Consider the following 72,089-nt stretch of genomic DNA (forward strand, 5'->3'; position numbering starts at 1 on the left):
CTCCATGACCACCTTAATCTCCACAGCGGGGAGCGACCATACCGCTGTTCCTACTGTGACGTCAGGTTTGCCCACAAGCCCGCCATAAGACGCCATCTCAAGGAGCAGCATGGAAAGACCACAGCACAGAACATCATGGAAGCTGGTGTGGCCGAGATGAACATCATGCTGGGTTGTGGGACTGGATGAGAGGACATTACATGGACCTACGTAGGAAGCAAGTTTGAGCTTTAATCAAGTTTTGTTCACTTTGTATTTGCACTAATCGACTGCTAGGTGTACCTTTTTTAGGCCTAGTGACTTTTTACAACCTCTGTGGACTGCCAGTTTCACATGTTTAGCTCTGTAAAATGGTTACAATGTTGTTTGACTAGGTTTGGAAGCTTCAGGCCCCTCAGCTAGTTTTGAAGAACAACAAGGTCTACCATGCATTGCCAGAAGCTTTCTTGGACCTGTCTTTGTCTATGTTAGAAACTACCACTGCCATCTTGTTAGGTCCTTCTGTAGCAATATTAATAGGAACATTTAAAACGTACGTCCAGCCAAAATGTTTTTAGCTTTGGATAGAGTGAGGAATGATTAGATCTCCACTTGGGTTTTACTGCTAGCAAGTGTTCAATATTTCCTTCGTTCTCTTCACTTGCTGCCCTGGTGGCAACAGTTTTACCAGACAGGAAGTGAGGGGAAATCTCCAACTGCAACTCAAAGTCACAATTAGAAATGCGAGTAGGGTCTTTGTCCTTGTAGATTTTTCACTTCCTCTCTGGTGACACTGTTGTCACAGGCACAGCAAGTTAGAGGTCGAAAAAAAGAGCCCTGAATAGCAGTAAACACCTGACACGTGTACATATCATTGTGACCCAAACTAAATTGATAGGTGCAGCTCAAAGCTCCACTGGGTCCTCTTATGTAGCAACCGCTTGGCTAGCAGACAAGGACAGAGCTCGCCCCAGCTCTAAACATCTAATGGAAAAGGGAAAAGTCATGGAAAACCCGGTAAGAAGATGTATGACAGCCTTAGCCTGGGCTCCAACCAGGTCACTCTCCCCCAACGCGTTTTACTCTGCCTACGGAGTTCCCCATGACTAAGCTCTGTGGGCAGAGTGAAACACGCTGGGGGTGTGACCTGGTTGGAGCCTGGAGATGTGCGACTTCCAGGACTTTTCTCCTTTTCCATTAGGTGTACGTATCATTTCATACTCTATCCAATACGAAAAATCAACGTTTTAGCTGAATTTTAACCTTAATAAGGCAAAGACCATTGTGCACAGTGAAGCATCCCAAAATAACCAATCAGAATTCTTCTTTTACTGATAAGAAGACTCCTGTAAAACGCAATCTGATTGGATGCTATGGGTTGAGAACTATGAACGTGTTTGGTTCTGATACTACAACGCTAAAGCCCAACTCCAGCCTAGAGCCGGTACAATTTGTCAAGTTTTTATTTTTTGTCTGTGTCCCCAGTTGAGATATTTCTTTAATGGGAACAAAAACACATTTCTTGTAGAGCGAGAAAAGGTGTGAATTTCTGACAATGTTTTTTTTTTTTGTTTTTTTGCTGCCTGTGCCTTCCTGTCTTGGTTACAACTGCTGTTCCCGTTTCTTGTCCTGGAGTCACATGGACAGGATGTGAGGAAAATACTCCTTAGGGGAGTCAAGGACAGAAATAAGAACTTGATATAATTTTTAACTCTTCTCCACTCTCTCTAAAACTAAATAAAATGTCTGGAGTTAGGCCTTGAATCCATCTGTGAGTTTTTCTATTAAACAGTTCAGTGTGTGAGTGTGTTTTTTTTAATTAATGACCTTTACATGTGAACTTACTGTATAGTTTGTGTGTTTTTAAATAAAAAAAGATTGAACTAAAAACTTGTCAGCTTATAGATAACGATTTCAGAATGTATCATTTAAAAAACACTTCAGCTCGAAGATTTTAACCCCCCATTTTTTTTGTTGATATGCGGCACTATACTATGCTAACTGACAACTGCGCGGTCATGTGACGCTGTAACCAAACAAAATTCACAAAAATAGAGCTTTCTTTTGGTGGTATTTGATCACCACTGGGTTTTTTTAATATATATATATATATATATATATATATATATATATATATATATATATATATATATATATATATATATGAAAAAAGACCGACAATTTAAAAACAAAAACAAAAAAAAAAACAATATTTTTTACTTTCTGCTATAAAACATATCCCAAAAAAAATCTCTTAAATTTTGACCAATATGTATTCTGCTACATCCCTTTGGTAAAAAAAAAAAGAAAAAAATCCCAAAAGCATATATTGATTGGCTTGCGTGAAAGTTATAGCGTCTACAAACTATGGGATATATACTGGAATTTGTATTTATTTATTTTACACTAGTAATGGCGGTAATCAGCCACAAATAACTGCGATTAATGCGGCACGCAAGCTGACACTAACTGACGCAGGGGAGAAACTAACTGCCACTGACCTCACCAGTGTCATTATTACTGTGATCAGTGCTAATAATATGCACTGTCACTGTGCTAAAGACACTGGACAGGAAGGGGTTAATATCTAGGGTGATCAAAGGGTTAAATGTGTGCCTAACAAGTGTTTATGTGTGTGCTGCTTTTACTGGGGATCTGGTTGTTTCCATTCCCTGCTTAGCAGTCACTGAACACAGCTCTGTGTTGTTTACACTCACAGAGCTGTGTTCGGGGAAGATCGAAGCTGATGACCGGGTGTTGGTGATCAGTCATTGGGCCTATGTATTATATATGTGATTCTGTGCAGCCGGCCTGCACTGTAGCTTCACAGTTGGCAACAGGTTATATGGCAAAGAATATATATTAGATTCATTATGCTCAAAGTGATTGTAAAGGATTGTTTTTTATTTTTTTTAAATAACAAACACATCATACTTACCACCACTGTGCAGCTCGTTTTGCACAGAGTGGCCCTGAACACCGTATTCTGGGGTTCCTCGGCAGCTCTCGCAGCTCCTCCCCACATCTGATAACCCCCTAGGAGAAGGGGGTTACCTAGCAGGCGCGCTCCCGAGTCCAGAATTTGCATCCATAAACACGAATGCCGGACCCGGCCTGGCCCCCCGGCGCCTGCATCATTGAATTTGATTGACAGCAGCAGGAGCCAATGGCTGCACTGCTAACAATCTATCCAATCAAGAGCCGGGACCCCGTGGAGAGAGGGACAGGGCATCCCCGCCGAGGAGATGAAGGGGCTTAGGTAAGTAAAACGGGGGGGGGACACAAGGGTGAAAAAACACGATTTACAACCCCTTTAAAGCTGTACTCCATACTCCATATAGGATGAAAATGTATTTAGCTCTGCAACCGTAAAAGGGGAACTAAACTTTACCTGAGCACCACAAACTGAAAACACTGTTTAACCCCTTGGCGCCGAGAGGCTGTATAATTGCCTGAATTGAGGTCAATACAACTGTGCCGAGAGCGCATGCACTGCGTGCTCCCAACGCAGCTTCCGACACTTAACCGTAAGCTCCCAATTGCTGCTTGTGATCGGGAGTTTTTGGATCACGTGACCGCCAATCACGGGGGTCATGTGATCTTAAGCCTTGCGGCGTCATGAACCACTTAAAGGACCGGGAGGCACTGGCACAAGGAGGTTAATTCATTTGTAATATTCACAGCTTTATTTTGTTTAAAAACACATCCCTAGCATTTCTAGCCATGGCCATCTTTAGTAAGGGCAGATGATTCATATAGCATTTAATTCTTGGAATCCGTCTGCCTTTAGCTCAGCCATGGAGGCAGGAGAGTGTACTTAGCTGAGCTTCCAATGGTATATGTGGCAGTGACTCTTGTAGAGTGATTTGGGTGTATTGGGGGTGTTGAGCTTGGGATCATGTCTCTTTCTGGAAGGCCTTCTGGATTGTTGCCGGTCCATGCACATGCGGTGCATGTGCCTGCATCATGTGTGATGTCACAAGCCACTATTATGCGACGGATAGAGCATGTGTGATGGGGCATATAAGGGGAGTGCTGCCATTCTTAGGCTCCGTGTGGGACCATACATATGTGTTTCCCACAATGATGTTTTTGATATTATTTTGAGGATAAGCTATTATTTCCACTATGATTTGTCATCTTATTTACTATGTTACCAAAAATATTAGGACACCTGCCTTTACACGCACATGAACTTTAATGGCATCCCAGTCTTAGTCCGTAGGGATCAATACTAAATTAGCCCACCCTTTGCAGCTATAACAGTTTCGACTGTTCTGGGAAGGCCGTCCACAAGGTTTAGGAGTGTGTCTATGGGAATGTTTGACCATTCTTCCAGAAGCACATTTGTGAGGTCAGGCAGTGATGTTGGACGAGTAGGCCTGGCTCGCAGTCTCTGCACTAATTCATCCCAAAATTGTTCTATTGTGTTGAGGCCACGACTCTGTGCAGGTCAATCAGGTTCCTCCACCCGCAAACTCACTCATCCATGTCTTTATGGACCTTGCTCTGTGCACTGGTGTGCAGTCATGTTGGAGCAGGAAGGGGCCATCTCCAAACTGTTCCCACAAAGTTGGGAGCATGAAATTGTCCAAAATGTCTTGGTATGCTGATGCCTTAAGAGTTCCCTTCACTTGAACTAAGGGGCCAAGCCCAACCCCTGAAAAACAACCCCACACCATAATCCCCCCTCCACCAAATGATTTGGACCAGTGCACAAAACAAGGCCCATAAAGACGTGGATGAGTGAGTATGGGGTGGAGGAACTTGACTGGCCTGCACAGAGTCCTGACCTCAACCCTATTGAACACCCTTGGGATGAATTGGAGCGGAGACTGCAAGCCAGGCCTTCTAGTCTAACATCAGTGCTTGGCTTTACAAATGTGCTTCTTGAAGAAGGGTCAAACATTCCCATAGACACACTCCTAAAACTTGTGGACAGTCTTCCCAGAAGAGTTGAAACTGCTATAGCTGCAAAGGTTGGGCTAACTCAATATTGAACCCTATGGACTAATATTGGGATGCCATTAAAGTTCATATGCGTGTAAAGGCAGGTGTCCCAATACTTTTGGTATTATAGTGTATCTGGCAATGACTCTTGGGAGTGATCTGGATGGGGTGCTCCTTTTGGATGTTGAGCTTGAGCTTGTTTTTCTCTTCGGACAGCCTTCTGGATTGCAGCAAGTCCTAGTGGTCCAGTGGCTAGGATTCATCGCTCTCACCACCGCAGCCTGGATTTGATTGCTGGTTGAGAAAATCTTCTTTCTGGACCTAAAAGCCAGCGGGTCTTCTCAGAACACTGGTAGTAGCCGGACACCATTATCTGGGCTTCTGCTTAGTAGAGCCAAAAATTGTTTCACTATCCACCTGAATGGCTTTCTCAGTTCAAAATTGAGTATGCACTTATAGCCTGACAGGGAGTAGAGATTGAAGTGGCACTCAGTACCTGATGCCACATACACACGATTGGAATTCCAGACAGAAAAATACAGATTTAGAGCTTTCCGTCGGAAAATGCGACCGTGTGTATGCTCCATTGGAATTTAGCTGTCCGAATTTCCGCCAGGCAATAATTGATAGCATGTTCTCAATTTTCCCGACGGAAAAACTTTCTATTGGCAATTCCGATTGTAACTATGCAAAAAATATTGCATGCTCAGATTCAACTACGGAAGCTATTGGCTACTGGCTACTGAACTTCCTTTTTCTAGTCCTGTCGTACGTGTTGTACGTCACCGCATTCTAAACGACCGAAATTTGGTGTGACCGTGTGTAGGCAAGACAGCTTGAGCGGAATTCCGTCGGAAAATCCATCAAAGCTTTTTCGGACGAGAATTCTGATCATGTGTACGCGGCATGAGAGTGTTGTGACATTTGAATGCCAAGCAGGGCATTTTTTATTGTTATTGCGTACTTTGTTTAGTGTTTAATGTGATTTCAATGAAGGATATTACACATTTGTTGGATTCTTCCTTTCTTGATGTAGCACCCTCCTAGTAAGGTGCTAGTAGAAAAATTAGAATTTTGTTAATTTAGGCTCTACTTTAGCCTGTGGAGTCTTTGGGTTTCTTTTTTCCTACTCTGGGCTCTGCAGCTGCAAGCTTGCCTGTCTCCCCCTGTCTTTCCAGGAATCTTTGAAACATAGTGGCATAGTTGCCAATATTTAAAAAGAAATTCAGGGACACCTTTTTCCCCCGCTATGGGCTCAGCAAGCCATTGTAGGCGGACAATTACTTTAATTAGGGGTGGGGCATTTATTTAAAATAGGCATGGCTCTAAAAAGAGACATATAGTTAATCTAGTGCCAAGCTTGCCACGTGTCACATATGCAGCACCAGAAGGCAGGCTGAAATGATCTCTCCTTCAAGGCTGGCCTTCCCAAGTCCCACCCAAGGCAGCGAGCCTTGCGAGTAAAGCCTCGTACACACGATTGGATTTTCGGCAGGGAAATGTGTGATGACAGACTGTTTGCCTAAAATCTGACCGTTAGTACGCTCCATCAGACAATTGTTGTCCAACTTTCCGCCAACAAATGTTGGATGGCAGGGTAGTAAATTTTCAGCGGACAACAGTCTGTTGTCAGATTTTCGTATCCTGTGTACACAAGTCCGTCACACAAAAGTCCAAAGTACAAACAGGCATGCTCGGAAGCAAGGACGAGCCAGAATCGGTCGGTCTTGTAAACTAGCGTTCGTAATGGAGATTTAACATTCGTGACGCGGCATTAATTGGCAAAATGCAGTTCACAATTCTCTTCTTCTTTAATGGGATAGTAATGAAGCTGCTTTGCTGGTGATACTGATGGAGTTATTGTAAACATATTTGAAAATTATTTTGTTTTCTAGTGAGATCAAGAATAAAATTATTATGCTTGTATTTTTTTTTCAAGTTACCATAACACTATTATCCTGTAGTTTTTCATCTCAAATATACAACTGCGTTGGTGTCACTTGTTAATTTTATATTGTATTTTTGAATATGTACTGGTCTACTCCCAAACTGTCATTTGAAGTAAAACACATAGCCAAGTATTATTCTGCACAATTTTTTTATTGTGCGTTAAAAAAAGAAAACAAAACAAATTAGACATGCTATCTGCCAATAGAACTTAACCAAAAAGTGCATTCAGTGCATCAAAAAATACAGAAAATATAACACATGCATGTGTCCTGCTTCTTAATATAGGGGGCCAACAATGCCAAGAGCTGGTCAAAGCAGGGATCCGTCCTCCAAGAATAATTAGGAAAATCATCCGGATTATTCTCCTGGAGCTCCCACAGCAAAGGCATATGACATAGTTGGTCACGATTAATAAAGCAAACAATTTTTGGTCCAAGAAATCCTCCTCCTCCTGTTCCTGGACTGGACTTGGGTCAAAGCAATAACTCCAAGGCCAAGAATAGCACATTCGCTCCTCCAATTCCGCAACATGGCCAGTTGATGAATGGGCAATCAGAAATGAACTGAAAATCACGATATTAAAAGCGCAAAATGAAAAGCACAAAATTAAAAGCGCGAATCAACACTCACCAAACTTCTACTAACACGAAATTAGCAGAAGGAGCCCAAAGGGTGGCGCCTGACAATTGAACTTCCTCTTTATTGGCTCATAGTACATCTAGTACACCATTACGTTCATGTTTGTTGGCCCACAATTGTGTGTCCCGTTAGTATGCAAGACAAAATTCAGGCACATGACCTTCGGACAAAAGTCTGAAGCTTTGTCTGCCGAAAATCCAATCGTGTGTACAAGGCTTAAGAGTCTCCAATTATGGAATAGAGCAGCTCAATCAGCTCAGCTCAGAGAGGTGTGCGGTGTTCACACTGGTTCTGTATGTGTTTTTGAACCCGCCCGGCAGCACAGAGAGGTTTCCCCAAACATCAGAATTGAACTGCCTGTGACCAACCTTGATTTCTGGGGACCAGCACAAGGTTGGGACGAGATAGCAGTTTAAATTCCATGAGTGTCTCAGACAATTCGGAACTGTTGGCAACTATGTAGTGGGTGGAGAGGGTAGATCCTGAGCTAGACTTCTATACAACCTTAGCCAATCCCTGGTTGGGAAAGTGACCAGCAGGGGGCTGAGAGAGGTATATAGGGCCTGGATCAGAGAGTACTGGGGTCCTTTGCCCGCGAGTGACCCAGCCTAGAAATGCTTAAAATCTCAGAAGAACCTTTTATAAGTCCTGGATGATTCTAGCTCACCAAGGAGCTGAAGTATCACCCCAAAGTTGTAGGAACACAAGGGCAACATCCAAGGAGGATCTTCCTGGGATACGTTTGAGAGATTTAGAATACTAATGATGATCAATGATGGGGAGGGATTATTAGATACTATTAATGATCAATGGTAGAGGAGAGAGTTTTAGAATACTAATGATGATCAATGATGGGGACTGGAAATTTAGAATGCAACTGACCACCAGTGATGGGGGAGGGGAGATTAGAATGCCACAGACCACCAATAATGGCGGAGGGAGTTTTAAAGTACGAATGATTAATGATGGGGGAGGGAGTTTTAGAACACTAATGATGATCAATGATGGGGTTAGGAAATTTAGAATACAACTGATCACCAGTGATGGGGGAGATGCGATTAGAATACCACTGACCACCAATGATGGGGAGGGAGTTTTAGATGACTAATGATGGCCAATGATATGGGCGGGAAATTTAGAATAAAATTGATCCCCAGTGATGAGTGGTGGGTTAGAATGCCACTGATGGGGAGAGGGGGTTTTAGAATATCGCTGACCACCAATCATTGGGGAGGGAGGTTTAGAATACTAATGATGACCAATGATGACGGAGAGGTGGTTATAATGTCACTGACCACCAGTGATGGAGTTTTATATGCCACTGACCACCAATGATGGGGTAGGGGGTTTATTATGCCACTGATGGGATATGGGGTTTAATATGCTGCTGACCACCAAAAATGGGATGGGGGTTTAATATGCCACTGACCACCATAAACCATCAAGGAGGGGAAATAATTTACAAGGGGGGGGGGGAGGGGGGGACTTTAAACTGACCACCATAGATGGGGTAGGGGGTTTAATAAGCTGCTGACCACCAATGATAGGGTATGGGGTTTATTATGCTGCTGACCACCAATGATGGGGTTTATTATGCTGCTGACCACCAATGATGGGGTCAGGGGTTTAATATGCCACTGATCACCAACGATGGGGTTTAATATGCTGCTGACCACCAATGATGGATGCCGCTGATCACCAATGATGGGGTGGGGTGTTTAATATGCTGCTGTCCACCAATGATGGATGCTGCTGATCACCAATGATGGGGTGGGGGGTTTAATATGCAGCTGATCACCAATCATGGGGTGTGGGTTTAATATGCCCGCTGACCACCAATGATGGGTTTTAATATGCTGCTGACCACCAACCAATGATGAGAATAGGGGTTTTAATATGCCGTTCATCACTAATGATGGGGTGGGGGGGGGTTAATATGCTGCTGACCACCAATGATGGAGTACGGGTTTATTATGCCGCTCATCACCAATGATGGGTTTTTAATATGCCGCTCATCAGCAATGATAGGGTTTTAATATGCTGCTCATCACCTATGATGGGGTGGGGGATTTAATATGCTGCTGACCACCGATGATGGGATAGGGGTTTTAATATGCCGCTCATCAGCAATGATTGTGGGGGGGTTTCGAATATTGCTGACCCCGCCATGATTGGGGGAGACATTAGAATGCCACTAACCACCAATCAATTGGGGGAGGGTGGAATGCCTTTGAGTTGATGGGTGGCGCATAGCTGTGCCCACTTCTTGCGCCGTTGTTACAAGTTACAGTTGGGAGGAATGGCCATTGCCTTGCAATCTTCTCGACTTCACACAAAACTATAGGAAGTGGCTGATTCGACAGTTTAGCAAATGTTATTGAATGATTTTGGGACTCACAATACACCAGTCAGGTGATGCCCCCCCCCCATACTTTTCATTCAATATATTGCTTGTAGACAGGTTCTCTTTGACACAGTAACAGATCACTAGGACTCACTGAAGTAATACCAGGGACAGGGCTTCCCACCAAGCATGGCGCCTCTCTGCCCTGTCCTCCTTTTATCTGCAGCTAATATGCACTATACTGTCTGTCCTACATCGGTATTCCTCTTCGGACCCCACGTGCAGCCTTACATTGACATTGCTGCTTTAAGGGCCTTGTTGCGGTCAGATTGAGGCTTGGTACGCAAACCGGCCAATCGCGCCGCGCACACGTGATTTTTGAAACGCAAATGTTTACAAAAGGGGTGTTCTGGGCGGCGCGAAACCGCGTGTCTCCACGGCAACTTCAAGGCCAATAGGGATGTGGGGAGGCTTGTTGTAGCTGGCCCACCCGCTGGTGGGCTCCCCGTCCAATCCGGTGGCGAGGGAGCCGGAAGTGAGGTCAGTGGCTGCACCGGAAGTGTTGTGTGCTGTGCAACGATGGAGGCGGCGGGAGAGAGAGTGAGAGAATGCGGGGAGGGATGCTGGGGACGGACACGAGGGGTGGATGGGAGAGCGGGGGGCTGTGTGGGAAAGAGTCCAGGGGCACCGTGTATGAATTGGGGAGACACCATAATGGTAGATGTGACTTGGGTGGGCAGGTGACTGGGACATGGGAGGGGAGCAGCATAGGGCTGCATGCAATGAATGAGAGGCATGAAATGGACTGTGAGGGCTGAAAGAGGAAGAATGTAGAGAGTGAGGGGGGGAAGGAGAGGAGAACACAGTAATGGAGGAATAAGAGGACTGTCTGTGCAATGGGTTATCAGTAAGAGAGAGATGGGTATATGGATGGTAGAAGGGGTATGTAGGGAGGAGGAGGTGGTTGGTAGAAAGGGGTATGTGGAGAGGTGGGTATAGGGATGGTAGAAGGGGTATGAGGAGAAGTGGGTACGGGGGTAGTAGAAGGGGTATATGAGGAGGAGGGGTGGGGAATGGGGGTAGTAGAAGGGGTATGCGGGGAGATGTGGGTACGGGGGTAGTAGAAGGGGTATGAGGAGAGGTGGGTACGGGGGTAGTAGAAGGGGTATGCGGGGAGGAGAGGTGGGTACGGGGGTAGTAGGGTATGTGGAGAGCTGTGTGGATAGGGGTGGTAGAAGGGGGTGGATATGTGCAGCGGAGGGTATAGGGGTAGTAGAAGCAGTGTGTAGAGGTGGGTATAGGGGTAGTAGGAGTATGTGGGGAGGAGAGGTTGGTATAGTGGTTGTAGAAGGGGTATAAGGAGAGGTGTGTGTGTGTGTGTGTGTGTAGTAGAAGGGGTTTGAGGAGAAGTGTGTGTGTGTGTGTGTATATACAGGTGGTAGAAGAGGTGGATATAGGGGTAGTAGAAGGGGTTTGAGGCGAGGTAGTAGAATGGGTATGTGGGGAGGAGGAGGGGGTTATGTTTCTAATGGGATTGGTTGGAAAGAAGCGTGTAAGGAGTATGATGTATTCAGGGAGGAAGGATGTATTTGTGTGGGAGATATGAAGGTATGAGAGTGACTTCTAACAGCTTCCACTGTTTTTCATCCAGGCATTGCCTCCAAGAGAGTTGGAAAGAGAGAGTCCTCATGAAGAAGGCACCATGGGACTTTCAGGCAGTGCAGACAGAGGTATGTATGAAGTCTGGAAGATACTGAGGGGACTTTACTACACATCTCCTTTTCCTCCTATAATGGAGAGGGGGTGGAGTTTGGCGGCCTAAGGTGACAACTCTATTCCTCTATAGCAGTGATATGCAATTAGCGGACCTCCAGCTGTTGCAGAACTTCAAGTCCCATGAGGCATAGCAAGACTCTGACAGCCACAAGCATGACACCCAGAGGCAGAGGCATGATGGGACTTGTAGTTTTGCAACAGCTGGAGGTCCGCTAATTGCAGATCCATGCTCTAGAGAAACAATACAGTGACTGAGCATTGTCACTGGTAGGATGGGTAGTTTGGGCCATTGTACTGTATTTGTTCTGGTGACCATTTAGGCACAGAATAAGTTGATGCTGGCCCATAGATGTCCCCTGCCACCCGCTGATCGGCTAGGGGGATAAACAAGGCAGAGCACTGTTCTGAAGGGGGGGAATGTATGAATTTTGTGTACCTGTATAAAATATCCCTTTGTAAAAGCAGCACACATAGTAAACACAAACACCAGTCCTCACTGAAAACTGTGATACAAATGGTCGGAGAGTTTGAACGGGCTTCTGGTCTGGTTGTCAATTGGGAAAAATCCGCCTTATTTTCGGTTGATCCTCTTGACAACCAGACCTGTGTAGACATCCCCAAATGAAAAATAGTGGGAAAATTAAAGTATCTGGGCGTCTGGATTGACAGGGACCTAAACCAATACCTCAGGGATAACATAAGTCCATTGTTGCTTAAATGGAAGCAAAAAGGAGATACTTGTAGCCGCCTCCCTCTGTCAGTAGCTGGGCGCTGTAACCTAATAACGATGATTTGGTTACCTCAGATTTTATATTTCTTCCATAACTCCCCAGTTTGGATAGACCATAAATGGTTTAAACAAATAGAATCTTTGTTTAGAGACCTGATATGGAAAAAGGGTCAGCCGAGGATCAGTTTACAAACCATGCAGTTACCATTAAAAGAGAAGGGAGTGGCGGTTCCAAATCCTAGGATATATTTTCTTGCATCCCAGCTCCAACACTTGGGGGGTTGTGGAGATTATGAGGATGGGAATCCCAATAGGAGTTTAATGTTGATGAGGTCAATGCATAACTCTCTACTTGAGGTTCTGGAGGCAGAGTCATTTTTCCATAAGTGCCCGACGTTTAAATTGATTAAAAAAGTCTGGCAGACAGCAAAGCTTTTGCTGGGGTATAAGGGGATATCAGAATATGTTCCTTTATGGAACAATAATAAACTGCCAGAACTAAGTAATATAGAGAAATCAGTAGAATGGGAACGGCAGGGCATTAGACGTTTACGACAGCTATATGACAGCAGTACCTTGAAAGCTTTTTCAGATTTAAAACAAGAATTCAACATATCAAATAGTACCTTTTTATAAGTATTTACAACTTAGGCACGCGATCCAAACCCAGTTCAGGTCACAAATAATCGAATGGACTCGGCTTTCGATTTTGACCAGTATAATTAATTCAGATGCATCTAAAGGCCTAATATCTATAAAATATATACTAGTTTGGAAGCTAGAACAATAAGCAGAATAGGACTTTCTAAGAGTAGAGCTAAATGGAAAGAGACATAGGGGCAATAACAGAGGATTGGGGAGAAATCCTGCAAAGAGAAAGGTTGGTCTCAATCTCTCCCTCACAGAAGGTGTTGCACCTATTTCTGCTCCATGGGGTATACTACACTCCAGCAAAAATGTTTAGTTTTGGATGGAAACAAGATGATCATTGCTTTAGATGTGGAGCATCAGGGGATTTCATCCACATGCTTTGGAGATGCCCAAAGCTATTTAAGTATTGGATTGAAGTAGTAGACAGTATAAATAAAATCTTTAACGCTACCCTGGAACCAACGGCTAAGATCTGCTTACTGGGAAGTGTGGAGAGGGGCAGAGCTCCGAAAGAAACTCTGGAGCCAGTTGTGAGATGCCTTTTCCAGGCAAGAAAAATGATTACACAGAAATGGCAGGCACATACCCCCCCGCTGCTGCAGAGTTGGGTTGATACAGTCAATTTAGTAGTGGGAAATGAGAGAGTGATGTATACTCGACGGGGAAATTTATTAGAATGTGGAAATCCTGGCTAGATGAGGGGGGGTATCCCCCTTAAGGGGGGATTGGAAAATATTTATATTTTTCTTTCTTTTTTCTTTTCTTCTTTCCTTTTTTTTTTTTTTTTTTTTTCTTTTTCTTCCTTCTTTTGTAAATTTTTATTTTTTTGTATAATTAGTGGATATAAGTACACTTATATGGTGCAGGGATGGGTGGGAGGGTTTGGGTGGCTGAGGAAATAGTATTGTTATCTGATATAATTTAGAATATTGTAACATTTATGTTGTGAAGAAAGTATTTTTCATAATTGCTATTTTTTTAATACTGTAATTTCTGTTATTTCTATGTTCTTGGTGTTAAATTATTATATAAATGAATAAAAAAATAAAAAAAACACACTGGTTGGGCAGATGTTTAATGCTTTGATCACCCTAGATGTTGAACCTCTTCCCAGCCAGTGTCATTAGTACAGTGACAGTGCATATGTTTAGCACTGATTACTGTATTATTGTCACTGGTTCCCACAAAGTGTCAGTTGGTGTTATACTGTGTGCCACAATATCGCTGTCCCGCTATAAGTTGCTAATTGTTGGGATTCATTTCGGGATTCAAACATTTTGGGATTTTTTTAACTGAAAATATGTAGCAGAATAGATATTGGCCTAAATTGATAAAGAAATAAAAAAAAAAAATTAACTTTTCTATTGGATGTTTTTTTTGTTTGTTTAGTAGATGAGCTTTAAAACAAGCTCTCGCTGACTTCTGTAACTGCAGGCGCTGTGGAGTTATTCATAGATATACAGGACTCTGTTATGGGGGAGCAGAGGACACTACAGTGGGGATGATGTGAAGGGGGCAGAAGACACTACAGTGAGGGAGTTATGTGAAAGGGGGGTAGGACGCTGGTATGTGCAGGGAAGAAGACACTACTGTCTGAGCAGAGGAAGCTACTGTGGGGGGGGTGTGTGTATGTGCACAAGACACTATGCTGTGTTTTTATTGGGGGCTTGACATTTTTTTTTTTTTAAAGGGAACTTTTTGCACCCATACACTTAACCGCTCCTTGTTTCTAGCTATTGTTTAATGCTTGCAGAATCTTGCACTACTATTTGGTTTAATTTTTAGGTGAGGCTGCTATTGAGGTGACACTGGATGGGGCATCGGGAACCCCAACTCCAGAGGAGGTGGTGATGGTGGTGGCAGGGGACACTGAAAAAGAAAACCATGTCTTCTTGCCTGCAGGCCGAGGACTGCCAGGTAAGGCAGGTAAAGTAAATCTATACTTAAATATTAGTAGAAGACAACCTCCTGGGGACGTTCTGCTTTAAAGTGAAGGATGTTTGCATTACAGCAGAGAAGTGTCTTTCAGTCTTTGCACCTGTTGCCAGTCATGCAAATAAAAAACACTTATGAGTAATTTATTTTTATATGTGTTAGTCATCTGAAATCTTTTGTGTTTTCCCTGCCAGGCCATGCTTCCAAGTCTTTTCCAGCACCGCCTTCCTTGACCTCTTCACCACTCTCCAGCAGAGCCAAAATGTCCCTGACTGGAGGCGCTAAGATGCCGCACACATCACAGAGCCTGGCCATGAGATTGCTAAATATGAACAGAGAGGGAGCAGATAAAGTGCACCGTGCCAGAAAGACCATTCCAAGGGCAGGCAACGTGAGTGTCAGGAAATCCAACAGAGCAGCTATCGCTTTAAAAATATTCTCTATCTGTCTATTTGTCTGTCATTCTCAAGCTACCAGAAAGCACGAGCGTTCTTACTACAGTTCAGAAGAATCCGTATTTATCGGCATATTACACCCCCCTCCTTTGAAAATAAGGGGGAAAATCATGGGGGTGTGTTATACTCTGATGGTGTACCTCGGAGGGGAAAGAGGGGGACAAGCGCTGCTGGAATTCACTGAGCCATCATCTCCTGTTTGCTTGGCACACACATTCCCAGCACCAGCATTTGACCAGTGTTCTGTCTATCACAGGAGCTGGTCCAATGGCGGAGGTGGGACTGTGTATGCAACTGAGAACCAAGTAAACAGGAGATGATGGCTCAGTGATTTCCTGCACTGCATTGATGAGAGATGGTGAGGCTGCAGATGGACATTTAACAGGCTGCATTGATGAGAGATGGGCGCAGATCAGGCTGCATTGTTGGACTCTGACCATTATTTTGCTTCAAAGTGGCCTTTTAAAAAGCAAAAAAACAAAACAAAAACGTCCCTCTTAAATTGAAGGTGCTGGTTATATGCTGATAAATCTGGTACATTTTGTATGCCATTTAACTGTTAGACAGTCACTTTACCCAGTATGGGCAAATGGGCAGAGAATTTGTAATGGGGTCCCTCCTGCCCTGCTGATACTCAGAATCCAAATCTAGCTTGGTGTTGGAAGCTTAGGTAAGTAGTAGTATTGTCACCTCTTCGGTCATATGACAGTACTTGGGCTTCACAATAGAGGAGCAATGCGAAGAAATGTCACCAGCACTGAGGATTCCTCAAATGGGTCCAAAGCTTTATGTGATTACATGGTACATACAAAGGCAATGTTGCATTGCTTTTGTATGTACCATGTAATCGCATAATAAAGCTTTGGACCATTTGAGGAATTCTTGGGGTGCTGGTGACATTTCTTTTCATTTAGTGTCTGTTTCCCAGCCCGGGGTCTCTGCAGCACCCACTAATACTGAAAAGCCAACTCCAGGATTGTGTGCATTAAAAGTATTGTGCTCACACTAGAAGAGGTCACATGCTCCCCCTATGCCCAAAAGCACTGAATTGTTGCCAGCTGTGAGTTAGGGGGGGTTTAAGGGGATTGCCTTGACAAAGACCCTGTGACTTGCCCTGAATGGTCAAGGTAATAGTGTCTCTTTAATTAAAGATTATCTTATACAAACATAAAATATTTAATAATAAACTTTCTAAGAATCAATGAAAATGGCCATAAACTATTATCGATTTCTCTTTTAAAGTAGAGCTCCAAGAAAATTGATAAATATTTAAAGGCATTGTACGCTTCCAAATGTTTTGGTTGTTTAAAAACAGAGCTCCACCCAAAAGGGGACGCTCCGCTTGTTCGCACCCTTCACTGCCACATTTGGCACTTAAATACTCCCACTTACTAGTAGCGATTGCCACACTGCAATCTACGTCTTGACCTGTGTGTGTCCCAATAAATGGTGGGACCATTCAGAAAGCGCAGCACGACTCAGTAGCGCAGTAGGATACCGGTGTTCTGCCTAATAGAGTCCGCCCATCAAATGGTGTCCGCTCCGTACAGCGCATACGCAGTACGGAGCAGACGAAGCTTCGGAAAAACTCCGAAGCTGAACAGCGCCTGCGCCGTGAGTGGAGGTGGTAGCCCCACCATCCAAGCGGCCATAGGGTTGTGAATTTTAGAGGGCCCCTCGCGGGCGAGCTTTGCTCGCCACGCTTCGGGCTCGGCCTCGCTCCGCTCGGCTCTTTTTTATTCTAACTCTATGTCCACTTGGATAGTGGAGATAGAACCTGGACTCACGGCGCAGGCGCCGTTCATCCTCGGCAATTTTCGGAATCTGTGTTCCTGCGTACTGCGCATGCGCAGTACGCAGGGGACACTATCTGATGGAGGACACTATTTTACAAGACACCGGCTATGAAGCATGAAGGCTTCACTGCTAGTTTTCTTTACTTACAATGCCGGCGCCTGTCCATCGGCTTTGGGTGTTGACATTGTGGGATCCCTGGAGAGGTAAGCGTCCTTAAATTAAGTTAGCAGCTACAGTATTTGTGGCCGCTGACTTAAAAAAAAAAAATATTTAAACGGGCTGGAATTTCGCTTTAACTACATTATTTATAATTTTAGTTATATTCCCTGTGTCATTTGTTTGCCTTACCTTTTTAATGATGTGCTGCAGTTTTGTAGTATCATAGCTGATCGATTTCCCCCCCAATGTATTTATGCACTTAGCTTGTCCCTCTTCGAGAAAGGGACACACAACTTTTAGTTCTGGGTCAGTGTCCAATCCATGCCTCCAGTATTTCCTTTGTATTTAAAGTGTTACTAAACCCAGGGGCCTGAATTCACTATATCTGGTCTCCCACAGTACACAGAACATGGAAATGCAGTTATTTTAGTAAATATAAACTGCTACATATCTTTTCTCATCAGCAGTATATAGCAGTCTTGTGACTTCTATCAGTGTCTGGTTAAAGCTTGTAGGAGTTTTGCATTCTCCCCTGATTGTCCTATGAGGATACAGGACCCCTGTCCCTCTGTCTGGACAGTGCTGATTGGCCCTGTGCTGATCACATGCACTCTCCCAAAAAAAAAAAAAAAAAAAAAACCTCTAGCAATACATACCAAACTGAGCATGTATAGCTTGCCCCCAACGCTCTGTACCATCAGGAGATGGTTTGGGTGCTGTGGAAGAAGGGGAGGATCAGAGAAGACAGGATCAAACAACCTTTTTACCCAATGCAGAGGATTAACCCCTTGGGTTCCACAATGAGCATAACAAGCATGGTTTACTGCATAAACAGACTGATTTTGCTGTTGTGGGTTTAGTAACATTTTAATTCTCACCTGAGGAGCACTTGACTGAGCGACCCGAGGATTATGGGATATATAGATTCTTTACAGGAAGTGTCAGTTGTCAAACTATAGACAAAGGACATGCACTAACCTGTTCAGTGCCTCATGTTTGAGCACAGACAGGATCTTCTTGCACTCAAATGTGAACTTTTACTGTTCTATAGACTATAGGGCAACAAATCATAACATGAAACTATATCACCAATGCAATTCCTATTCAGGTGAAACACACAAGGTGCAGGTAGCAATGTTTATAGAGCCTTTACAATTCATCAGGAGACTATTTAAGTTGCCATAATATTTCTAATTCTGTTTTATCCAGTCTAGTAGTTTTGCACCTCTAAAATACTGAATAGTCAGGTGACGCCTATTTTTTCTGGTTCACCTTTGTAGCGCCACATGTCACTTCTCCAACTGGTGTCTGCTCGTTGGACAATAAATCAACATCAGCACACTGTTTTTATCGAATGAGGAAGGTGATACAGAAGGATGTAAAGTCAAAGCGGAAAATAGTGTCAGCACCCTCGCTGTGCATTCAGTCAAGAGTTGCTGAACAAAATTGCAAGTCCTTTGGTAGACATTTTACATGCATCTATTTAAATTTAATTTTTACCCATTTGGCTAGAATTTTGGCTTTGCATTAAAACTCATTTTCTTCTGTCCTTGTGTAAAGCCATGTTCCTTTATTTCAGATGCTGGGGGATGTAATGCCTGATGGAGAAAAGCAGATCCAAAAGAGAGACTCTGATGGGCAGAAGAGGGATAGCCCAGGTATGAAGGTTCAGTTCATTAATGGATCTGGTGGAGATCCATGTATGGTTGTAGCACTGTTCTATGGTGGTTGTGTTTCTCTCCCCAGATTCTACACAGAAGAGGACCCAGAGCTCTGATACACTCGCCAATAAAGCCAAAGAAGGGGAGGTGAGAATGAGAGTTGTGATAAATGTTGGAAAGCTGGTTCACTAGGCGAAATTGTCCCATCGCCATGTGTACTTTTGAAACGTGGGGCTTGCATCTGGAATATTTCTCTGAGCTCTTACAGTGCAGCAATAAAGCCACACATTCATTTAAATGATAAAAGCTTTTAAAGTGGAACTTGCCAAAGCAAAATTAAACATTTTGGACCCCCAGGAGCTGTTTGTCATAATGTGCTAATACAGTCTGCACACCATATTAGCACATCACCGCAGACTTCCCTTGCAAGACATCCCTCTGTTGATGGCGCTTACATCTCCCAGTTATTTTGCATATTCTGTTGCTTCTGCCTCCTAATTGGCCGGGACATAAAAAAAACACATTTTAACCACTTGCCGACCGCCGCACGAAGATGTACGTCCTATTTTTGAAGAGGGATATCTCGGTAACGGCAGCAGCTGCTGCCACAACCGAGAGATCCATCTCTTCAGGCGGTGGTCGGCTGTACGATAACGGTGGTCTCCGCAGTGGATTTGCCGCGAGATCACCGCTATCGGCGGCGGGAGAGGTGCCACCCCCCCTCCCGCACCTTCCGCCGCTTACCGGAGCCGTCGGTAGCGGCGGAGGCGATCGGGTCCTCTTCCTAGCTGGGCATAGAGACAAGTGAGGCTAAGATGGCCCCCACTCGTCTCTATACCATAGGAGGGCGGAAGCGACGTCAAAACGTCACTTCCGCCCATACCTCTTAAAGGTATATATTTTTTTTTAAATGTAATTTTTTTTTTTTTTTTTGTTGCATTTTAGCCCAAATATGAGATCTGAGGACTTTTTGACCCCAGATCTCATATTTAAGAGGACCTGTCATGCTTTTTTCTATTACAAGGGATGTTTACATTCCTTGTAATAGGAATAAAAGTGATCCATTTTATTTATTTTTTTAAACAGTGTAAAAATAAATAAAATCAATTAAAATAAATAAGAAAAAAAATGTTTTTTAAAAACACCCCGTCACGACGAGCTTGCACACAGAAGCGAGCGCATACGTGAGTAGCGCCCGCATATGAAAACGGTGGTCAAACCACACGTGAGGTATCGCCGCGATCGGTAGAGCGAGAGCAATAATTCTAGCCCTAGACCTCTAACGCAAAAAATGCAACCTGTAGAATTTTTTTAAATGTAGCTTATGGAGATTTTTGAGGCTAAAAGTTTGACGCCATTCCACGAGCAGGCGCAATTTTGAAGCGTGACATGTTGGGTATCAATTTACATTTGTTTAATTTTTTTTAGTGTATCCACAGACACCACCCTGTGATAGATACACACCTCTATTCATTTAAATACTAATGTTGGGTATCAATTTACTCGGCGTACCATTATCTTTCACAATATAAAAAAAAATTGGGCTAATTTTACTGTTGTCTTATTTTTTTATTCAAAAAAGTGAATTTTTTCCAAAAAAAGTGCGCTTGTAAGACCGCTATGTAAATACGGTGTGAAAAAAAGTATTTCAATGACTGCCATTTTATTCTCTAGGGTGTTAGAAAAAAAACAATATAAAATGTTTGGGGGTTCTAAGTAATTTTCTAGCAAAAAAAACTGTTTTAAACATGTAAACACCAAGTCTGAAAAAGAGGCCTGGTCCTTAAGTGGTTAAAGCACCCCCCAATTCCCCCAAGTCAAGTGGGTCAAGTGGCTAAAGTTGACAAATTTTCAATATGTGCTGCATCTCGGCACAATCCTTGTTTTGTCAACACATATTGAAAATGTGTCATTTTTAGCCACTTGACCCCCAGGCCTTTTCTGGCGCATGTGGGACCAATGCATGCATTTGCCTTTGCATGCGAACGAGGGGGAGTGGTGGTGCTTTAAAATGTGTGTTTTTTTTTTTTTTTTCTTTTGTTCTCACAGGGGAGATTTGGGAGCTACAAGACCCCAGATCCCTCCCTGCCATTAAAATCATTCAAAACCCCAAGATCGCTATGATTAAAAATGGCATTGTTTACATCTGGGGAAACTGGAAGTGATATATGCTCATTACTTCCGTGTTCCTGTATCATAGGGGCAAACAGAGCCGCTCCAGCTCTGTTTGCCTCTGATTAGCCAGTGGAAGCATCGGCTGGTCAATCAGGACTCCAAGTGGGATGGGAGATCCCTGGAAAACCTCAGAAGCGTCTGTTAGCTGACAGGATTGCTTTTAAAAGAGAGCCGACCGTTGGCTCTAAAATTCTGTAGTCTAATAAAAGCTTTTAGGGTTTGTGATCACAGATTTGTCCCTCTGGTCAGGCAGCTGAGTGCTAAGCTCTTTTATTGAGTACCAGGCATCTTATTAAACAAGATGATTAGCTGACAACTATGTAAACCCTGTCCTCCAATTTTGCAGTCTCTCTTGGAGAGCTTTCTACCAGCTTCTGTCCTGTGGGCCAGGGTCAGGGGGACAGTAAGTTAGTTTCCCCCAGTGTGGATACAGATGGCAACTAACACCTGGCAGTGATCCATCCCTTCTCATTCTATTCCCCAATTCATTGGAGAAATCTTAGATTAGTCTTCAATAATCACCATCGCTGGGATGTAAAGCAAAGCTAGGACAAAGAAGCAAAAGCCATGCCCCCTACAAGATGGCCGCCTCCACACAAGGGCACAGCCGCAGGGAGACCAAAGGCAATACTTTTAAATTGGTCTTTAGGTCTACTCATTCATTTCAGAGGGCTGCCCTACATGCGGAAAATGCAGCAAGGAAGTTCAAGTATCTTTTTGATCTTTGTGCATTAGCGGCACTTTTTTTTTTTCTTGCGCATCTTGCTTTCTGCTTTTAGGGTGCCATTGACCGTATATGACACCGCAAACGCATCACTTTTTTTTTTTGCATGTAACTGCACTACACAAGTGTGAGTGCAGGCTGTATTACCAGTTTTGTATTTATTTTGCTTATTAAGGATCCCTTAGCGGCTTCATCTGCTCCTGGATCATCCCGGGACCTGGATGGGGCAGAAGCGGAAGACTGGGAAACAGATGTTGGAGCAGAATTCAGCCTGTTTTACGACAGCCTGTCAGTAGAGGAACAAGGGGATAGTGACAGTAAGGTGAGTGCAGTTAGTATGAAGTAGCAGGAGGAGCATCCATTTTTAGCCCCATAATGACGTTTCTTGCTGTCAACAGGAAGACGAGGAGGAGGAAGAGGATGGTTCTGGGAACCAGTCAGAGAGAGTAAGTGGTGATGTGAGATTTCTGCTCCAGAATGATGTGACACCTGCTCCTTAGTATTCCCAGAGTGATTTTATCTCTTCTATTTCTTTCTGCCCAGAGTTCGAGCAGTCTAAAAAAGAAGAGTAAGAAAAAATGGAAGATGGAGAAGGCCTGGCTCAAACCAACAAGGAAAAGGAAGAGGAGAGACCGAGAGAAACCTGGGCCAGGTGAGGACGGGAGCAAGCAGAGGCTTGGATAGGGAAACTTGGGGGATGGGGAAACTGGTTAGGTTGGTTTAGCTTCAAATGTTTTAAAGCGTTTCCAGGGAAAGTATTAGTATCACAGTGGGGAAACCCTCTTCTACAGTGCCTGGATTTCTTTAGACTGAAAATCTACCTTTACAAACCATTTTTATTTTTTTGTAAGACTTCAGTCCTTCAAGCACTACCACAGGACCGGTATCCTGTTAGCTAGTGGTTTGAGGCAAGAGGAGTCTGATCTCTCTTCCTAACCTAAATACATTCAAGGGTCCCCCCCCCATTTTTTTTTTATAAAGCTGAACTCTAGGCAAACTACAAATATTGTGGGAAAATAGAGCTAATGGGAACATGCAGCTTTCAAGCAAAAGGTTAATGCACAAACCTCAGCAGTGACTATATAAATAAATATGCAGCAACACAAATATGCAGAAATGATTAAAACATAGTGATTAAAATATCCAAACGATTGTCCATAGAACAATTTATCATAAATTAAAAATCTATATAAAGTCCATGCAATAACCCAGGGCTCGAAAAAACCCGGGCGCCAGGTCGCATTGGCGACTAGAATTAGCGACTGGCGCCTGGGGCAGCACAGCTGGGGGTATCCTGTCTCCGTGGACCCCCCCAGCGTGATTGCGTCGGGCCGCGCCGCCGGCAGCCGGTAATTGAGCCCCCGGCTTTGAGGCCTTCTGTGATGCTAGCTATTCCCTTCTGTGATCCTATTCCTTCTGGAATCTGGCGCCCTCTTGTGGTGGCCGTTGGAATTACAACCATTAATGCTAATAGATCTCCTTCCATTTACTTAGAACACCTAAACATTATATATATATATATATATATATATATATATATATATATATATATATATATATATATATATATATATATATATATATATATATATATATATATATATATATATATATATATATATATATATATATATATATATATACACATATACATACACACACTTTTTTTTTTCTTTTTTATTCTAACACCCTAGAGAGTAAAATGGTGGTTGTTGCAATAATGTCTGTCACACCATATTTGCACAGCGTACATACAAGCGCACTTTTTTGGGGGAAAAAATAATTTATTTAATAAAAAAAAAGACAACAGTAAAGTTAGCCCAATTTTTTTTTATATTGTGAAAGATAATGTTACGCCGAGTAAATTGATACCCAACATGTCATGCTTCAAAATTGCGCCCGCTCATGGAATGGCGACAAACTTTTACCCTTTAAAATCTCCATAGGCGACGTTTAAAAAATTCTACAGGGTGCACTTTTTGAGTTACAGAGAAGGTCTAGGGCTAGAATTATTGCTCTTACTCTACCGATCGCAGCGATACCTCACATGTGTGGTTTGAACATTGCTTTCATATATGTTCGCTTCTGCACGCAAGCTTGGCGGGACAGGGCGCATTTAAAAATTATTTTTTTTTTCTTATTTTAACTTTTATTTTTATTTTTTTTCACTGTTCTTTTAAAAAAAAAAGTGTGTCACTTTTATTCCTATTACAAGGAATGTAAAAATCCTTTGTAATAGAAAAAAGCATGACAGGTCCTCTTATATATGAGATCTGGGGTCAGAGAGACCTCACATCTCATATTTACACTAAAATGCAATTTAAAAAAAAATCGTCATTTGAAAAAAATAAAACAAATAAAATGTCCCTCTAATAGCTATGGGCAATGACTTGGAGACAGGTGAGGGGCTGGGCGCTATCTTCCCCTCACTCGTCTCCATGTCAGGCCAGGGACAGGTCCAGATCGCCGTCACGGACTTGGCTCCTAACTTTTTTAGCTGGCTCCTAGATTCCAAGCAAATTTGTCAACCCCTGCAATAACCAGTGTTGTGATAGATGAAGCAACCACCGATTTATGAAGCAGCTTATTCCAAATGTGCCACTATCGCCACAAGATAAAACTGTAGGGCATACAGCTCAAAATGGTGTGACTGAATGAACAGCCTGCTTGCAACTCCTCTGTGCGGACACACACTGGTTATACCATGGAACACTCTCTCGACAAAAGTTTTGGGACACATGCCTTTACACGCACATTAACTTTAATGACATCCCAGTCTGTCTGTAGAGTTCAATATTAAGTTGGCCCACCCTTTGCAGCTATAACAGCTTCAACTCTTCTGGGAATGCCGTCCACAAGGTTTAGGAGTGTGTTTGTTTGTTTTATTTTTTTTTAATAATCTTTGTTTAAACATTTTTTTTACAATTTTACACATCCAACATTTACAAATTCATTTTCTACTGCACAATATTATCGGGTTACTTTTTATTTTACTTAACTATCAATTACCGATCCATAACTGTTAAAATCTCAGTTCCATAGTTCCATTTTTATTCTTGTTGATTCTGTAACCCTATTTACTTATCTATCCATTCATACTCATTCACACCACCACCTTTCACGCATAAAAAAAAAGAAAACAAAACCCTCTCCCTTATACCTCTCTCCTCCATCTTCATCAGGGTTATCTTCTTAAATTATTGGAAATTGTAATGATGTTGTCTTGTATACTTCCCATCTTTCCCATGCTGTCATTACTTGCCCCCTCAGACCTGTTTCAATCAACATTCTTTCCTCCAGAACGCATCTCGTCCATCTATTATCCACTCATCTATTGAGGGGATTATCTCCTTTTTCCATTTTCTTGCTATGACCGTTCTCGCTGCTGTTATAAAGTGTTTTAATATCCCTTTTTTTATACTTTTCACTGAACCCGGAATCCTAGTCAAGATAGAAATCAATACATCCAGTTGTATGTTCCCCCGTCATGTCCCGGTATATTTTATATTTTTTTTCTTCCAAAACCTCTGGATCTTAGGGCAAAAATACCAGATATGTGACATTGTACCTATCTCGCCTTGGCATCTTCAACAGATGTCGTCATTCTCTGCGTTAATTCTGTGCATATTTTTTGGACATCTATACCACCTCACTAATAATTTTATAATTTCTTTCTTGGTGCTTACTAGAAACCAACATCGTATGTGTTAATGTAATTGCCTTATCCCATTTATCTTTAGGGATAACTATCCCTAATTCTTTTTTCCCTTTTTTTTTTTTTTTTTTTTTTTGTAACTCAACTCTACCTCCATTTATTATTCAATATTTATATACATTGGATAGATTGTTGGTTTCTGTTCCTGCAAAAATAATAATTCCAATGCAGTCGGTGCTCTGTTTAGTTTCCCCCTTTTCTTAAGGGCAATAATATATTCGTGAAGTTGCCTATATTGCATCCGTTTCTTTTCATGCTCCCTGCCCAGGGCTTCCAACCGGGGTCTACCTTTCCCCATTGTATGATCCTTGTATCCTCCCTCTCTGCCATTTCAGGAAAGTCATGGCCTCTCTAGCTGGTAGGAATTTGGGTTTGCTAAAGAGGGGTGTCAATGGGCCCACATAAGTGGATCAAACTCCCTGCTTCATCAAGCCATCCCATGCTTTCAATGTCGACATAACCAAAAACGGCATCTCTTCCTTTGGGGGGGCCTGTTCTCTCCTATTATCCATGGCAGCGACAATTTTATACCTACAATTTCCTCCAAGTTTCACCCATTGTTTACATTCATTGTTGTGAAACCAGTCCATGATCCTGGCTACCAACACTGCTCTTGGGACAAATCTGGGAGGGCCATGCCCCCATCCTTTTTTAACCTAGTTAGGATTTCCCTATTTATCCTAGCAGTTTTACCAGTCCATATAAAGTTCCCAATAGCTTGGCGTAAAAAATTCAAAATATATTTTTTCAAGGAAAAATCGGAATTGTTTGAAAAATATAAAGTATTTTTGGTAGTATATTCATTTTTATATTTATACGACCTGTCCATGAAAAACACCCCTTTTCATACTGTTGAAACATCTTAGCAATTTTATGCTTTATTGTAATATAAATATATATATATATATATATATATATATATATATATATATATATATATATATATATATATATATATAATAAGATATACGAGATATTTAATTACATTATGCTGCCATTTAAAGGAGAAGTTCTTTTTCAGGTGTCAACCATGTTAGCAGGGAGCGTAATATACAAGGCTTCAGATTTATTATAATCTTAAAATTACTAAATTCGGTGAAACGTTTAAAATCCCTAATTAAATTTGGTATTGTTATATTTGTATTGTCTATTTGAATGTTTGACCATTCTTTCAGAAGTACATTTATGAGGTCAAGTACTGATGTTGGACGTGAAGGCCTGGCTCGCAGTCTCTGCTCTGTTCTAATTCATCCCAAAGGTGTTCTATAGCAGTGGTCATCAACCCTGTCCTCAGGGCCCACTAATAACGGGCCAGGTTTTATGTATTGCCTTGGGGAGATACTGCAATTACTGAGCAGCAATCATATCACCTGTGATATATTTCAGTTATCTTGCAAACCTGGCCTGTTAGTGGGCCCTGAGGACAGGGTTGATGACCGCTGTTCTGTGGGGTTGAGGTCAGGACTCTGTGCAGGCCAGTTAAGTGCCTCCACCCCAAACTCGCTCATCCATGTCTTTACTGACCTTGCTTTGTGCACTGGTCCAAATCATTTGGTGGAGGGGGGATTATGGTGTGGAGTTGTGTTTCAGGGGTTGGGCGTGGCCCCTTAGTTCCAGTGACGAACTCTTAGCATGCCACTTTGTGAGAACAGTTTGGGGATGGCCCCTGGGTGGAGAAACTTGACTGGCCTACACAGAGTCCTGATCTCAACCTGATAGTACACATTTGGGATGAATTAGAGTAGACTGCGAGCCAGGCCTTCTTGTCCAACATCAGTGCCTCACCTCACAAATACTCTTCTGGAAGAATGGTCAAACATTCCTATAGACACACTCCTAAACCTTGTGCACAGCCTTCCCAGAAGAGTTGAAGCTGTTATAGCTGCAAAGGGTGGGCCAACTCAATATTGAACTCTACGGACTAAGACTGGGATGCCATTAAAGTTCATGTAAAGACAGGCGTCCCAATACTTTTGGTAATATAGGGAATGTTTTTATGGACATTTCTTTGGATATTTTCACCACTGTGTTTTATATAGTTTCTGCATATTTTTGGCGCTGATTAGACAGAGAAGGAGCCACGGCACATAGATTTGGTCATCTGTGTCCTATCCTGTCCTGCAAGCATATTGGTGCTGTGGCTGACATCTCTGCCGAGTGCTACTGTGTGGGTGATAATAGGTGGTAAAGAGGACCTGAGCAGTGAAAGCTGATGGGTGGGGGGGTGGAAGGGAAGCAAAGACTACAGGCACTACTGATAGTCCTTCCTCCAGCTAATCATTTTCCCACTAATGCAGGGTCATGCCTTGCTTCACACTATTGCTCTGTGGTAGTGGAGAACTTGGTTTAGGTGGTACTTTGTCAGAGCTGCTGATGACCATTGGACTACTGATCACAAAGTGGCAGAAGAGGTGGTGGAAACCTAGATCCACAGAATAAGACCTGGTTCACACTGGTGTAACATAGTCTGACTTTGGGTGGACATGTCATATGACGTGTACAAATCAATGGTTCCCTATGAGACCCGTCTTAACTGGTCCGACACAAGCCAGTCTGACTTTAGAAAAGGTTCCTTCACTACTTTAGTGTGACTTTTGGGTCAGTTTTCAGCCCACTCAATATCATTGAAGTCGGATCAAAGTCTGATCCTCGTCCTAACCATCCAACTTGTGACACCAGACATGGTGATTACAGCAGCAGGAAAAGCAATTTATGGCACACTGGGATTGTTTTGATTGGTCAAAGGACAAGTTGGACTATCTCAAAGCCAGAGCAAAATCGTATCCTGTTCATTTAAGTCGGATGGATGTAGGACTGATGTCGCAAGGCAAAGTAGGACAACAGTCCTACAACAGTCATGTCTTACCAGTGCGAATGTGGCCTAAGTGATGCAAAAGCAAGAAAATACTTATTTGCAGGTCTTCTGGTGCAGCTTCCTCTCTGTCAAGGAGACCAGTAGACTGGCTGTCAGAAGCAGCAGTGCCTTAGCGGATCTCCTACAGCTTTAAAGTGATACAAAAGGTAAACGAAAAAAACAAAGCTGATATATTTTCCGGCTCTGTGCAATGATTTTGCATGAAGCAGCCCGATCCTCCTCTTCTCAGATCCCCGCCAGTGCTCCTGGCCACTCCCTCCTGCTGAGCGCATGAACGTAAAAAACATTCAATGTTTAGGACCACTTTAAGCCTCAGTGCAGGGGTTCCCTAGGCACAAGAAAATTACAATTCTTTATTTTTTATTTATTTTTTTTTTTTGAGGCATTCAAGACTAAACCTATTTTTTCAGTGCACCGTTCACAGTTCATGCACAATTAACCTTTCTAGATGTTTATTGGAGTCCACAGACAAGTTTAAGCACTTTCTCAGCATTCTTTGTAGAAAATAGTGACTTGTTGAATACATAATCTAATTTAGGTTTTTTATTTATTATTGCCTGGAGTTCAGCTTTGTTTTTTTATTTTTATTTTTTTAAATACAATTAAATAAAAATGTGAGATGTCCAAGTGCTAGAGGTGACTATTTCTGATTTACAAATTTAACTGAATTGTTTGATAAGCCGAGGGGGCCTAATAAAGGTTTTTCTTATACAGGAAGGGGGTGTGGCTAATGTAAAGGTTCAGAGAATCATAGTGTGTTTGGAAAGGAGGGGCTAGCAGATGTACAGAGATATACTGGTTTAATGGTTTTAATGGTTCTCCACCAGGCTGCAGAATTCTTCTATAACATCTATAAGCTTGTCCTTCACAGCCTTCCCCATGGTGGTTGTTGACAGAACCCTTAGAGCTGTTTTGTGATTGGCTGGCTGAGCTGTCTGTCAGCTGGGACTTGCCATTACAGAATGCAAAGAAGGCAGTTTCTGGCTACTGTGCTGTGGAAGTAGGTGCCAAGGGTGACTTTGATCATTTTTTTTTTTTTCTTTTATATTAAAGGTTGACTTGGCTGTTGTGAAAACCTGCAGCAGGGTGAAGTTCCTTATAAATTGGTTGGGGGTTGGAACAGGTTTATAAGGGCAGTAGGCAAAACCGGTTGTTTCCATCCTAGTCACAGATCTACCGCCCTACTTGTTGCCCCGCTCTTTTAGCTGTCCCTTCCGTTGGGGGATCACAAAGTGAGTACACAGAGGTGCCTCTGGGATCCTTGGATCTGCCCAGCGAGGGGGCTCTGTCTCCCAACCACACAGGTAAATTTTTTTACCCAGTCACCTAACATTCACTTGCTGCTGTGCATGTCAGTGCTACATCTTCACTTATATCCCCCCACCCTGCACCAAAGCTTGCATCAATCCCTGGAATTTCCTCCTCACTGATCCGGTGGCTGCTGCTGAACTTTTTTTCATTATGTCTTATGTGCATTGCACTGTTCTTTATGCACTCGGTTGACCTTGGTGTCTTCTCTCAGGTGTGTGTAATGAATCGAGCTCTATGGACACTGAACGTTTTGAGGAACTGCCTTTGTGCAGCTGCCGTATGGAAGCTCCCAGTGTGGAGAGGGTGTGCGAGCAGGCCAATAATATGTGTATGGCTACTGAGAGCATAGATGGAGAGGTAAGGCCACCTGTATACTGTATCAGGAGAGGGTAAGCAGGTAACGTGTGTGTTTGTTTGTTTGTTTGTTTGTTTGTTAGTTGTTTTTTTTTTTTTTTTTTTTTTTTTACTCTTTATAGTATAGAAATTTGTAAGCAAAATCTTTTCTGGCCAGCAGAGGGAGGTTGAAGTAAATTGGATCTTTTTAAGTCTGTCTTCCTATTTTCATTTCTCTAGCTGAGCGGTTGCAATGCTCCCATTACTAAACGTGAGACAATGCGTCCATCAAGTAGGGTCCCTCTTATGGTGCTCTGTGAAAACCACCGTGCCCGCATGGTCAAACATCATTGCTGCCCAGGCTGTGGCTATTTCTGCACCAGTGTAAGTACCTAGTGATGAATAAGACTACCTCTGCCGGGGGGGTGTGTAATGTACAGCATTTCCTCACTTCTTTATCTTCTACAGGGAACATTCTTGGAGTGTCATCCTGATTTCAGGATAAATCATCGCTTTCACAGGGCCTGTGTCTCTCCTCTGAATGGAGTTATCTTTTGCCCTCACTGTGGAGAAGATGCCACTGAAGCGGAGCAGATTACCATTGCAAAGGCGGACACACCAGTCCTAGTACCTGCACCACCCCAGCTCGATGGCAATGCCCCTGGAAGGGCTGACACCACACAGCCCAGGTGAGGCTAGATTTCCATGCATATGATTATGCACTTTCTTTAAACATCCTCTTAGTGCTGACATTCTTCCTGCATGTAAGTGGGCAGGAGAGTCATATTGTGTGTTTCCCATACATCATATTTATGTATTGTGCTAAAAAATATAGACATTCTAAAGTTACCTTTGTAGTTGAGCTAAAATTGCAATTGCATTTAAAGTTCTTCTAAAAGATATATATTTTTTTTAAATAACATGTTATATTTGCCTGCAATGGTTTTGCACAGAGCAGCCTCAAACTTCTTTTTGGGGCCCCCTGCCGATGGGTCCACACACAGAGCGCAGTTCATCCCCGACCCAGCTCTCTCCTCATTATCTCACTGGCTGTGATTGACTGCCACGTAAGCCAGTCAGGAGAGTGACAAGTAGGAGAGCCGCTGCTCTCGTGCACATCACTGTATCAAGATGGGGGCTCACATAAGTATAATGGAGCTGAACACATAGGGTTTTTGAACCTAATGCATAGAATGCGTTAAGGTAAAAAACCTTGCACCTTAGGAACCACTTTTTAAATAAATATAGTATTTTTACCCTTTTGCAGCCAACAGATGACAAATGCAAGTCTAGGTGGTTTAATGCAGAGCTGTTGCTAAAGACTCAAGAATCTTGGGTGACACACATGCAGCTGATTGACTCAGAGGATGGACTCGCCCTCTTACGCTCCTAGTAGAGATAGTTGTTTGTAGATCTTTATTCTGCAAGTTTAGAGTTCAGGACTAAGGATGAGCTCTGGCATGTTCGCACAGCCCACGTGCAGAGCCCACCAGGAAGTCTGCACTGCACAGCGCTAATCACAAGCAGTGAGACATTTCCAGATCTCTGCAGCCGCACATCGGGACAATGTCTCACTGCTTGTGATTAGCGCAGTGCCGACTTCCTGGTGGGCTCTACACGTGGGCTGTGTGAACATGCTGGGGCTCATCTTCAGGACTGGTCCAGCATGCACAGTTTAGGCAGAAAATGTTAAATACTGAATTAAATTGATACCAAAGTCTTGTGTTTTAAAAATAACAAACCTGTTCATACTTGCCTGTGCTGTGCAGTGGTTTTGCACAAAGCAGCCCAGATCCTCTTCTTCTCATGTCCCTCTTTGGTGCTCTTGGCCCCTCCCTCTTGAGTGCCCCACAGCAAGCGGCTTTCTGTGGAGGCACCCCAGTACACAGAGCCGCGTGCCCCCCCCCCCCCCCCCCCCCCCTCTCCTCATTGGTTCACTGACTGACAGCAGTGGGAGCCTGTGGCATTAAGATAAAAGAAAACCTTGTGCCTTTACAACCACTTTTAATAGTATTAAATGCTTCATTTGCACATAAGTGCAATCTGTTCATCCGCGGAAAGATTTCACAGCAGATTGATGCATGTAAAAGCACCACACATATAGATTATATCTAAACTTTCAGAAGAATAAAGTTTAACAATAACTAGCTTTAGCATTATTTAACGGACAAGGGGTCCATAAATATTGGAACAACCAGAGACTGTGAAAAAGCATCAAATCCATTGTTACAAGCAGTTTTAAGTTCTAAATTGTAGATTCTGCTACTCTTTCCAGTTACATAGTAGGTGAGGTTTCAAGTCCAACCTATGTGTATGATTTTATGTTTGTATTACATTGTATATCCCTGTATGTGGTCGTTCACCAAAACATACAGTAATATACATAAAGTAAAAAAAAAAAAAAAAAAAACTTTTTTGTGCTTTGAAATTAGACTTGCTTTGACTGACTTTCTGCTTTTAGCGCCCGAATGAGTGGTATGGGGGATGGCAAACGTTCAATTGTAGAGGACCACCTTGATATCAATGGGGAGACTCCAGGGCCTTCTATCGTCCTTCCATCTGGAGTGTCTCTCAGCGCCGCTGGTTTGCCACCTGGCCCTGCACGTGACGCACTGCAAAAAGCCTTGGCGTCCCAAGAGACTGACAAGTATGAGATAAGCCTGTTTGTGTGTTTAAACACTTTCTTCATTTATCCCTCCTAAATCTTTTTCCTTATTTTCATACCTTTTTTGTTTCTTTTTTCAATTTTACTTATTTACATTTTGCTTGTGTGAATAAGAAGATTAATAACTGCCTTGTCTCTTCAGTTTAGCTCAGCAAAAGAGAGATCGCAGGAAGAAGATTCGCTACAACTCTCGGCAGCTCTACCTAAGTGTGAAGGCTGGGGAGCTCCAGAAAGTGCTGCTTATGCTAAGTGAGCAACTACATAGTTAAAGCGTAACTAAAGAACTCAATACTCCCCTTTTCTAACAGTCTTGTGCTGGCATCTTCTCCCGTATGCTGGTCTTTAGCTATCTTCGTTGGCTGGCATGGGATGAATCACTCCTTCGTGTGCACAGGAGGCTGTCATTCCGGCACACAGAAATCAGCCTTGTGCTTTAGGCTGAGCCGCATGGGAGAAGACAGCGAGCAGGCAGGTAGGGGATTTTTCTTGCAGAAGAGACGTTACGTGACCCTTCTGCAATAAAAGCCTGCCTGCGCGCTGTTTGTTACGGTGGAACTTTAGTACAAATTATTATTATTTTTTATTATTGAAAAGGAATGTATTGTGAATTCAGGAAAATTGCATAACCTTTGCATTAAGAGGCAACTGTTAGTACACAGCACACCTTTTGCATTGCTCCTAAATTAGAACTAAAAATATTAATGAGAAGACCATACAAGTCATGTACTGGAGTCTTACGCCTCATCCCAAAATGCAGAGAGAAAAAAAAAGTGCCTCTAGGGATTTTGTGGGCAAGGAAAAATACCAGATACGGAGTATAGTAAAGTACAAATTTATTAAGTACAAAATTATATAATCTATCTATGTACTTAATAAATTTGTACTTTACTATACTTTTTTCTACTCTGTATCTAGTATTTGTCCTTGTTCACAAAATCCCTAGGGGCACCCCCCTTTTTTTTTTTTTTTTTTTTTAGGGAGGGTTGTAACACCTGTCGGTTTTTTGCCATCTGTGCCTATAGAGGAGATTCTCCTTCACGTGCTGTACCATAGCCAAAATAGGAAGTGAGAGCAAATCAATCCAAAGTGTGAGAATCTCAGGGTCACCCGAACTAGTGTCCCCATTGGAAGATTTCCCCTCTTACTGTTCTAGTGTCAAACCAAAATTTGGGATTTTCTTTTATTTTCACTTTTGACAGCGAACAAATTGGGTGAATCTCCTCGGTAACACAGATCTTCATAAAACTCGACTGATGATCTAATCTCTCTTCACTCTATAAAAAAAAAAGTTTTGGCTTCAGTTACACTTTAAGGAAATTCTGTGGCTGTTGGTGATCACTTCTGGATCCATTTTGGTGATATTGGCACTGGGCCTTAAGCCAAATAAAAAATAAAAAAAAAGCATTGCCTACAAAAAAATTGTGCATTTGTCCCACCGCCTGTTCCTCCTTTCTCACACCAAGCTATGGCCTCCTGCAGAATCCTGGTCAAATGCCAGGTTCCCTGTCACTCTGTGATTCTATTCACTGGACCCTACATCAGTACAAGACCAAGTATTGATCTCAGGCCCAGCAGATGGAAGCACAGCTCGGGATGGGGAACTCTGGAACCAACACTCCCAGAAGTGTCCGATGTGAAGATTTTGCAAAGCCATAGCTCTTCAAGAGAACCAAAATTGGAGGAAAAGGTGGTTGGGACAGGCGAGTATAAATTCCCTTTTTTGCAGGTGGTGCGTCTCTAAAACTCTGCAGCCACAAAAACAGCAAAAAAAAAAACAAAAAAAAAAAAAAACAGCTGTGTATGTCAGTAGTATTTGGTTAGTTTGTCAAAAAAAGAAAAAAATTGGCTATGGACTTTTTAGGCACACAGTACAAGGACTCAATTAATTAAAAAATATAAATTGTATTTACAAAGATTAAAAAAAAAAAAAAAAAATAGCCAATACTCACAATTCATACATGATCAGAACATTATCCCTATAGATATAACTGATTTTATATAATAATGCTGAAATGATCAAAACCATCAATGAGTACTCTCCGCCGTAAAATATTAAATGATCCAGAATGGCAAAACTAGTGATACTAAAGGCGTACTTTTATTTTTGTTTTATAAATAACATATATGTCATACTTGCCTGCTCTGTGCATTGGTTTTGCACAGAGCAGCCCCAATCCTCAGGTCGCCGACCGGCACTCCTGACCCTTTCTGCCCTACTTGGTGCCTCCATAGAAAGCCACTTGCTGTGAGAACTCGCTCCTGCGCCCCGCTCTGTGTGTCAATTACAGTGGTTTTGCACAGAGCAGCCTCGATCCTCATATTCTCAGGTCTACGACTGGCGCTCTTGGCTGCTTGCTGTGGGGGCACTCGTGTGCTCACTCCCGAGCCCTGCTCTGTGTGTCCAGTAAAGCAGAGCCAGGGCTCAGCCCCTTCTCCACTGGCTGTGATTAAGAACAGTGGTAGCCAATGGCTCCTGCTGCTGTCTGAGTGAATGAGGGAGAGAGCTGAAGAGCCTCTGCTCTTGTGCACATCACTGGATCGAGATGAGGCTGAGGTAAGTGTAAAGGGTGGGGGGGGGCGGAGGAATTTGCGCGCACACACACATTTGTTGCCTTCATGCAAAGCATGCATGAAGGTAAAAAACCTTCAGCCTTTAGAACCACTTTAGGAAAGATGATGGCTTTACTATTGTCACCTTTTTTTTTTTTTCTTAGTTTGTGAAGTGGTAGACAGCCAATTGCTTTGTCCTTACTCTCTCCCCCTTTTTCTCATGATTTGTCTCAGCGGATAACCAGGATTCCAGTTTTCTGAATGACCAGCAATTGAAGAGGAGTCCACTGCATGCTGCAGCACAGAGGGGAAGTGTGGAGCTTTGCCATGTTCTTGTGCAGGTAACTTTTCTTCCACCATCTTCTCTGACAGACAGATATGCTCTGCCCGATATTACCTCTTTTGTGTCTTTCATATACTTTGCTGTCCTTTTCAGGCTGGTGCCCACGTAAACGCCACTGACAAAATCCTGCGCACCCCTCTTCTTGAAGCCGTCGTGAACAATCATACAGGAGTTGCCAAATATCTGTCTCAGCATGGAGCTTGTGTTTACCACAAGGTAATGCCACTGGCTCACCACTCTCAGAGCAAACACCAAATCTTGTTCTCTATTTGGGCTAATCGGGTAGATATTTGACCACATACCATAAAATATGGATCAAATTTTACCTTGCAACACTATTAAAATAGTGCTGCAAAAAGTAGAATTTTATGCATATTTTTAATATTTGTTATATTTTGCGTTATGTGGTAAACTATCTGATTAGCTTAAATATCACTGGGGTATATGTTGAAATCCATGTAAACTGGTAATTTCCTTTGCTCTTTGTTTGTGCTGCGCTCTTCCCAGTTACAATTTCCTAGCTCTCTTTTAGGATTACAGAACCCCTCCCCTCTGTTATTGAGTAGAGGTGAGGGAGCGGTTATTGTAGCTTTTTTTTTTCTAGGGTGAAAACACTTCTCCACAAAAGCTCTATGGTGAACGAGTGTTGTTCTCAATAGACAGGAAGTGTTGGCAGGATTGCCAGGTGAAAATAAAAGCAACCTTTCTAAAAATCCACAATATGACATTTTATTCCTTCAAAAGTCACATCTTGTTTCTGTTCAGCTATTATATTTACCTAAATTCTTTCTTTTTTATAAGCTGGCACTCAACTGTTGAATGAGTGAATCGGGCTTGCATCTGGATGGAAATTGAAAGTATTTAAAGTGATACTAAAGTCTTGTGTGTTTTTTTTTTTTTTTTTTTTGTTAAAAAATAACAAACCTGTTATACTTGCCTGCTCTGTGAAATGGTTTTGAACAGAACGGCCCTGATCCTCCTCTTCTCGGGTCCCTCTTCTGTGCTCCTGGCCCCTCCCTCCTGTTAAGTGCTCCCACAGCAAGCAGCTTGCTATGGGGCACCTGAGCCGCAGCTCCCTGGTTTGTCAGACACGGCCCCGCCCCCCCCTTCTCTGCTCATTGGCTGACTTTGACAGCAGCGGGAGGCAATGGTACTGCGCTGCTGTCTCAGCCAATGGGGAGGGAAGTCCTTGGTGGCTGAGACACTCTTGCAATATCACTAGATTGAGATGGGCTCAGGTAAGTATTTGAGGGGGGGCTGCTGCACAGGTTTTTTTTTATCTTCATGCATAGAATTAAGATAAAAAAAAAAACGCCTGCATTTACAACAATTTTAAAGCATTTTTTGAGGATATACCCTTAGATTGGTCCCTTCATGCTTAATGTTTACCTTCCTTGTTTGATTGCTAAAGCTGTTTAATGACTTTACGCCGGGCGGCGCACCAGTACATTACCTTGACTTTGCAGCAAACAGAATACTTTCTTGTAAAAGCAATCCTAGTGGTCTGGTCCCCTCCCACCGCCTTCCTAATTGGTACAGGAACCCAGAATTAAGTTTTACCGGATGTAAATGGGGAAAGCATCGGATCAAACCGATCTGTTAGAGCTAACGTTATTTAAGGGCAGAGAATTGGGCTGGGTTCACACTGGAGAATGCATCAGCTCTGAGTTCGGTGCGTCATTCACAGTTTCAGGTCCGATTTCAGCACAAATTTTTGGCTGAATTCGGACCTGAAACGGAACAAAAGACACAGGACACCTGTGCAATTCGCACCGGAGATGTGTGAACTGGCTCCATAGAGAGCTGGTCACAATCTCCTGCTATGCGAATTGGATGCGGCAGGAAACCGCCATCCAATTTGCAATAGTGTGAACCCAGCCTTAATGTTTACTTGTAGCCTGAAGATCAGGCAGCGGTAGAGTAAATGCATAGAATGGCTGATTCTGAATAGTGATACCACCCTCCTTTGTAGTCATATAGCATGGGGTGGTAGCAAGAGCATGTGCATTTTATTTTTTTGACAAATCTTTGGTCATATAATTTTCCTTTTTGGTAGAATTGCTGTTTTAACCTATTGACTTTTTTCAGGAAGAGGATGGCTCAACCTGTCTTCATCATGCAGCCAAGAGTGGTAATCAGGAATTGTTGAGCTTTCTTCTGGCTACAGGCCAGGTCAATGTGAATGCCCAGGTGAGAGCACAACCCTTACAATGTTTGGTGTTGTATACTCCCCATCGAAACCTTCCTAATTACCTGTCTGTGGTCTGTTTAGGATAATGGTGGTTGGACACCCATAATCTGGGCAGCAGAACACAAGCACATCGATGTCATCCGTACATTGCTGACTCGGGGAGCAGATGTTACCCTTCAGGACAATGTGAGTATATATGCCTTGCTGTTAGGATCCATATGTGTGTGGGGGTTTGTTTTTGTCTTTTTGTTTTTTGCTTTCAGATTCAAAGTTGAGAGAAGATCTATCCTTTCCTGTGTAATAATCCTCTTCTATGCAATGAAATGAGACATTTGAATATATCCTGATTTTTAAAAAGGATTTCTCCAGTCCTATTCCAGGATGAAAAAAAACCTGAGAGCTGATTGACTGTTTTCTAAAGTGGGCCATAGTTCAGTAGGGACCGGCTGAGATTTGATCCCTCTATGGGCAGGCTGTTTGTACTGAAGTCTATCCATCGATCAGCTCTAGTACAACCAGCATGTTTCTCATTTTTCATACAATCACTGCCGTTGGATATAGCTAGCAGCAGTGATCATTGTTTTGCTGGCAGGGAATGCTCCCCACCGGCAAAACGCAATAGCACTGTGGGAGGGATTCCTCCATCGACACTGACTGTGTTGATGGGAGAATCAAGCAATTTTCTTTCCTTTCCACAAGGAAAGAAAATTGTATAATCTATGGCCTGCTTAACAGGAAACGCAATAAAAAAAGTAGTGAAAAACCCCTCTCGTTTCTCAGTTTAGATTGCGTTTCCTACAGGCAGGTAGCTCAGCGTTTTAGATATATATATTTTTTTTCCACATGATCGGATGTCCGTTGGGTCGGAAAGTTTGCCTCTGAGCGGATCTGCAAAGCTGATTGTCCTTTGCTATGCTTTACACAGATTAAGTTCGAGGGCTTTTTTAAATAGTTTTCTCACTATAGCCTACTGTATATGGTCATGCTATCTTTGTGATAATTGCATTTTATTGTAAGAATAAGAAAATATACCAAGTGCAATAAAGCCAAATCAAAGGCACAAACGTTTGGTGGTATAAAGCAATGTTTGAAAAATGGTTGTCTCACTGGTATCAGGAGTAAACACTAGAGCAGGGATATGCAATTAGCGGACCTCCAGCTGTTGCAAAACTAAAAGTCCCATCATGCCTCTGGATGTCATGCTCGTGGCTATCAGAATCTTGCTATGCCTCATGGGACTTGTAGTTCTGCAACAGCTGGAGGTCCGCTAATTGCATATCCCTGCACTAGAGGGAACATTAGGAACTTTACTAATAGATTTGATGTGTCTGCTGCTACAGACTTTGGTGCTGTTTTGTAGAAGACACTTTCCTTGATGGACACAAAGGCCCCTGTTGGCTACTTAGTCACTGCTGCTGCCCTAGTTAATGTGGGACTAAACTCAAGTTTAAACGTTTCTGTACCATGCTACGCATGCCAATCAGCTTCTAACTTGTTCAATTAAGCTTTGACAATAGGACCTGGAACTGATTGGTTTCTATGCAGGGCTGCACCAGATTTTGAAAGCTCCAGTTCCCCCAGGGATTAAAGTGAAACAAATCTACACTTTAATTTGTCCTTATTTTTGCGTATTTGACTCTTGCAAGTTTAATGTACACCTTTACTCATGTTAAAGTCCTTGCTTGCAGTACCCTACTGCAATCAGATGCCCTTCACCTGTTTTCATGAGCGCACTACGGCCTTTAATGTGTATGTCAGGGTAGAATAAAAAAAAAACATTTAAGTACATCATACACTCCAATACATGCATATCTCCCTAAATTTTGTTTCGCAGAAAAATACTAGTACGTTACTAGTGCTGCCGGGGGGACCCATTTAAAAAAAAATAATAATAATTATAGACTTTACTCCCACTTTAATAGTTATTTCTACTTTGCTGTAGTGGAGTCCTAGCTTTGAATCCCACCCAGGACACTATTTGCATGGAGTTTGCTTCTTTAAGGGCTCATATACACTTGCTTTGGCTTCAACACACATTAAAGTGAATACTGCTTCAACATGCTTTTATGATGTGTTTTTGATGCTTCGGTGATGCTTAATGAAGCTCTTTTGAATCTTGGCAGGTGGCTTGTGTGTATGTATGTATGTATGTATGTATGTATATCTCATACCTGCAATTTCTCCAAAGCGAAGCTAAAGCTGAATTAAAGCCTCTCAAAAGCTTTAAGTGCTTCAAGTGAGCCTTGTCATAGACTTTTTATGGAGGCTTTGAAGACGCCGTGAGGCACCACTAAAGCTACATGGGGTATCATTTTTGAAGTAAAGAAAATGCAAGGTTTAAACAGGACTGTAAGCTAACCATTTTATTTGACGGGTGCTTTGACTGGCGATTAGGGAGCTTTAGCAAAGTCTATCTGAAGCCATGTTTTGAAGCAAGTGTATTTTAGCCCTTTCTGTGTACTCTGGTTTCCTCCCAAGCTCCAAAGACCAGCTGTTAGGGTAATTGGTTCCCGTCTAAATTGACCCTAGTATTTATATGTACAGATAGAGATGGGGACCTTAGCTTGTAAGCACCTAGATGGTAGGGACTGATGTGTACAGCTTCTAAAGTGCTGTGTAAATTGGTGGCACTATATGAATGCCTGTAATAAAGCTGACAATACGGGCAGATAACGTTTTCAAAACGGTAATATACCCTGCCCTTTTTTACATGACTTTTAGGACATGCCTCAGCCCTCACTAACACTTCCAGGGGTGTAGGTGTATAGTTTAACTGCTGCTGTTGCGCTCTTCATTACTGTAATGCCTGCATATAACATTAAAGCGGAGCTCCACCCAAAAGGAGCACTGCTTGTTTGCTTCCCTCTGCTGCCACATTTGGGGGGAGCGGATACCTGTCAACCCAGGTTCCCAATTTTGTGTAAGATCTATTCAATTTCCAACCCCTCCTACTTTCCCCTCCAACCCCACCCGCTGTCTTCTGGGAGACACAGGTCCCAGAAGACAGCTGGACCATTCAGAAAGCGCAGCGCCACTCGCGCATGCGCAGTAGGAAACGGGCTGTGAAGCAGCAAGGCTTCACTTCCTGCTTTCCTTACTGAAGATGTCAGTGCCTGCACCCGGAGCTGATGGATGGATCGGCTTGGGGTGCTGACATTGTGGAAGTTCCTGGACAGGTAAGTGTTCTTTATTAAAAGTCAACATACAAACAATATTTGTAGCTGCTGACTTAATATTTTTTTTGTTTGTTTCCCCCCCCCCGGGCTGGAACTCCTCTTTAAAGTGAACCCAGGCATTGCCTGTGCAAAGGCGCAAGTTGACCTTGAAATCCAGCCTTCAAAGCAGCTTATACTTTCCTTTTCTTTACTCCCCTGCCGCTCCTTGGTGGAGCTTACACATCATGTAGGGCTGTCTCTCTACCCTTTGTGACAGCGATGGGCCAATCACCAGCGCAGTCACGCAATAGAAAAGTCGTGTGCCCATCTTTTAACATAAAATATACCCAAAAGTATTTTGGTATGTGTGTCTGCTCCAAGCAGTAATGTAAGCAGCTGTGGAGCAAAGGGAAGGTAAATATAGGCTGCTGTGGGGGTTAGCCGTAAGTTGAACCCTTTCCTTTACCCTTAATATACAAAGTGCAGGTTCATTCTAAAGGACAGCAGTGCCTAATGTAAAATGTGTAAATACTAAGAATGTGTACGCTTTCCTGCCGAGCTTGGTTTGTGTAAAGTGTGGAAATGTATAGTAACACTGCTTTGCATCCGATACTTGGATACTACTGTTTGTCATCACTATTAAAGACAGAAGTTTAGGGATAATTTCTATAATGTATTTAATCTTACACAGGAGAAAAACATCTGCCTGCACTGGGCATCCTTTACCGGCAGTGCCGAAATTGCGGAGGTTCTCCTTAATGCACAGTGTGACATACACGCTGTTAACTTCCATGGAGACACACCCTTGCATATTTCAGCCCGGGAGGGCTTCATCCACTGTGTCAAGTGAGTACCCAACTGTGTTGCCAAGCTACTCCTCTTGACAATTGCTATGTAAAAAATAAAAAATAAATAACAAGCAGTTTGAAGTTTTAAAAAGGCACAGCATGTTTTCTAGCTAATGCAAGCCATATATTATCCATCTTCTTTTTTTTTTTTTTTTTTTTGTTCAACCAGCAGGTTGAACAAAAACAAAATTTAGGGAATCCTTCCTGCAGCGCTATTGTGTTCTGACTGTAGCCAGCGGCACTGATCATTCAGAAAAAAAATGAACAGGCTGGTTGTAGTCTAGTCAATCAACAGGTCTAATTGTACACAACCAGCTAGCCCATACATGCATCGAAATTCAGCTGGTCCATGCTGAATCGGCCAAATTTCAATCCATGTATGGCTAACTTAAAAGATATATACTCCTTTTTAACCTGCTTCTGAACAGTGATTCCAGTTGATACATATTCAATTGCTTCTTTGCAAGTGTGATCCTTACGCTAAACCAGGGGTCTCCAAACTTTCGAAGCAAAGGGCCATCTTTGGTATTGGGGGGGTTAGTTGGTGTCAGTGGGAGGAATAGTGCCTCGTTGTTGGTGTCAGTAGGAGGAATAGTGTCCCATTTTTGGTCTTGGCGTAAGGGGACAGTGCTCCGTTGGTGCCAGTGGGAGGAATAGTAATGCCCCATTGTTGGTGCCAGTGGGAGGAATAATAGTGCCCCATTGTTTGTGCCAGTGGGAGGAATAGTAGTGCCCTGTTGGTGCCAGTGGGAGGAACTGTGCCCTGGGCTTCATCCAGCCCTTAAGGCATTTTTACCAAGAAAAGGAACGCGGTTTGGAGACCTCTGTGCTACATTTTGGATCTTCAAAGCAGATATATAATTGACTTTATTATGGTTTCCCTTTTAAATAAACACTGAGGTTCAGTTTTAAATTGCATTTTCTAAAAATACAAAAAAATCTTTCTTTTGTCCTTTTTAGTCTCTTCTTGTCTCGTGGGGCGGACACAGAAGTGCGTAACAATGAAGGTGACACACCATGTGACCTTACACTGGAGCACACCGATGTCTGGTACGCCTTACAGCTCAACCGCAAGATCCGGCAAGGGATCCAAAACAGAGCTGTACGCACCGAGAGGATTATCAGCAGGTGGGTTGGGGTAATCAGTGGTGGGTTTATGTATGCTGGCAGTGGGTGAAATCCGATTTTCATATTGCAGCTTGCTGAGCTAAAAATATTAAAGAAGCTTCATGTATCTGGGTGACCGTTATGAGTAAATTTACCTACTTCTTGCATGCTCTTCCTATTGTGTATTTTTATACATGGTTTTAGCAAAATGAAGGCCACTTTTTCCATCACTGGGGTAGACTGTGTACTTAGTAGAGTAAAACCCAATCCGTGGAGTGATTACTATAGCAGCAATACTGATATCACTAATGTCTTTCATTTACAGGGATATTGCACACGGATATGAAAATTTTCCTATTCCTTGTGTGAATGGCATAGATGAGGAGCTTTCTCCCGAGGACTATAAATATGTATCGGAGAACTGTGAAACATCAGCCATGAGCATCGACCGTAATATCACCCACCTCCAGGTATTGCATGGCCTCCTTTTCTCTCTTCTCTCTTTTCCCAACATGCTCTCTGCATCTCGCTGACTCTTCCTCTGTATATAGAACTGCAGCTGCCAGGATGACTGTTCATCTAGTAACTGCCTGTGTGGACAACTAAGCATCCGATGCTGGTATGACAAGGTGAGAGATTTTATGTTTCTAGGTTGGTACAGAGTCAGCGGGGTATAGGCCGCTTTCCTAGAGGGTGGGGTAAATAATTACCAAAATAAAGAATCCAAACTTCTCCCCTTTCTTCTAACTCCCCCTGCGTCCTATCGGCCACAGTTCTTTAGTCAGTGGACCATGTCACATATGTACGAAAAATAATTAATACTTCAGTTTTTTAAATATTTTATCTTAAGCATTCAGGAGGTGAATTTCTTAGACAATAGATATGTTCTGTATGCAAAAATGTGTTTTTTGTTTTCTTACATTTTTGTCTTCCTTTCATTAGGATGGCCGTCTGCTCCAGGAATTCAACAAGATTGAACCTCCACTCATTTTTGAATGTAACCAAGCCTGTGCCTGCTGGCAAACATGTAAAAACAGAGTGGTGCAGAGTGGCATCAAGTATGTATGCAAAAGACAATGCCAACAGTGATACTCCCAGCTTCCTGAGCTGTATAGGGGAGGGATCAGTTATTACACTAGTCTTGAACTGATTTACCAAAGCATGGGGGAGAACATAGACCTAATAGAAGTAAGGTTTTATGTAAGAGGGATAGGTTAATGTTAGGAATTAGGACAAAGTTTAGGAATTAAGAGTTGGGTTGTTTTTTTTTTGTTTTTTTTTTCTGCCTTCATGTTTAGGGTTATTTGCCTCACTGTCATGCTGGCTTAAAGTGGCACATCCCCCCTCTGCTTTATGTCCTTCTTCCACCACTCCCGCATTTTATTTTTTTATTTTGGGGAGGTGGTTGGCAGGTAGTTTTGGTAGGTACTCTTACACCCACCACTACCAACAACCTCTCGGGACGTGTCACAGGTGCAGTGGAAAGCCAGCTGTGAAGCCGCAAGGAGTCACAGCCAGCTTCCCATGCTAAGACCTCATGCACACAGGGCATTTCAAAAAATGAGCTGCAAAGCCAGTACCGATGTCAGAAAAAAGCGGCTGTAAAAACACGCTTTTAGAAGCGTTAATGCGAGTTTAGCCGTGTTGGCGTTAAGCAGTGTTTCTCTGCCCTCTTCTATTTTCTCCACTCCCAAATTTAATTCTTACAGCTTAAAAACGCTTGGCGGGGCTTAATGCTGTATACAGCGTTAACGCACGTTTAGCCGAATCAGGTATTTTTTACACCTGTAACACTGCTGCTCCAGAATGCACTTGCCCTGGGGTTCTTTTTTTTTTTTTTTGCAGCTTGAAAACGCCTATGCCACTTACAGCTTCTACAAGCGTGTGTGTGCATGAACACATGGAATAACCTAGAGAGGCGTTGTTAAGCTGTAATAAAAAAAAACTCCCATAGGATCAGCTGTAAAAATGTCCAGTGTGCATGATGTCTAAACATGCCGGCACCGGGGACCCAAAGACTTGCTCAGGTGAGGACAGTGCTGGATCCTTGGAAAAGTAAGTGTCTTTTTGTTGAAAGTCAACACCCACAGTATTTGTAGCTGCTGGCTTTTAATCTCCTTCCAAATACCCTGAGGATCCCACGTTTTCAGGAGAGGTTATCAATAGCAGCCTACATCTTTTTCTTGGGCCAGCCTTCCTTTATGTGTTTAGATTAGGGTAGAGGTGGGGGTGTTAGGGTTAGGTTATTTTAAAGAGGCTCTGTCGTTGGTGGGTAGGAGGGAAGGAAGGCCAGGTAACCTAGAGGTGTTGCATAGATCTCAGGCTGTTTTTGACATGTCATTACCAAAGCTTTACTGTCTTCTCCCCATTGCTTTTGGTCAGTGAGACTGCCTATCATAGTAATGTGTCAATAGGAATGTATGGGCATGGGTGGTTTATTCAACTTGCAGGTTCACTTAAAGCTTTGATTAAGGCCCGGTTTACACTTCTGCGACTTCGAAGCTGGTTTTCTATTGCGACTTTGACACGACTTGCATAAGACTTTAACAGAAGTCCAGTGCAAGGTCATGCTGAAGTCGGACCAAAAGTAGAGGATAAACCTTTTTCTAAGTCTTAGCGTCTCAAGACGCTCCTATTATAATGGTTCCATTGCACTTAATGGGGTGCGACTTGTGATATGAAATGTGCTTTCAAAGTTGGAATGCATGTAACACCAGTGTAAACCAGGGCTAAAACATCTTGGTGTAAATCCCAAAACCGACCAAGGGATCTTCATCTGGCATTGGAAAAGTTTTGAGTTTTGGTGCATCTTGTGTGGTTTGCTTTACATTTGCTAGTGGGATCTGTTATTTGGTGATTACCTGTATCTCTACAGTAAGCTACAGCACTTCTCTCCTGCAGGGTCCGGCTTCAGTTATACCGTACAGCGAAAATGGGTTGGGGAGTGAGAGCTCTGCAGGACATTCCACCAGGATCTTTCATCTGCGAGTAAGTGTTTCACGAGTACCACTGTACTCCTAAAGGGTCATTTTCCTCTTAAGCCCTTGTAGCTGGGGCCTCCCCGTCCTTTAAGAAGTTTAGGATGCTGGAAGGCGTGGTTTATGATCATGTGATTGCCATGATTGGCTGTCATTGCAATCACATGATTGGAAAACTCCTAATAGCAAACCGAGATCGGGAGCTTTCCGTTAGCTACCAGTAACTGCCGGGAGTGTGCAGGGTGTACGCTTTCGGCACATCTGTATTTGTACTAATGCATGCAAATATACAACCGCTCGGCACCAAGGGGCCACATTTGCATATGGCCGCTGTCAAGATGTTAAAGGGAATCTGTCACAAAGAAAGGTAGCTGCTGAAGAAACCACTGGTGAAAGGTCTGTTTATGTAACCCCCAGGCCTCTTATCTGTTCAGAGCAATGATGCTGCACCCATTCATCTTTACTGTGTAAGTATTGTTACTGTCCTGAACTGGACTGTAGACTGGGAGTGAAGAGAAGGGTATATTCTATTAGTTATTTCTTGCAGGTTTATTTTAGTATTAACGGGCCCCTTATAACACAATGCCACTCCTTTTTTATCGTCCAGTCCCAGTCATCATGATAAAGGATATACTGTTTGTATCTTGCTGCATTGTACCTGTCATTTTCCACTTGTATGACATCTGACTATCAGACCAATATGAGCTTGTTGAATATCACATACCAAAACTTTGGACATCAATATGGGGGTCATAGCGCACACAATTGGTCAAACCATGTTTTTTTTTGGAGCTTGCGTTGTACATGGGGGCAAACTCATGCTGAGACACTTGACCTTATAGTGTGTCTGTTCTGTGTTTTTCATGACCTTTGGAGACTCATGGCAACACAGAATGTCTCATCTGATCACTCAGTGGGTTTATTGCATTTTGTCCCTTTCCTCTTGTATTGTAACGCTGATTCCTAATTCCTGCTACAGATATGTAGGAGAGTTGATCTCAGATGCAGAAGCAGATGTTCGAGAAGATGATTCCTATCTGTTTGATCTGGACAATAAGGTGAGTGGCGGCTTCTGTATAAGATCTCTGCAAAGCAATATTCATATCTGAAATGTTCATATAAAATGACCCTTCTATGGTCTGCAAATCCTTTAAACATAACGTGCATCTTTTTATACCTTCCCCACGTGCGTGTCTTTGAATCTTGGCCAGTTTAAATGGTCGCTCCTTTTGCACGTACAGTGGAAAGTATTCTCAGCACTTCACTTTTTACACATTTTGTTATGTTGGAGCCTTATTCCAAAATTGATTACCGTATTTATCGGCGTATAACATGCACTTTTTCCCTCTAAAATTAGGGGGAAATCGGGGGTGCATGTTATACGCCGGTCCCCCGCTGTTGCTAACCCTTTCTGCCGTTCTCTGTGGCTTCCGGGTATTTTCCGCCACACTCGGCCGTTCTCGGCTTTTGGAAAGCCGTCGAGTGCGGCCGAAAATAGCTAAAAGCCGCCGAGATACACAGGACATCTGCTCTGTAGCTCGGCTCCATTTTTAAATGGCAAAGACACTGACAAGACTGTAAATGACTGACAAGGCTGCAATGCAAGGCTGCAAAAGACTGACAAGGCTGCAAATGACACTGACAAGGCTGCATTGATGGGCATTTAAATGTAAGGGTTTTTTTTTTCTTTTACTTACACTTCCCGCCTAAAAGTTTTTTTTTTTTTTTCTTTTAAATTCCCTCCTAAACTTGGGGTGCGTGTTATACGCCAATAAATACGGTAAATTCCTTATTTTCCTCAAAATTCTCCAAACAATACCCCATAATGACAACCTGAAAGAATTTTGTTTGAAATCTTTGCAAAGTTATTAAAGAAATGCCATATACATAAGTATTCACAGCCTTTTCTCAATACTTTTTGAAGCGCCTTTGGCACCAAGTGCAGCCTCAAGTCATTTTGAGTATGATGCTACAAGCTTGGCACAATTATTTTTGAGAAGTTTCTCCCATTCTTCTTTGCAGGACCTCCCCATCAGAATGGATGGGGAGCGTTGGTGTACAGCCATTTTCAGATCTCTCCAGAGATGTTCAATGGGGTTCAAGTCTGGGCTCTGGCTGAGCCACTCAAGGGCATTCATAGAGTTGTCCTGTAGCCACTTCTTTTGTTATCTTGACTGTGTTCTTAGGGTCATTTTCCTGTTGGGTTGAGTTGCTAGTTTGATATTGCCACACTATGGAATTTTGTGAGACTTCATGAATACAAGTGTTCTTGTAGCTGGGCCTGGGAAGAAAATAGTTTAAGACTCGTGTCAATGTTTGTTTTTTTATTATCTCCAATGCCATGTTGAAGTGTGGATTACAACAAAAATAACTGGATGACTGAATTGCTAAGCATCTGCAACACAATGGAACTGTCTCTATTTTTTTTCAGGATGGAGAGGTATACTGTATAGACGCCAGATACTATGGGAACGTCAGCCGCTTTATTAACCATCTGTGTGAGCCCAACCTCATTCCAGTGAGAGTCTTCATGTCCCATCAGGACTTGCGTTTTCCCCGTATTGCCTTCTTCAGTGGAAAAGACATCAAAGCGGGAGAGGAGCTTGGGTAAGAGAAAAGGGGACAATGCCCCTTTCTAAAATGAACAACTCTAATTTCAGAATATAATTTGACCCCATCATCAGTACAGAATATATAAAGTGACCCTGTCATCAGTATAGCTTTCAACATAAAGATGTTACCTGTAAAGAAAAGTGAAAGTACTTCTCTCCTGATGTCCACACCACAGAACTGCTTTGTTGCTGAGGAATTGTCCCCTGGGGTTTGCCAGGAAAAACAAACATTTTTGAGAATGTGGATCTCCTTTTTTTCCTCCGCTGTTCTCACTGGTTCCTCTTGCCAACCCCAAGGAGCAGGAAGAACGCAAATAATTGAGACTGGTGTCTCAGGAGAGCGCAAGTGATGATTCCTCAGCAATGGAAAGGTTTTTTGGCATTGTGGATAAAGGTGTATGTACTCTTCTTTTTGCCTTGGCATTCCTCTTGCATGTAAAAAATCATTTTTTTTGCTATACAATTACTTAGAACCCCTAAACATTTATATATATATTTTTAGTAGAGACCTAGGGAATAAAATAGCGGTCTTTGCTATATTTTTTTTATGTTGCACATAATTTGCGCAGCAATTTTTCAAACACTATTTTGGGGGAAAAAACGGATATTATAGATATTTATAGTTGTATAAATTATAGATATTTAACATGTCACGCTTTAAAATCTCAGTCGTGGAATGGCACCAAACATCGGTACTTAAAAATCTCCATGGACTATGCTTTAAAAGTTTTTACAGGTTACCAATTTTAGAGTTACAGAGGAGGTCTTGAGCTAGAATTATTGCTCGAACGTTCACGGCGATACCTCACGTGTGGTTTGAACGTCATGTACATATGCGGATGTGACCGATGTATGGATTTGTTTCTGCGTGCGAGCACGAGGCGACAGGGTCACTTCAGTGTGTGTGTGTGTAATATATAGAGTATCTCAAGTGAGTACACCCCACACATTTCTTGTAATATTTTATTAGATCTTTGCATGTGACACTTTGCTACAATGTAAAGTAGTGAGTGTAAAGCTTGTATAATATATACTGGCAACAAGTGAGTACACCCCTTAGTGAAAATGTCCAAATTGGGCCCAAATAGCCATTTTCCCTTTCCCAAAGTCACGTGACTCATTAGTGTTAGTCTCAGGTGTAAATGGGGAGCAGGTGTGTTAAATGTGGTGGTATCACTCTCTCATACTGGTCACTGGAAGTTCAACATGGCACTTCATTGCAAAGAACTTTCTAAAAGATCAGAATTTTTTTTTTTGCTCTACATAAAGATGGTCTAGGCCAGTTATGGCGAACCTTGGCACCCCAGATGTTTTGGAACTACATTTCCCATGATGCTCCACTATACTGCAGAGTGCCTGAGCATCATGAGAAATGTAGTTCCAAAACATCTGGGGTGCCAAGGTTCACCATCACTGGTCTAGGCTATAAAGAGACCATACAGCGGTTTAACAGGACAGATTCCACTCGGAACAGGCCTCGCCATGGTCAACCAAAGAAGTTGAGTGCACATGCTCAGCGTCGTATTCGGAGGTTGTCTTTGGGAAATAGATGAATGAGTGCTGCCAGCATTGCTACAGGGGTGGGGGGTCAGCCTGTCAGTGCTCAGACCATAAGCCGCACACTGCATAAAATTGGTCTGCATGGCTGTCGTCCCAGAAGGAGGCCGCAAACAGTTTGCTGAAGACAGGCAGACTAAGGACATTAATTACTGGAACCATGTCCTGTGGTCTGATGAGACCAAGATAAACGTATTTGGTTCAGATGGTGTCAGGCGTGTGTGGCGGCAACCAGGTCAGAGGAGTACAAAGACAAGTGTCTTGCCTACAGTCAAGCATGGTGGTGGGAGCGTCATGGTCTGGGGCTGCATTAGTGCTGCCAGCACTGGGGAGCTACAGTTCATTGCTTCAGTATGTCACAGCACATGTTGGCATTCATGGTTTTCTCAGAGCATGATCACCTCCCTTCAGAGACTGGGCTGCAGGGCAGTATTCCAACATAACCCCAAACACACCTCCAGGATGACCACTACTTTGCTAAAGAAGCTGAGGGTAAAGGTGATGGACTGGCCAAGCATGTCTCCAGACCTAAACCCTATTGAGCATCTGTGGGGCATCCTCAAATGGAAGGTGGAGGAGCGCAAGGTCTCTAACATCCACCAGCTCCATGATGTCATGTAGTGGAAGAGGACTCCAGTGGCAACCTGTGAAGCTCTGGTGAACTCCATGCCAAAGGCAGTGCTGGAAAATAATGGTGGCCACACAAAATATTGACACTTTGGGCCCAATTTGGACATTTTCACTTAGGGGTGTACTCACTTTTGTTGGCAGCGGTTTAGACATTAATGGCTGTGTTGAGGTATTTTGAGGGGACAGCAAATTTACACTGTTATACAAGCTGCACACTCACTACTTTACATTGTAGCAAAGTGTCACATGAAAAGATATAATAAAATATTTACAAAAATGTGAGGTGTGTACTCACTTTTGTGTGTATGTATTCAAACCACATACGTGAGGTATCCTCTCGATCGTTTGCAATAATTCTAGCCCTAGACCTCCTCTAACTCATAGCATGCAACCTGTAGAATTTTTTTTTTTAAACGTCGCACGAGCGGGTGCAATTTTGGAGCATGACATGTTGGGTATTTACTTGGCGTAACATCTTTCACAATATAAAAAAACTGGCCTAACTTCACCGTTTTCTTACTTTTATTTTTTTGAATAAAAAAAAAAAATTACAAAAAGTGTGCTTGTAAGACCGCTGCATAAATATGGTGTAACAGAGTATTGCAACGACAACCATTTTTATTTTCTCTAGGGTGTTAGAAAAAATATATGTTTGGGGGTTCTAAGTAATTTTCTAGCAAAAATAAAAATATATATTTTTTTGTTATATGTACTAACTGACACGTGTCTGTCTGTCTTCAGTTTTGACTATGGTGACCGTTTCTGGGACATCAAGAGCAAATACTTCACATGCCAGTGTGGGTCTGAGCGGTGTAAACACTCAGCCGAAGCGATCGCTCTGGAGCAAAGCCGACTTGCCCGATTGGAGGTTCCTGAAACAGTGCCAGTGTCCGTTATCCCTCAGACTGTGTGATCCCATTACTCTGAACTGGGCTTCGCTCATACAGCCGACACCGTTCTTTTATCACCCTTTGTAAGAGTGTCACTTCATTCAGCTACTTCCTGCCATGACCCCAACAAAAACCGTCTTATCTCATGTCCAAGTAGTAGTCTTGAGACCATCAGTCTATTACCCATTCTCTTGCCACATCATTGTCTTTGTAAATCGTCCAGTCTCACAAATAAAAATAAAGATTGTGACTTTTTTATATATAAACAATATCACTAATTGTTTTCAGCTCTTATATGGACCATGTCCCTCAACTAAAGTATTACAGATGTCAGAGTTCATATTTTTTGTGAATGGATGCAAGCCAGAGGCATTTATAAAGGTCACAAAACATCCAGGTGAATGTTAAAGTGCTTGTAAAGCTTGTTGCACCACTTGTACCAACAGGTAAGCCTATAATAAGGCTTACCTGTAGATACTGTAAATATCTCCTAAACTTGCACGGTTTAGGAGATATTTACCATATATACGCTTGCTGTGATGTCATCGGCGCATGAACACTGAAGAAACTGCTCGCACGTGCCATTTCTTCAGCAGCACGCCGTGATCGGCTGCTGCCCTGCATACCTGGAAATAACTTCGAGACACATGGCGCTTGTCACAGCGGTGTGTGGGGCCGCTGCAACAGCTTCAATCTAAGGTAAGCATTATGCCTTTGTCTTACAGGGTTTGGTTGGTTGTGTGTGTGTGTTTGTTTTTTTTTTTTTTGTTTTGTTTTTTTGTTCTCCCCCCCCCCCCCCCCCCCCCCCCCTGGATTTACAACAACTTTTAAAATAGTAGTTACTTTATGCCCACCTAGATCTAATTTTTGTAGCTTTTCAGAATTGTGTAATAACGTATACCAAAACTCAAGAACTAAAATGTAAAATATAGCTTACAACAAATGTAGCCACCACATTTGAGTACTTGTAATTCTTCCCAGCCCCCCCCCCCCCCAAACATTTTCACCTGGTGATCCTGCCAGTGATGCACTTTCTGGTCTAGGTTGACCATGTTCACGCTCTGTACTGCATTGTTAATTTTGTTAGCAAATTTTGATTTTACTTCTAGTCTTTTGACTAAAATGGCATTTTAGTTTTAGTCCCACTTTAGTCTTCTGCAGTTGTTTTAGTTGATGAAAATCGAATGGGATTAGTTAAATTGTAATGCGTTATTTAAGCATTTCTCTAGAATTTCCAAATTTTATATATATATATATATATATATATATATATATATATATATATATATATATATATATATATATATATAATTTTTTTTATTTTTTTTTTATTCTCCTGGAGTAAAAAAATTCTAATAGGTTATTATTTATGGAATTCAGGTTTGAACAAACTCGCAGATTTATCCGCTCTGGATGGCCCGAGGAGGCCTGTAATGCTGCACAGTGCTGGATGGTGGTCTGAAGGGAGGCCTGTAATGCACAGTGCTCTGGATGCTGGTGGTCAGAGAAGGCCTGTAATGTACACAGTGGTCAGGGGGATGCCTGTAATGTACACACTCAGTGCTCTGGATGGTCGGGGTGGGACTCTCATCTGGAGGCCTGTAAGGTACTGTGCTGCTTTGGACGATCATTTGAGGAGGCCTGTGATGCTGCACAGTGCTAACTGCTAGGCATGGAGCTCCATGGAAACCAGAAGACACACACACACACTTACACACTTACACACTTTTTCATTCGCCGACAAAAACAAATTTACTTTCGTCATAGTTTTGGTCAGTGGATGAAACTTGTTTCTTTTTCGTCACTGTAAAAAGGCCGGTGCCGAATTTTTTTTTTGACTAAATTAACACCGCTGTACTGTGTACTAATAGAGGGGTAGCATTGTCACCCTTTAGCATAACATGGGGGGGGGGGGTTACTATGTAGTCCCATGTGTGATCTGGGCAGGGCTGTTTGAGTTAACTTTGCAAAGTGCAAATGACCGCACTAGATTTCTAGCAAAAAGATCATATATTTATTTACTCTTATCAGATACAAAACACTTTGGTATATTTAGCTGACAAGAAGGAAGCAAAAAGTTGATTTACACTTGTGTTAATGCTAATGGGGTTTGGGCAGTTCTGGTTACATAAGGACTTTATTATTTTTTTTCAATACAAAATTACAAATGTGTACCTGTGTATGACTGGGTTATTTTAGAGTTGAGATGTGGGTTTTATGAAGAGGAGAGTTAATATTTAAGTGTAATACAAACATTGTGAAAGGCAGATCAGCATAATGCATTTGTTGGTTGATATAGAAAGCTGAACAGATGCCTAAAAGGAAGGAGCTGAGATACACAGCTTAGCGCACACTGTTTCTCAACTCCAGTCCTCAAGGTGCCCTAACGTGTCATGACCTGTTGGGGCACCTTGAGGACTTGAGTTGAGAAACACTGGCTTAACCTACAGAGTGGAGCAGTGTGAGCTACAGCATAGTATACAAAGTAGAGCAGCAAATCGTTTAGATAGCACAGTGGAGTAGTCAGGCATGTGTGACATACAGATGGAGCCATATGCGTGGTTCATGCCTATGCTTTCTTTTAGTTATTTTTGCAGAAACACACTATAGTCCATCTAACATGGTTTCCTCTGGGACACGTTCACTTATCCTTTTTTTTTTTTTTTTTTTTTCTTTTTTTCTTTTCTCCAGCCTCTGTTTTTGGAAAGTGTCAGGGACTTTTCCTGGTGCCTCCATGGCAGCATATGTATGATAGTAGCCCCATCTACTGCTGCCAATAGGAACAGTGTATAGTGATAAATAGTTAACGCCCGCACAATAGCCCTTTCCCCCTCCCCTCTTTTTTTTTTTTTTTTTTGTCCTCATGGAACTCTCAGCCACTGTGAAAAGAAGAAGCCCTTACCTGCCAACTTTGTTGGTTTTCCGCTCTGGTTAAGCCTCTCCTGTAGCGTAGTCCCTGACATTGGGAAGCTAAATGCTCTGATAAGGTGGGGCGAGTCCCATCTGTGGATATTCTGGGGGTAAACATTGGGTGCTAACTAGCGCCACATACTGCAGTGCAGCCAGGGCTATGTTTCCAAGATAAATGTGTTTTTTTTTTTTTTTTGTATGGCCTCAAGTTGTGTGTTACATCTCCTCTCAGATGGGCTGCAGCGTGTTCCAGTAAGCGTTCTCTTCCACAATTGCCACTAGAATGCAAAGTGTCTAGGGAATGATGCATTATGCTGAACGGGTGAAGTGGATAGAGCTCACACAGGACCAGCTTTGGTTTGGATAAGTACTCCTCCAGTGGCCATTTTTTTTTTGGAGTGGGAGGCAGACAGAAGAGTTGAGGAACATGGGGTTAAAGTGGAGTTCCAGTCTTTTTATGTTTATTAAAAGTCAGCAGCTACAAAGTTTTTTTTAATAAACAGATACTTTTTGTTCCGCGGTCCAGAGATGCGGGCGAACGGAGAGTCGCTCCTCTCCGCTGGTACCTCCATTGTCACCCTGGGCACCCGGCCGCACCAGACACGCAGGGCGCATGCGCGAGTCGTGCTGCGCTCCCAGAGTGGATAGGTGATCGCCTAGAGGGAGGGGCCTCCTAAGGCGAAAAGAGGAGTCGCTTTGGCGATCCCTGGGTGGAAGGAGGATGTGGGACAGGAAATCCCCCCCCCCCAACGAAGCCCCCACTTCCCCCCCCCCCCTCCCAAAAATGACATGCCAAATGTGGCATGAGGGGGCGAGTAGTGCTTAAAGCGGAAGTTCAATTTTTGAGTGCAACTCCGCTTTAAAGACCCAGCATCTCACAGATAGGGCATTCACATGATAGGTCTGCATGCCAGCACGCCCATAGCCACAAAACCTGCATCAAGGACCATTTCCTGCTGCCTAGCGAATATATATGTCCTTGCTCATGTCTCAGCTTGACATTATTTTCTTATACATCAGGGGACAAAGGGCCATAGTAGTTACTATGTGGTATTATAGGCCACCTTCAGGTGATGGACATTGGCGCGCACCCTAAATTAAATAGCGCACTCCCCTATATAACCCTTCCCACTGGTGGGAGTACCTCAGTTTTTTTCACCAGTGTCTAAGGTGTTGGTCACAAGTGAAGATGTGCTGTGCTGAGCTCCACTGGTGCAGTCCTTGCTGGGACTAGCCATGCTGACCGGATCCATTCAGAGTGTCTTATTTTTGGCCAGATTGAATGGTACCCGGGCCTTGTATCTGAAGAAAAAAGATTTTGCCTGTGAATGCTTCTCTTTTTTAGAGAGCTGGACCCTGGGATCCAGTACTTTTTGGTAGTGAGGCCATAAAATTTATACTGGCAGGGTCCTGTTGCAGGTCCAGGATTGTGGGTTTCCTCTAGGATCCCCTGCTCCTGAAGGTTTAACGGAACCCACCGTGAAGGGTGAAGATTGGGTCTGTTGGTTTACCATGGGAAAGGTACGTGGAGTTTTCTAAGCAATCTTTTGATTTTAATTTTTTTTCTCGTGAATGTCTCCTTTAAACATAATAATGTTGTCATGCCTATGTGTCACCCCTGGGGGCTGCATTGAGCACTCACCACCTCATACTGGAAACTGCGCTGTGGCAGGAGCAGATTACTTCCTCTTCCAGTCAAACAGCAGATCCCCCCGGTAAGCCTAAGGGGAGGGGTGGGGGTTGTCTCCCCGCCTTTTGCCCCCCTATGACCGTCGTGGGGTAAAAGTGCTCAGACTCGTTTAAAAAAAATAAATAAAATGAAAGGTGCTCAGCGGCCACTTGGCGGCTTCTAACCCCCCACCCCCTGCCATGTTCTGTCTAGATCTGAAAGGACCTAGAGTCCTCCGCTCATGCAGGAAAACATTTCCTTTTGAAATAGTGGGTGGGGCTTAATGGCATTGGCGTTCTCCGACGCCAGGTACACGTAGAGGCAAGTTTTTAACAGCACACTGTGCTGCTGCAGGCTGTGGAGGGACACACGAGCAAAGAGTTGGCATTATCAGGTTTGGTGACACAGGCATTTCCTTTGACACATTATTACTGCTGCATCAGGCTGGGCATTAATAGCAGCAACTGTGCTGAACTATAGCTCATTTTTGCATCGGCTATGTTAGAAGAGGGGTAAAAACCTCTATAAAGGGCTCTAGAAAGACTTCTTTAGTTACACGGAAGCCTAGATCCATCCCAGTAACATGGCATCTTCCCCTGAGTAATATGGCTCCTCACGATGAGCCGCCAGGAGGGGCAAGTGTTGCAGCTGCTCTTAAACACTACAGGCCCTGTGTATATTGCTAAGGTTTTTTTTTCTTCAACCATTTTAAGCTTAAAGTAAAGGTTTGATGCTAATAGCATCCAAGAGTGGGACTAAGCGTAACAGGTCCCCGTCTATTGCTCAGGACCCTCCTATTGAGAGAGCGAGAGATGGCAAATTTTCTCTCTAGGACCAGGAAAAGGCTGATGTCTCGTCTTCTGTAGAACCTTATGTGAAGTATCGATCTTGCAGGAAAGGTTTTCAGTCATTCACTGAATTGGTCTGCGCCACATTTTTACTGCCAGTAACGCAGTCAGTCGATGAGCCCACTTTTGCTTTGGGTTCATTAAAAGCCCCCCCCCCCCAATCTGTTCATGCTTTTTCTTTGCATTCATGCCTAAGAAAGCTTATGTATTCTGAGAGAGCACCCAGATAGTTAGTTAGTTATTTTTTTTTTTCCTCAATACTTCCTTCTATGGAGGAAGGGCTTCATGGGGAGTTCCAGTGATTAACTCTGCTGTATCCTCTGTATACACAAACCTGACTTGTCCAGTAGACAATGCTCGTATGCTAAAGGGTCCAACAGATAAGAAGTTGGAGTGCCTTTTTAAAAAATATATTTCGGCCGCAGGTTCAGTCTTCAAACCTGCGCTGGCATTCAGAGGCCTACAGCCACATCACCCTCAAAGTGCCTGATCTCGTCTGATCTTGGAGGTGAAGTAGGTTCAGGCCTGGTTAGTACCTGCATGGGAGACCACCTGGGAATTCCATGTGCCGTAGGCTTCTAGGACCAGTTTATAGAGGTACTCCAAAGTCATTCCTGATCAGCAGGCCCATGATTTTGCCGGCATATCGAGAAGTGTTCTGTTTTACAGTTATCGCTATGAAAGATTCTATTCTCAAGGCCTCTCGGCTCATGCTAAGCCTGGTATATGTGCATAGAATCCTATGGTTGAAAGATGGTCAGCTGAAGCACCATACAAAAGTTCTTGGCCAGTTTCCCTTTTTATAGTGAACAGTTATTTGGAGACAATCTGGATAAGTATATCCAAAGAATTTCTAATGGGACAAGTTACCTTTTTTCCGGTTAAGTATTTTTCTTTTTAAATGTGCTTCTTCGCCAGTAAATCTCAGGGTCAGTCCCAGGGTCAAAAGAGGTCCTGGGGGAGGTAACCCACAAAAAAAAAAAGTACTAACGCCTTATGAAAGGACACCCCCGCTCACTTGAGTGGGGGTGGGGGGGGGGGGGAGGCTGGCTTCTACAGCTTTCAAGGGTCTGGCAGGAATGATGTCAGAGTTCCTGTCTCCTTGTTTTCTCGGATAAAAACGTTCCCAGAAATCCAGTGACAGAAGTCTTTCTAGCTTGGATCATCATCTCGTGTCTTAAAGAGTGATATCGGTGGTCCCCTTGGTAGAGCAAGGGTTAGGGTTTCTTTCAAGCCTTTTATTTATTTTATTTTTATTTTTTTTACGGTTCCAAAACCGTATGGAGACGTCGGACCCATTTTGGATCTCAAAGATCTAAACCTGGTTTGAATATCCATTCTTTTCACATGGAGTCAATCCAATCAGTAGTCTTGTCCTACAAGAGGGGGAGATCTTCTGGTGTCAATCGACGTCAAGAATGCTTTTTTCCATGGGCCATTTTTTTTAACCGCCCCCCGCTCACCAGAAAATAACCCTTTAAGATAGAAAATCTTAATTTTCAGTTTGTAGCTCTGCCTTTCAGTCTAGCTACTCCACCAAGTGTTTACACATCCTGGCTCCTCCTTAGCCAGGATAATGACTCAAGATATAACAATACTAGCTTATTTAGATCTTCTCTTCATAGCTCAATTTGGTAGCCTGCTTAGTCCAAACTTTGGTCACCACAGTTAGCTACCTGGAATACCTAGGTTGGATTTTCAGACTAGAGAAATCCTCCTTAAATCCATCAAGGAGATTGCAGTACTTGGGACTGAGCATTGATACAGCTCAGAAGAGGATGTTTTTTTTAATTTTTTTTTTTTTTTTTTTTCCCCCCCAGGAAAGGATCAGTTCCATAAGTAAACTGATTAAGTTACTCAAGTCAAAGAATCCTCCTTTTATTCGGCTTTGCATGAATTTGTTGGGAAAGATGGTGGCTTTTTTCAGGGCCTTTCCTTATGCGCAGTTTCATGTAAGACTGCTGCAAAACAGTATCCTGTCAAGTGGAAACAAGAAGGCCCAAGCTCTGGGCTTCCTAATGTGTTTATCCCCCAATGGGCGGTTGATATCCAAGAATCTTCAAAAAGAGGAATCCTTTCTACCAGTTATCTGGAAGGTGGTAACAACAGACGCCAGCCTTCTGGGCTGAGGAGCAGTCTTGGAAGAAGCATCTGTCCTAAGGAAATGGTCCAAATCAGTGATGACCTTGTCCATCAATATTCTAAGATTCGGGCAGTGTGCCTGGTCCTCGAGGCCTGGACGCTCAAATTACGGAATTGTCCTATCAGGATTCAATCCGACAGTGCCACAGCTGTGACTTTTATCATTCACCAAGGGGGCATGAGAAGTTGTGCGGCCCAGGAGGTAAATCATAATCTATCTTGGCAGAAAACAACATTCCTTGTCTGTTTACAATTTTCATTCCAGGAATAGCAATTGACAGGCGAACTATTTGAAATCCCCAACAATTGTTCCTGGGAGAATGGTCCTTTCACCTCGACCTGTTTCTGTTGATATACCAGAAGATGGAGAGTTCCGGATGTGGAACTTTGTGTCAAGGACAAGGGAGCCATTGACATACGAAACGGATGCCTTGAATTTTTCCGTGGGATCAGTTTTTTTACTGATCTATGCATTCCCTCCGGTTCTGCTGCTTCAGTGCCTTCTTCACAGGACCAAGCAAGAAGGGAATTGGGGGATTCTTGTGACCCAGGAGATCTTGGTTTGCCGAGATGGTAAAGATGGCGATGGGGAACCCTTGGACCCTACCACTATGGCCAGACCTTCTCTCATGAGGTCCGGCATTCCATCCTACCTTACAAACGCTATATTTAGCGATTTGGCTATTGAGACCCACATTCTGAAAGATCGTGGGTGATTAGCCTCAGTAGTTCTACTTTGGTAAATGCTAGGAAGCCCGCCTCCAGAGTCAAGAATCTGGAGGGCATATGTCTCCTGGTGTAGATCCAGGGGTTGGCACCCCAGGAAATATGTCATCGGTAGGATCCTTGAATTTCTACAGATGGGATTAGAATTGAAGTTGGCCTTGTGTACTAGCAACGGCCAGATATCGGCCTTATCGGTCTTTCTTTTCATCAACCACTTGCTTCTCTCTGGTTCATAACTTTATTCAGGGGGTAACACGGAATAAAATGAAAAGGGAGAAAACACTGCGCTACTATTTAACAAAGGTGATAGAGCAGCTAACACTCAAGCAAACAAAGCTAAACAAAATAATAAAAGATTAGTGTAGCGCTAAACATTATGTATACAAGTGTAAATACAAGTGTGATACAGCACATAAAACACCACTGCACAATGTGATAAAATTTACATAAAAGTGCAAAACAATATATGAAAAAAGTGGACAAAGTGAAGGACTTGGTTCACATTGAAAAAAATTTACTTCAGTGTGTCCTATATTGGAAATAGTCTGCGTAAGCCCAAATGTGCAGGTGCATGTTCCTGTAGGATATAGCCAGTAGAGTTGGACACACATGTCATACTACAGTGGCTCATAAAGGCTTGCAATCGCGATCTAAGGCCGTGTGGGAGCAGTGGTTAGATGGATTCTTACAGAAGGTCCTCGCCTCTGTATCCACAAGCTCCGAGGAGTAAATACTCCAAGATAGCCGTTTCTGTGACCAGTTCACTTGTTGTCCTCCAATCCTCAGGTTGAGATATAAAAAAGGAACAGAGGGGGCTCCAAATGGTGCAGGTCAAAAAACACTCATAGGTTTTTTGTAATATGTCATAAATAAAATGACACACCAAAGAATATCCATAAAAAGTGATCACGAACAATGGTAAAACAATAGTAAAAGCAATGTGGGGTACAAGAAAGCTGCTGCAGTGCTGTTTTATGTGTTGTATCACACTGGTAATGCAGAATAATCCTCTAGTTTTGGTCACCACTGACCCTTGGGACTTCATTTTAGTCCTGTCGGCTTATAGAAGCAGTTTTATTTTTTCGGAGCTAGTACGAGTATTCCCTTGGTCCTCTTGACGGGGGGAAAAATAATTTTCTTGGTTGCATATCTTCTGAAAGAAGAGTATCCGTGTTGGCTCGTTCTTGTAAAGAGCTTTATTGGTTGCTCATAAGGATGAGGCTGTATTGCGGCCTCATCCTGAATTCTTACTGAGGGTAGTATCAGGTTTTCATTTAAACCAGGATATTGTTCTGCCTTCATAATTTTATTTTTATTTTCTTTCCTGAACTTCAATTCTGTGGAAGGAAAGTCACTACATTTTCTTGATGTGGTCAGAGCGGTCACGGTTTTGAGGTTTTGTTTGTGTTGCCATATGGTCCTAAAAGAGGACAGGCAGCATCGAAATCCACTGTTTCTAAATGGATTTGACAAGTGATTGTTAAAACTTATGGTTTTAAGAGGAAAGTTCCTCCTTTTCATATTAAAGCGCACTCCACCCAGACTATTAGTGCTTCTTGGACAGTGCATCACAAAGCCTCCATGGCTTAAATCTGCAAGGCCGCAACTTGGTCTTCAGTCCATACATTTACCAGAGTATATCAAATAGATGGAAAAAAACAAAAAAAAAACATTTAAGGCTTTAGTTACACAGGAGACTTTTTTTGTAGGTCGGTTATGGCACTAAATTGCTCAATAAACTAGTCATTGCTGGGTGTAGCAGTTGATCATTGAGCAGATGAAAACAATGGCCCCCAATGGTGTAAACCAGTGGTTCTCAACCATCCCCAACAGGCCATGTTTTGGGAATTACTCTTTAGATAAAATAGCTGTCCAAAATACCAAGCCATTGACTGATTTGAAGCACCTGTGCAAGATAAAGGAAAACCTGCAAACATGGCCTGTTGGGGGTACTCGAGGACAGGGTCGAGAACCACTGGTGTAAACCACACAGGTAGCAAGTAATGACAATTAATCGCTTATGCATAGACAATGCTCCAATAATGTGTGACTATTACCAAAAGCTACTACGTGCGATCTGTCCAGTTGCCTTCTCCATATTTGAGGTCCCTGTGGCAGTCCCTTGGTTGATGGGAGCTGCTTATTTATGACCCAGACACCCCCCAAAGTATTTTTTATATCTAAGTTCTAGTGCCATCTTTCTACCACTTTAAGCAGCTTCCGTGGCAGAGAGCCATTTGTTCCACTGGTACCAGAAAGTCACCTGACTTAAGGTGGTATTAAACAAAAAAGCAAACCTTTATTATATTGCAGCTTACCATCTCTAAACAGCCGTACAGGTGGGCCAAATATCAGGAGGCATCAGCCGGTTCAATAGAAACCGTCCGACATGCGGCCTGTGCGTACGGAAGCTGGCCAAACGTCTGGCTTCTGTCAAAAAGGCGTGACCTAAAAAGGTCTTCTGATCAGTATCCCGATCAGGACTCCCAACCAAAGGCTGAGAGCGCTGACCAGTGTGTTTTGGTGTGGGGCAGTCCCCCTGTTGGAACACAATAGTGGGGGAGATCGCTGTACTAACATTACCCGGCTCATTCCGAGTTCTTTTTTTTGTTTGTTCAGCTCGCCGGGCTTAACTGGAGTTTCCTTTTGCGTCACTTCCGGTCCCTAGGTGTAACGCACCCCTGGTCACAGGTGGCATCCATCTTACTGGATGTAATCATGGACCGTTTTGTTTGATGCCTATGGAATTTGTAGCACTTTAAAAAAAAAAAAAAACATACCAAGAGGATTTACACTTCCTCTCCATTTTTATTTCCACTTTTGCCATACTCCTTGCTTATTGAATCCATTGGACAAACTGAGGAGGATAAAGGATCTGTGCCACCAGGAGGATTAGGACAGGTCCCCCAAAGACCTAAAAGCGTTGATGATTTCCCTTGCGGCATGGTAATCAGATGATGAGTGGGGTGTGTACTATCATGCGCAAGGTGGATTATTCACCGCACAGGGTATTCTGGGAATCGGTGTCCAAGTATCAAGTTTTCACATTAATAAGGACATTTCCACTTGTTCACGTTAAGGAACATTTTATCATATTTATTATTTTTTTCATCAAGTTGCATAGTTTTTCAGGTTGAAAAAAAGACACAAGTCCATCTAGTTTAAAGAGGAAGTAAATCCTGATGAGTTTACTTCCTCTTTTTTTCCCTGCAAAGGTAAAGCATAATGGAATACTATGCATCGCATTAGTAGCCCATTATGTGTCACTTACCTGACACAGGAGCCAGCGAAGTCGCGCTGTCCCCTGTAGTCCGCCGCATCCATCTTGCTTGTGGCGTCTCGCAGCTCCGCTGCTGTCATTCGGCGAAGCCGCAATGACGTCACTCCCGCGCATGCGCACGGGAGTCGACAAATGCGGCAGCTCCATTTTTGGAACCGCCGCGTTCAGTGCGCCTGCGCGCCGCTGTCTACGGCGCATGCGCCGTAGACAGCGGTGCCTGTCTTCAGGCAAATATCTCCTAAACCGTATAGGTTTAGGAGATATTGCTTGGACCTACAGGTAAGCCTTAATCTAGGCTTACCTGTAGGTCAAACTGGTTTGTAAGGGTTTACAACCACTTTAACCAACTAAAAAAATAAAAATAAAAAAATGATACGATCCCATATACACAATCCTTCACCCACAGTTGATCCAGAGGAAGGCAAAAAAAAAACCCAGCAAAGCATGATCCAATTTGCTCCAGCATGGGAAAAAAATTCCTTACCGATTCCCCGAAAGGCAATCAGATTTTCCATGGATCAACTTCCCCTATAAATGTTAGTACCCCGTTATATTATGGAAAGAACCCAGGCCTTTTTAAAGCAATCCACTGAGCTAGCTAGAACCACCTCTGGAGGGAGTCTATTCCAAATTTTCACCGCTCGTAATGTAAAGAAACCTTTCTGTATTTGGAGATAAAATCCCCTTTCCTCTAGACATAATCCCCTTGTCCTCTGCGATGACCTTGAAGTGAATAACTCAACACCAAGGTCACTATATAGACCACGTATGTATTTGTGCACGTTGGTCATATCCCCCCTTAATCGCCTCTTCTCAAGTGAGAATAAATTCAGTTCCTCTAATCTTTCCTTATAGCTGAGTTCCTCCATGCCTCTTATCAGTTTGGTTGCCCTTCTCTGCACTTTCTCCAGTTCCTCGATATCCTTTTTGAGAACTGCTGCCCAAAACTGAACTGCATATTCCAGATGAGGTCTCACTAATGATTTGTACAGGGGCAAAATTATAGCTCTCGCAGTCCATACCTCTCTTAACCGCTTCAGCCCCGGAAGATTTGGCTGCTGAATGACCAGGCCATTTTTTTTAGATTCGGCACTGCGACGTTTTAACTGACAATTGTGCGGTCGTGCTACGTTGTATCCAAACAAAATTGACGTCCTTTTTTTTTTCCCCACAACTAGAGCTTTCTTTTGGAGGTATTTGATCGCCTCAGCATTTTTATTTTTTGCACTATAAACAAAAAAAGTGCACATTTTTGAAAAAACACAATATTTTGTACTTTTTGCTATAATATAAAATATCCCTTGTAATTTTCACGTGACAACACTGAAGAAATGACACTTTGCTACAATGTAAAGTAGTGAGTGTACAGCTTGTATAACAGTGTAAATTTGCTGTCCCCTCAAAATAACTCAACCCACAGCCATTAATGTCTAAACCGCTGGCAACAAAAGTGAGTACACCCCTCAGTGAAAATGTCCAAATTGGGCCCAATTAGCCACTTTCCCTCATCGGTGTCATGTGATTCGTTCTCAGGTGTGAATGGGGAGCAAGTGTGTTAAATTTGGTGTTATCGCTCTCAATCTCTCATACTGGTCACTGGAAGTTCATATGGCACCTCATAGCAAAGAACTCTCTGAGAATCTGAAAAAAAGCATTGTTGCTCTACATAAAGATGGCCTAGGCCATGGGTCTTCAAACTATGGCCCTCCAGTTGTTCAGGAACTACAGTGGTGTGAAAAAGTGTTTGCCCCCTTCCTCATTTCCGGTTCCTTTGCATGTTTGTCACACTTAAGTGTTTCGGAACATCAAACCAATTTAAACAATAGTCAAGGACAACACAAGTAAACACAAAATGCAATTTGTAAATGAAGGTGTTTATTATTAAAGGTGAAAAAAAATCCAAACCATCATGGCCCTGTGTGAAAAAGTGATTGCCCCCCTTGTTAAAACATACTATAACTGTGGTTGTCCACACCTGAGTTCAATTTCTCTAGCCACACCCAGGCCTGGTTATTGGCACACCTGTTCACAATCAAGGCATCACTTAAATAGGAGCTGCTTGACACAGTAAGGTCCACCAGAAGATCCTTAAAAGCTACACATCATGCCGAGACCCAAAGAAATTCAGGAACAATTGAGAAAGAAAGTAATTGAGATCTATCAGTCTGGAAAGGGTTATAAAGCCATTTCCAAAGCTTTGGGAATCCAGCGAACCACAGTGAGAGCCATTATCCACAAATGGCGAAGACATGGAACAGTGGTGAACCTTCCAAGGAGTCCCCAAGAGCGCAGCGACGACTCATCCAAGAGGTCACAAAAGACCCCACAACAACGTCCAAGGAACTGCAGGCCTCACTTGCCTCAGTTAAGGTCAGCGTTCATGCCTCCACCATCAGGAAAAGACTGGGCAAAAATGGCCTGCATGGCAGAGTTCCAAGGAGAAAACCACTGCTGAGCAAAAAGAACATCAAAGCTCGTCTCAATTTCTCCACAACACATCTTGATGATCCCCAAGACTTTTGGGACAACATTCTGTGGACCGATGAGTCAAAAGTGGAACTCTTTGGAAGGTGTGTGTCCAAGTATATCTGGCGTAGAAGGAACACTGCATTTCATAAAAAGAACATTATACCAACAGTAAAATATGGTGGTGGTAGTGTGATGGTCTGGGGCTGTTTTGCTGCTTCAGGACCTGGAAGACTTGCCGTGATAAAAGGAACTATGAATTCTGCTGTCTACCAAGAGATCCTGAAGGAGAATGTCCGACCATCTGTTCGTGTACTCAAGCTGAAACGAACTTGGGTTCTGCAGCAGGACAATGATCCTAAACACACCAGCAAGTCCACCACCGAATGGCTGAAGAAAAACAAAATGAAGACTTTGGAGTGGCCTAGCCAAAGTCCTGACCTGAATCCTATTGAGATGTTGTGGTATGACCTTAAAAAGGCCGTTCATGCTCGAAAACCCTCTAATGTAACTGAATTAGGACAATTCTGCAAAGATGAGTGGGCCAAAATTCCTCCAGGACGCTGTAAAAGCCTCATTGCACGTTATCGCAAACGCTTGGTTGCAGTTGTTGCTGCTAAGGGTGGCCCAACCAGTTATTAGGTTTAGGGGGCAATCACTTTTTCACACAGGGCCATGATGGTTTGGATTTTTTTTCACCTTTAATAAACACCTTCATTTACAAATTGCATTTTGTGTTTACTTGTGTTGTCCTTGACTATTGTTTAAATTGGTTTGATGTTCCGAAACACTTAAGTGTGACAAACATGCAAAGGAACAGGAAATGAGGAAGGGGGCAAACACTTTTTCACACCACTGTACAATTCCCATGATGCCTAGTCATGTCTGTGAATGTCAGAGTTTTACAATGCCTCATGGGATGTGTAGTTTCGCAACAGCTGGAGGGCCGTAGTTTGAGGATCCCTGGCCTAGGCTATAAGAACATTAAACTGAGCTGCAGCACGGTGGCCAAGACCATACAGCGGGTTTAACAGGACAGGTTCCACTCAGAACAGGCCTCGCCATGGTCGACCAAAGAAGTTGTGTGCACATGCTCAGCGTCATATACAGAGGTTGTCTTTGGGAAATAGATATATGAGCATTGGTCGCCACTTACCTCCAGCCGCGTGGCCTGGTCATCAACAGGCCACAGACTGGTATTGGCCCAGGGGTTGGGGGACCTCTGCTTTAAAGGAGTAAGATTCCTTTTGAATTCCTATTTGCTGATCATATTTATTTTTTGGTCCACAGGAGCAAAATTACTTCTGCACTCCTGTGACCTAGAATCAGATAACAGTGGGCTAAAGGCTGCTGTCGGCTGACGTCACAGAGCTGCTCCAGGTTCTGGAAGGATCCTGACCATGTTGTTAAGATCCACCCAGAGCCCTGATTGACAGCTGGTTCCAGTTCTCAATGCCTGGCTGAGAGCTCAAACCAGCTGCCCCACGCCCTTCTCCAGCCCAGTGCTCCAGTTAGTGCTAGACGGGCAGAGCTGAGAACGGTGACTGAGAACTGAGTAGGGTTGCCACCTGTCTGGGATTCACCTGGACAGTTTGGGAAACCCAGACACATTATTCAGACTGGACTATGGCTTCCCAGCAGGGTTTCTGTTTGCAGTTGGCTAAGCTGAGAGCGTCTGTTACACTCTTTCACACTGCCCAAAGTCATCACTAAAAATCCCCCCCCCCACAAAAACACAGATGGGAGAGGAAAGAGGGCTCGATCTGTACCTCTCTCCCACTCCTACCCCTTTGTGTCTACCCACACTCCACCATCAGAAAAGGATAGTGGGGGCTGGAAATTGGAAGTCTAGCAGCCTCAGATACATCTGGATGAGAGGTGCTGACTGCCAAGGGGTGAGCTCACCATCCATCCCTGTCTGTGATTGAAGTCTCCCCTCCCCCTTCTCTCTCCTGCATCTGAGTGAGTACACTAAGGTAAATCGGGGGTTCTCAGAGCACCCCTTACATCAGAGTTCCCCTTCACACCAGAGGCCACAGTGTTCCCCCTTACAGCAGAGTCCTCTCCGTACATCAGAGTGCTCAGTGTTCCCCCTTAAATCAGGGTTCCCAGAGCATCCCTTAGAGTCTCCCTTACATCAGAGTCTGCAGAGCCCCCCTTACAGTGAAAGGGAACTCTGCAAGCTCAGATGTTAAAGGGAACTCTGTGAACTCTGATGTTAAGGGAGACTCTAAGGGATGCTCTGGGAACCCTTTTTAAGGGGGGGAACACTGAGACCTCTGATGTACGGAGAGGACTCTGCTGTAAGGGGGAACACTGTGGCCTCTGGTGTGAAGGGGAACTCTGATGTAATTAATGTCATATGATTATTGTTATTTAATAGCAAAATATATGTATAGTTTATACTATAAAAAAATAAAATAGCTGCGTGCTGCTAAAGTGTTCGGGTTTGATTTGAAGAATAGGTGGCAACCCTAGAACTGAGTGATCAGTGGTCATATGATTGCTCAGTTCTCAGGCTTAGAGCTGGTGGGAGACATGGAGGTGAGTGTTTTGTTTATTTATTTTTTACATCACCTTTAACATAGCTCCCAACTGTCCCTGATTACAAGGGACTGTCCCTGATTTGGAACAAAGTCTTTCTGTCCCTCTTTCCTCCTCATTTTGGTCCTATCTATATCGTTGTATATAAAATGCATTATTTAGCTATCAAAAAGTGTTTCCCAGCGCTAAACCTTTCATCCAATTTCTAAATGGTTGCATTTGTAAATTTCAAAAGCCAATATAAAGGAATAGTAGTCGTAGAGTAGTAGAGTTTTTTTTTTTTTGGGGGGGGTATAATTCTCCTTTAAGGGGGCGTGGCAGGGGGTGTGTCCTATGCCTGCATACTTTTGCTAATAGGCGTCCCTCATTTCTATCTCAGAAAGTTAGGAGGTGTGCCTTTAAGGGTTTGGCTTCTGTTATTTTACGGCTTGTGTACTTGAGGTGTTTATAGGTCAGTGAAGATCAATTTGATTACATACAGGTAGCATTAATCATGCAAAAGCCGTGCTTACTACAGGATTATAGTTGCATAGACAAAATTGAAGAATGGAGTCAACAAGATTATCCTGGGCCTTTAATATGCAAGAAGAAAGACTAGAAATGCGTACAAAAGTTTGTCATCCAATTTCTGCAGCAAAGTAATAGAAAGACAATAAATAGCTAAAAAGCACACACTCCCATATATGATGGAGGACAAAGGTTGTACACAGTTATACACAGGGAGTCAATACACACACACACACACACACACACACACACACACACACACACACACACACACACACACACACCTGTATATATAATTTTATTAATTACACTGTATTACCAAAACTATTGGAACACCTGCCTTTACATGCATGAGGTCAGGACTCTGTGCAGGCCAGTCAAGTTCCTCCACCCCAGACTCGCTCATCCATGTCTTTATGGACATTGTTTGTGCAGCCTTGAAAGTTTTGCATTTAGGGTCACTTTAGCCTCATAAGAACTGAACAGTAATGTGGACGGTGACATTGTTTGCAGGGCACTCATATGGATCAACCTTGATTCAGTTGACTGCAAAACGATCAGCTGAACCGAAGAAAACAAACAGTTGGAGAATGCATTTTTTTCAGCAGTAATTAATGTACTGAGTACATGAACAGGTGGAGCATGTGTTGCTTTAAATCTACAAATCATCATTAATATGCTATTGGCACGTGATAAAAAAATGACTCAATCAAACATAATGTAAACTCATTGATTTACAAGGACAATCATTCACTTTTGACTGAGAAAAACTGATACAACTGTTCTTTAATAGATTAGTGTGAGAAAAAAAATGACTGCAATGTCTACGCAAACCAAAAATGTAATATATTACAGATTACCAATCTTTAAATATGATAGCTGCATTTGTTTTCTTTTTTTTTTTTTTTTTCAGGCTCCTCTTTCTGGATTTTCACTTGGTGATCCTGCCAGTAACACACTTCCTGCGCTAGGATGCCAGCGCTCACTCTCTGTACAGCTGGCCGTGGATGGATCGAAATTTGGGCAATTTAGCAGGCACCAGCCAAATTTTGATCCATGTATGGTTAGACCCCGTTCGTCCCTGTTAGTTAGATTGACTTCTGTCGAATGGGAATATTGGAAAACTTTTCTCAATCAGCATTTGCTGCCATTGATCCACGTTTTCTGACAGCAGGAGTTTCGCTGTCAAAATACAGTGGGGTCTATCAGGGCCGGGACAAGGGGTGGGTAGAAGGGACGGCTGCCCTGGGCGCAGGTTTTATTGGAAAAGCTTCATTGAACAAGCTGAAGTTAGAAGCTGATTGGTTTTTATGCAGAAGTGAGCCTGATTTTGCACACTTCAGTTTTAGTAAATACACCCCTTATGCCGCATACAGACAATCAGAAATTTGGCCAGCAAAAGGCTGATGAGAGCTTTTGGTCGGAAAATGCGACCGTGTGTATGCTCCATTGAACTTTTGCTGGGCGAATTCCCGTCAGCAAAAGATTGAGAGCAGGTTCTCAATTTTTCGGTCGGAAAAAGCTTTGATCGGACATTCTGATCATCTGTAGCAATTCCGATGTGCAAAATTCCTACACATGCTCGGAAACAATTTGATGCATGCTCGGAAGCATTGTACTTCATTTTCTTGGCTTGTCGTAGTGTTGTACATCACCGCGTTATTGATGGTCGAAAGTTCAGCGAACTTTGTGACTGTGTGTATGCAAGCCAAGCTTGAGTGGAATTCCGTCGGAAAAATCTTGGATGGTTTTTCCGACGGAATTCCACTCAAGCTTGGCTTGCATACACACAGTCACAAAGTTCGCTGAACTTTCGACCATTAATAACCTGCTCGTGTGTACAGGGCATAAGTCTCACCAGGGAGGATTCCTCTATACACCTCACTTGTGTGGATGGAGGAATCCATTCCTGCTGGCTGGTGGAACCCAAAAGAGACACTAAAAGTAAAGTGTTTTTCTTTTCGTTTTGTTTTGTTTTTTAAATATATAACAAACATGTTATACTTACCTGCTCTGTGCAGTGGTTTTACACAAGATGGCCCCAATCCTCCTCTTCTCGCATCCCCTGCCAGTCACTCGCTATGGGGAGCACTCGTGTGTGCTTGTTCCAATCCCCGCCCCCTGCTCTTTCCTCACTGGCTGTGATTGACACATAGGCATGCCAGATGTGCACTTTACCGCTAAGGCCCCCCCCCCCCCCCCCAGTGTGAAAGTAGCCCTAAGTACAAAATGGGACCAGAGCATGTATGTAAAACAAAGATGTATTTACAGAAAAATCTACACAGGACCTGAGCCACGGTATATCCGCTTCACTGTGGGGCTTAGAAATCCCCGAAGCGTAATCTCCTAAACGCATCCTATTAGTAGGGACATTTAGGAACATCCCAATTGGTCAGCGCCGTAACATGGGCGCCGCCGCCGACGACCAATCAGAACCTGCATAGCCCATCCTCTCAGCAGGGAAGAAGAAGAGAGAAAGCTGAGAAGATTTCTAAGCGCCGGAGCCGTGAAGCGGCTATACCGGGGTTCAGAACAGGAAATTGCCGCCATGCAGGTCAGTGGGACGGGGTCCTGTGTAAGTTCACCTTACAGGTTTTTCTGTAAAGGTGAACTTAAACTTTAAAGTGAAGCAATGCCCTTTTTCACTTCTCACTGCATGTAAATACACTAGCTCTATGGGAAATCTTGGTCAGCTTGACATGGCACGTCTCCCGAACCATAAGTGACAGGGACACCAAATTTGGAGAGTACATTAAGGGGAGCCAGGACTACAACATGGTAGATTACTTAGGCAAGCTGGCCAACCCCAAAATCAGATATGTTGTAGTCCTGGGTCCCCTCTCGGTGCTCCCCAAGTTTAGTGTCCCTGTCACTTATGGTTCGGGAGCAGTGCCATGTCAAGCTGACCAAGATTTCCCATAGACGCCAATGTTAAATTTAAAAAAAACAGGAGCAGTGCCATGTCAAGCTGACAAATCTTCCGGAGGTCAAGTGGCTATCCTAAACTTGAAAGTTGTCAATCTGACCATCATGTACTTGCTTTAGAGGGCAGAATTCTTTTTTGGCACGCAACCGGAACGTTAGGAGTTGGCAAGTCATGTGACTTCTGTACTAAAAGTTAATAACAAAACCTCCTGTATTTTTTATAAGAAACTTCCCCATTCTTGAGTGTCTACTGATCCTTGTTGCTGTAATTGAACTTTGAGTTGAAAAAGTTATAAAATTATAAATGCACATAGAGGGCAGCTAATCCCAAACTCTAATGTGCATCTGGTGTTTCCGTTTAGCAGTGCAATGGGACTAAGTATATTC

The 72,089-nt window shown here is 43.0% G+C and overlaps 2 protein-coding genes and 1 pseudogene across 6 annotated transcripts in view; all 3 read left to right on the plus strand.

Annotated features, from left to right (window-relative positions):
- Window positions 1–1,780, plus strand: part of ZBTB12 (zinc finger and BTB domain containing 12) — an 11,839-nt gene extending 10,059 nt beyond the window's left edge. Inside the window, exon 2 of the mRNA XM_077483381.1 lies at window positions 1–1,780. This exon is cut by the window's left edge and continues 1,427 nt beyond it. Coding sequence (XP_077339507.1) covers window positions 1–189 — 189 coding nt within the window. The 3' untranslated portion in view covers window positions 190–1,780.
- An 8,511-nt stretch (window positions 1,781–10,291) lies between these two features.
- On the plus strand, window positions 10,292–51,954 carry EHMT2 (euchromatic histone lysine methyltransferase 2). 5 transcript variants are annotated; one of them, XM_077483432.1, is made up of 28 exons: window positions 10,292–10,402; window positions 11,514–11,592; window positions 14,805–14,945; window positions 15,149–15,345; window positions 18,945–19,023; window positions 19,112–19,173; window positions 22,101–22,247; window positions 22,324–22,371; window positions 22,469–22,577; window positions 29,721–29,819; window positions 30,038–30,183; window positions 30,400–30,543; window positions 30,628–30,848; window positions 32,621–32,806; window positions 32,967–33,073; window positions 35,609–35,715; window positions 35,811–35,933; window positions 37,806–37,907; window positions 37,990–38,094; window positions 41,755–41,909; window positions 42,872–43,039; window positions 43,344–43,488; window positions 43,570–43,647; window positions 43,961–44,076; window positions 45,920–46,006; window positions 46,976–47,054; window positions 48,428–48,603; window positions 51,537–51,954. In XM_077483432.1, exons 2-28 carry the CDS (start codon window positions 11,565–11,567, stop codon window positions 51,706–51,708), a joined length of 3,327 nt encoding a protein of 1,108 aa, XP_077339558.1. In that variant the 5' UTR covers window positions 10,292–10,402; window positions 11,514–11,564; the 3' UTR covers window positions 51,709–51,954. The 5 variants fall into 5 exon arrangements, with proteins under 5 accessions (XP_077339558.1, XP_077339532.1, XP_077339522.1 ...); XM_077483406.1 differs by having other exon boundaries at window positions 10,399–10,462; XM_077483396.1 differs by lacking the exon at window positions 10,292–10,402 and adding an exon at window positions 10,541–10,579.
- Window positions 51,955–57,570: 5,616 nt separating this feature from the next.
- LOC143989281 (5S ribosomal RNA) lies at window positions 57,571–57,689 on the plus strand (annotated as a pseudogene).
- The last annotated feature ends 14,400 nt before the right edge of the window (window positions 57,690–72,089 follow it).

Source organism: Lithobates pipiens, unplaced genomic scaffold, assembly GCF_037356315.1.
Source record: "Lithobates pipiens isolate NorthernLeopardFrog02 unplaced genomic scaffold, aLitPip1_a1.2 Scaffold_1, whole genome shotgun sequence".
NCBI classification, from domain to species: Eukaryota; Metazoa; Chordata; class Amphibia; order Anura; family Ranidae; genus Lithobates; species Lithobates pipiens.

Bases quoted from the DNA above. Each gene is read 5' to 3' on its own strand.
- EHMT2 (XM_077483396.1), top strand. From the start codon at position 10,556: ATGAATTGGGGAGACACCATAATG. The intron at 22,372-22,468 runs GTAAGTGGTGAT...CTTTCTGCCCAG, and splicing joins CTGGGAACCAGTCAGAGAGA to AGTTCGAGCAGTCTAAAAAA. The intron at 30,849-32,620 runs GTGAGGCTAGAT...TTCTGCTTTTAG, and splicing joins GCTGACACCACACAGCCCAG to CGCCCGAATGAGTGGTATGG.